This window comes from Vitis vinifera, chromosome 5, assembly GCF_030704535.1.
Source record: "Vitis vinifera cultivar Pinot Noir 40024 chromosome 5, ASM3070453v1".
In the NCBI taxonomy this organism is placed as follows: domain Eukaryota; kingdom Viridiplantae; phylum Streptophyta; class Magnoliopsida; order Vitales; family Vitaceae; genus Vitis; species Vitis vinifera.
Genome location: NC_081809.1, coordinates 26,011,508 through 26,072,455, shown reverse-complemented (window position 1 = coordinate 26,072,455; position 60,948 = coordinate 26,011,508). Strand labels below are relative to the sequence as shown.

Sequence of the window (60,948 nt, the reverse complement as noted above, 5' to 3'; positions counted from 1 at the left end):
TAAATCAATTGAAAAGTGCTTATAAAAACATCTTATCTAACACAATGTATTAGTTTACATCAACTCTTCAAATATGCACAAATTTTCTTTATTTTTTGTTATTGTATCCTCAATAGAAAATAAAATTAGCCTAAAACACACTTTGTTAGTGTGGTAAGGGATAATCTTTCTATAAGACTAATAAATTAAATATTCGATGAAAAAATTGGGCTATTTTGCATGCATCGCGTCTGATAATAGAATAAATTAATAAATTAAATATTATAATTAGTGACCTAAATCAAACAATGGGCTAATAGCCCTACATAAGAAGCAAATCTTTATTACACTTACGATGAAATTGAAATTCAACATTTGCTTGTTAATATTAATAAATTTGAGGGATATTTTACTTATGGCTTTGTATTCCCTATGATTAAGCAATATATATATATAATGTAATTTTAGTAATCATCATGATTTGATATTTTCACAACTATTATTCCTTCGAGTTTTGTTTTTATTAGATGGCTGGTTAATATTTATCTCAATTGATTTTTAATACAATAATTAGTCTCTAGTATTCACTTAAAAAATAAATAAGCTTTTAAAGAACAAATAATGAAAATATGATATATATATATATATATATATATATAAGCTACCTTTTTGTCACCATATCATATAATATTTAAAAAAAAATATAATATCTTGTATAATTGCTTAATGTTTACTAATGGATGCTATTTTCCCATGATTGTCACTTGCTTGCTGCGATTAGTACATGCCTAAGTATTTGTAAGATTTTTCTTTGAAACAAGTACAAATTATATCGCTTTCAATCCAATGGAAAGCTAAAATAAACTTTCAAAAGGGTCCTAATAACCACAAAACCACCGCAAGTGGCTTCCTCCACAGATAAATAACATTTTAAAGAAAAAAATAGTAAATTTAATGACACAAGATAAAGACAATCATAATAAAACAAGCCTAGTCGTTTTTATCAACTTTAATGATAGTTTGTATTATCCATATCGATAAAAAGAATGAAAATTATAATTGGATGAAAACATCATGATGAATGATATGTATATTATTCTCATAATTTATACTCGTATGTGTCATGATTGTTAATAACGCTATCGATCAAAAATTAATTTATATTGGATGATTGATTGATTGTAATTATTATTATGTGGCTTATAATACAAGGATTTGTAAACTTTATAATTATTCATTATAACGCTTCTCATTATTAATACAATTTATAAATCGTTTTTTTGGAAGAAAACATGTAACACAAAAACCTCTAACTTTTGTGAATATTTACATTTTATATGATTTGAGTTGACCTTGGAACCAATTTTTCCCGGATTATTTAAAAAGGAATAAAGAAAATACAAAAAGATGGGGTAAAATCAGAATAAACAAAAAAGCAGGGTCACCATGAGAACGACCCAAAAGAATAAGAAATTCAAAATGGCCCCACACAAAATGAGAGGCAAAGAGAAGCCGCAGTAGGGTAGCCAATGGCTTCAACAAGCCACACGATTCCCCTGACCCATATCTCTATATCTCTCTGACACCTCATTTTCGTGTGATTTCATTGGATAATTCGAAAACCCATCTCCAGATTCCCACTATTTCCAAGCCTTTAAGTACATTTCTTCCTCATTTGTTGCTGTGGTATTCTACCGACTCTATAGAGGTTGAGTTCCAAAAACCCCATTTGGGTTTTAATTCCATTCGTGGTGAATTCAAATGGGTTGGTTTGGTTTTACTGAGTTTTGATTGAATTAGCTCTGTTTGGGTTTGGATTTGGAGGTAGAGATGGTGTTTTCTTGTTGAATGTTGTTTCCAGTCGTGGGCAGAAGATGAGGGTGCTGTGAATACTGTTGGGTTGTTGAGTGTGTATAGTAATGTTGCCTGTTTGTTCAGCCACCACTAGCTGTTCTTCTCATTCTCAGGTGAAGTTTTGTATTTCAAGAAGTTGTGAATTTGTATGCAGTTTTACCATGTAATCACCAGCAGTGTCCGAGCCTTTGAGGAATTCATAGTTTTAGACCATTGTTGACCTAGTTTGATTTGATGATGTTGGGTTTATGTAAGTAGTAATCGAGCATTCATTCAGTTTATTACTCTCTTATTGAATGGCATGGTGAGGATTTTATGAGCCAATTGGATGTGATATGCGTAGTGTACAAATTGTCATGGATTCTACTGTTGAGTCTTGATTCTAATACAAATTTTGTATCAGAATTCCGCTATTTTTAATTATCCAAACAAATACCAAAGAGTGGATTGTTTCATTTTTCTTGATTTGCTTTACATCAGTGAAGAATTTTATGTAACAGTAAGTCTGCATGTATACTACAGTCAATCTGTGGAAGACAGCTTCATGCTGGATGTTTAATTGAAAGCAATTCTTCTTCTTCATTATGGGTGAATGTGTGTTTAAACTTGCAAGCTTGTGCATCTGTATGTTCACATGTCTGCATTTGTGTATCTGTTATATAAAATGCCGACTATGGCAGTTACATACTTTGATATCAACCATGCCGTTACATTGTTGCCCCAAACTCTGATATCAACCATAGCAATTTACATTTTAGCTACTTAGTTTAACTTGGAAATTGGAAAGTCCTTCCATGTGTCTGAGGACCTTATGTATCTGCTTTACTGTTCTATCCTCTTGAAAATATGACACATCCTTTTTTCGACCACATGCAGTTGAGTTAAGCAGTGCAAAACATTTTATCCAACTTCTATTATACATATGGGCATGCACAAAGATGCAACCATTATACTTTGATGGGTTTCAACTTTCAAGTAGGAGATTTTCCTGAAGCTAATTTAACCAGGCAGGTTGAATTATAAGTGGGTTTGCAGTAAACTTTAGAGATATTGGTTTGCTCAATTTGATACTCAAAAGAATCCAATGTACTTGGATGTCATGATTATTTTTTTATTCATATTTTCATATTTAAAGGTAGGCGTTGACCATCTTCATTTGTTCCTTGGGATGACAGTGGCATTTACAGGTTCCCATTTTATCAAAATAGGAGTTTGGTTTGAAAGAAATTTAGCCACAGATCGCTGGTTGGCTATTATATTAAAGGTCAAGATTCTGCAACAAACAACCCTAGCTCTAGGAAGGAGGTTTCCACACCCTTAGCTCCATGAAGACATTCATTGAGTGACTTCCAATCAATCTAGAACTAATACACTTATAAATAAATTCAAGCCCCTTGTCAGTGACCAAGGACATCACTAACAGGAATAACCTACTGCTGGGGAAGTCTTTCCAGTTTGCTAAAAAATTTGATTCCCTACAAAAGCTGTGTTTTGAGAATATAACATGCTGTCTTCTTCATTCTTCTAATTATTTTAGAATTTTGTTATGACAATTTTCTGTTTATATATTTCTGAAACCCTTAAATGCCCTGTTTAGCATACATGATTTAACAATTTATTTATGTTAAAACTATGCACCCTGCAGATTTCCTTCCATGGAGGGTCACGATCCTTTTCTCCATCCCGGAAGACTTTTGAGATTAGATGCCTTGCGGAAGACAGGGTTGTTTTAGGCTTGTCAAGTGGAGTTCATGCTCATGGAGTTTCCTTAAAAGCACAAGTTTCAAAATTGTCTAATTCTAGTTTTGTTGACAGTATTGAAAAATCAAGCTCTACAGAGCCTACCAGCATTTTTTCCTGCCCAAATGTATTTGACGGCCTTGAATGCAGATCCACTGATAAGTTTGTGGACAGTTCTGGTCTGTCTGGCACAGAAGAGAAGCTAGTGGACTACATGGACCAGTTAACTGAAAATGCAAATATTTTATCAGGAGCTCCTAATCTAGAAACCATATCAACCACTGATATCATTCCAAATAATCCCAACTCAGTATCTGACTCCTTTGGCATGGATAACGGTTCATTATCCAGTTTGAAAACCAATGCAGGAGACCTTTTTTCAGGGATCAATGAGTCCATAGGCAGTTCTGTTGATAAGGGACAAAGTGCTGTAAAAACCTCACTGGATACAATTACGTCTTCAATAACATCTGCTATCAATAGTGCTACTGATGCTGTTGATACTGCTGTTAGTAAAGTGTTTTCAAGTGTCGACCAAGCGGGGGAATTGGCTAATGATAGAGTGGTGAGCTTCTCAAATGACTTGAAGGAGGCCACTAGTAAAGTGGGTGCTACTGCTATTGATGTTTTAAGACATGGTATTGTTCTAGTGGAGGATTCTTTAGCAAATGGGGCCAGTTTTGCTGCTTATTCTTATGGATCTGCTAAGGAGTTGCTTCCTACAGAGATCCGGAATGTGGTAAATTTGTCTGAAGAGAAAGTATTAGAAATCTTGAGGCCTGCTGGCGCAGCCTTGCAACAGGTATTCTTAATTTTCCCCTTCTTCACTAAAGCCTACATGAGGTCTCATGGCATATTGATCCAGGTCATCCAATCATCGTCATTGTGATATGTTTTAGGTGAAAACAAAGCCTCCTAGAAAATGTCATCTTAACAGTTCAGTTGTTTTGCATAGTTGAGAAACAATGATTCTAAGAGATCGAACTGTCAAATCTGTACTGACGTTTCTAAACCCTTTCCATTGAGTGTAATTCAACTTAATTGGCTTTCGGTATGTTCACCCTATGGGTTTGGCCTACATGGTGAGGTCTCTAGATGAGCTTCAAGAGATGTTATACTTGTATAGGTTTTTTTTGTTTCCTTTTGTATAGTCCTTGTAAAGTAGAGGTTTCATTGGGTTTTTTGATCAGATGTGTATATCATGGGGAGGATTTCTCATTCTTCTCATGTTTTTGTTTTTTTGATAGGTTTCTCATCCTTCTCATGTTTTTATTCACCTTAATTAAAAAATCTTTTGTTTCTGATAAAAAAAAAAGAAAAAAAAAGAGAGAGAGATCGAACTGTCAAATCGCTATCTGGTTAGATCATGGATTCCCATTTTCACTATAAACCTTCTGCTTACATGAAACATTATACTATTTTAGTTACCATTTTGTTAATCTATAAAACATTATACAATTTTAGTTACCATTTTGTTAATCTATATGTGTATATATATATTCCAATGATATCCCTTGTGCTGAATTTGCATACACTGTAAGCAGTTCTATGTTGCTGTTGAGGGGTTGGAGAGAAACCTTGGTTTGGATCCCAGTGATCCAATTGTGCCTTTCGTTCTTTTCCTTGGAACCTCAGCCACTTTGTGGTATGGATGTCCTTTTGTGCTCTAATTGGTTTTTCTTTCCTTCTTCAATTTAGTAAGAGAGCACATCATCTTTTCGTGGGAAATTTAGACTGTTTATCAGATTTGTGCAGGGTTTTTTACTGGAGACTAACTTATGGTGGTTATTCTGGTGATATATCACCTCAATTGACATTGGAGCTCTTGAAAGGGAAGGAGAATGTTGTACTAGTTGATGTCCGGCCTGAGGCAAGAGACTGTAAATTTTTCTAGCCTTTTTCTTTTGTAGAATGGTTTCTGTATAAAATTCTGATGTCTGCATCAAATTGGCTAAAACAACCAAATCCTCCCACTTCTTTTATTTTTATAAACAATTATATCTTAGAGTTTCTATTACCTTTTCAAACTTCGTTGTTGAGGCTTATAATTAATTGTAGCATCTAGGGAATTTTTTTTTTCCATCCACTCTAAGGAAAAAGATGTTTTGTATTTTCTAAACTTAGTCAATAATTTTTGGTGCTGGGCAATATATTTGTGAAGGATCTGAGGGAAAGGGATGGAATTCCTGATCTTCGGCGAGCAGCTCGATTTCGATATGCAAGTGTAACTCTACCTGAGGTTAGTTCAGGCATTCTAGTGTCATTTTCTACATATTCAACAGGCAAATCATCTTGGAGGGAATAAATTACAATCTTCAGTACCAAAAAAGAAGCCTAGAAAATCATATATGATGAGACTTTGGGTGTATTCCCTTTTCTCAAGTTCAGTTTACCCTGTTTTTGGTGAATTTTTAGTTCAACAGCTCTGTACGAAAGTTATTGAAGAGTGGAAGAGACCTTGATGACTCCTTGATTGCTGCTGTCATTCGGAACTTAAAGATTGTTCAAGTAGGTAGCACTATGTTTATATTTGGCTATGGGTTTTTACTTGTTTGGCTGTGACCAACCTTTTTCTATGTTCATTAGCATGCTTTTTGCCTAGATTCTGAATTGAGGGTAAAATTGGCAAAATAACTTATAAACCAAGATTGGGTCTTTTGGTTGCCAGTTTGTGGAAATGTATATTGTCTAAAATGTTTCATGGCAGTACCTTTTATCTCTAGCTTTCCTATAATACTATATCATGCACTTTTATGCAAATGAAAAACTCAGAATAATGTTTTTCTCCTACCTATAGGACAGGTCCAAGGTCATAGTTCTGGATGCTGATGGTAGTCGTTCCAAAGGCATTGCAAGATCTTTGAGGAAACTTGGGGTTAAGGCAAGTATTATTTAAATCTATCTAGATTCTTGATACTGTAAGTAATTGAGATTATCAAACATTTCTGATAAGAAAAAATAAAAAAAATAAGCAAAAGATGTCAAACGTAAAGGAAAAGAAAAAAAGCACATACACTAAATCATGGTATTGAGAATGCCAAGCTTTGTTGCATTAACCATATTCGACTTTCGGGCATATGTTTAAAATATCTTTATCTCAACCATTTGGAAACTGGAAACATAACATGCTTAGAGACGAAAATAGCTAGAAATTTATGATATTTTTCGTGTTTGGCAAAAGTCTCCTTTTGATTCTTGAAGCTAATATTAATTTCCTCCATGGTCTGTGAAATTACACTGACCTTCCTTCAAGCTTTTCTATCTGAACCTCATCTCCCCTCTGATATTTTCATGCAGTTAGCTCCCTAATCATTGATTTATATGACAACAGTAGTAGCTACCAACTATGTAATGTTCATAATCATTGTTAAATCACTCCAAGTTTCAATTAAAATTTTATTAGTAACTTATTTCTCTCAGATAGAAAATACATGTTATTAATAATATTCTAGATTGTCTTAGATAATCTAGAATACATGTTATTTATTAGTAACTTGCATGTCGTACTTTGGGGCTCCTTTCTGGAGTGCCTTTTTTAATAAATTGCTTTTTACCCATAAAAAAAAAAAAATATTCTAGATTGTCTTAGAAATTTTTTTAACGTTGGTGGATATAGATGTTGTTTGTACTTATACCTATTAACTTAAGTATCAACCCTACACGATAGTGATTTAACTTCTTGTGCAAAATGATTTACGCAAGAACACAACAAAATCAAGTAAATTGTTAATAACAACTTGGATTTTCTAGAAGGAAAATATCTAAAAACATAGTTATATTAGTTAAACAGATAATATGTTGAGAGGTAACTCTGTAATGTGGCATGGTAATTAAAAAAGTCATATATTGATTAAATTATAAGCATGTCAACATGGTATGGACATGGTAGTCAATGTGGGTTGAAGCCAAAATTTCTGTAATCTATGCATTTCTTTTAAATTTTTGCTACTATAAGAATAGAATAGAGGCCCTTGCTTTTAGGATGTCTGCTGTCTGTTCTAACTTTTCACCTTTGTCTCCTTAAAGATATACACTCATAAATTACTACAAAGACATGAGAGTGTTTGGATATCTGGATTTGGATTAAAGGTAGGACTATCTAAAAATCTTTCACTTGAAAAGTCTAGAAGAGGAGGTAAGCATTAAATAGTCAAAAAATCAGAGGAGGCCAGTGTTATAAAGACAACTTGGGGAAGTCTCTTTCATTAATGTGTTTGTAATCTAATGCTACTACTGGAAAAAAAAAAAACCAAAGAAGAAAGAAAAAAAAACCCTTGTTTCTTAAGATTGTTGATACTATCTCTTCACTTTTTCCCCCTTAAAAAGTATTCATGCATAATTATCACAAATTAAAGCCTCAAAACTCATTAGAGAAATCGACCATGAGTCAGATCTGCATCTTAAAACATTTTACCAAGATATTGGGAGAGAAGGCATGAAGAGAAGAGCTGAGACAAGGACAATATTTAATCAGTGTTAAATGCCCACATTCATGATACTGAACCCCCCCTAGACCTCTTGAACCCAGAGAAAACTCAGCTGCTTCAGTGAATGAAGTGGGTTTATTTTGTAGAGCTGTAGGGTTATTCATTTGGCCTGTAAATTCTAAATTCTGAGAAATCAAATACCAGGGAGAGGTTTGATTCATACCTAGACAAATTTTGGAGAATTCTTTTCTTTGCATTGGCATACAACTTGAGGAAATTTCATAACCCAATTAATAAGTTTTGGCCTTTTGGAATTGTAAAGCAGATGACCATATGCTAACTCTTTGGTTTTATTTGCACAACAGAGGCCATACCTGGTCCAAGGTGGCTTTCAGTCTTGGGTGAAACAGGGTTTCCGTGTTAAAGAGCTCAAACCTGAGACAACACTTACCATACTTAATGAGGTATTTATGGATTCTGACACTTGTGCTGCATTTTTTATTGGATTAAATCTTTCTCATTCGTTTGATTGTTAGTAGTCAGGAAGAGGAGATGGTTTGGTCTAAACATAAATCTGGAAATTTATGGAACTTGTTGGCTTTTATTATCAGAGGGTTTTGAGAGTTTACTTATTATTATGGAAAGAGTTACATAAGAAGAATTCCAGATACGTGATGTGTATAAATGGATATTAGAGATAAAAGTAAAAAATTCTTTATGATCTCTGTGATCCTGAACTTGTTCTGAGTTCTAGAATTAGGATGAAATCCAGATAAAAAAAAAGGTTCCTTCTGACATCCAATACCATGTGATCAAATGTTTATTTTACCTGTCTATTTTTATGAGGTTCTGTAGGATTACCATTATATCCTTTATGAACACAGATAAATCTATTATCATGGTTCTGTTTGCAACACTCATGCAGTCATTAGTAATGCTTGTTTTTTCTGATACTAGATCTGAGCTTTTCATTTATGTACTAATGAATACTTTGTTTCTTTTCAGGAAGCAGAGGCAATCATAGAAGATATCAATCCTACTCCAGTAAAACTTCTTGGATATGGTGTGGTAAGAATCTGCTTCTTGTATGGTATCTTTAGTCTTCTTAATACTTCTAACATAATCTTTACCTTAAGATTTAATTTTCTTTCCATTTTTTTTTTCATTTGTTCAATCTATCGTCATTTCCCACTTTCAATCTGTCGATTGCTTAGATATGTAAGAATAAACTGAATTATACTACTATCTCTTCTTTCTCTTGGCATGCACCGGCATGCATGTTGGAGAGCAGCATTAAAGGCTTGATCCGTCTGGTGAAAAGATTCGGACTTGGAGGATACTCTTAAACATCTGATATTTTGAACAATTCTATATGGTCCATACATTTAACCTCATGCAATTGGGTCTCTTTTTCCTGGGGGATCCTTTTTTGTGTGGGATTGACTTAGTAAGCTTAAATGGCTGTGCACATTGACTTATGATCATGGACAATGTACACCATTTTGTTTTGTATCTATCAGAGGTATAGGTTTCATGTTGTTGTCATGAATAATTTAGTGATTCCTGTGGAATTTCAATTTCAAGTACACCCTTTACTAATATATGCAAATGCTTTCTCTATGGACAGGGTCTTATTGCGGCAGTGTATGCATCAATAGGTGTGTGAACTTCCTCCTTCAAATCTATTAGAGTGGAAAAAACATTATTAACCATTTGAATATAAACTAAGTGATCTATGATATGTGATTATGTACAAATGCACCAAGATCCCATATTTCTTTCTTTCTTTCTTTCTTTTTTGATAGGTAAATAAGAATTGTATTAAAAGAAAGAAAGTATACATGTTGTATACGAAGGAAAAAAAGGATAAAAGGCGCAAAGACACAAAAACCCACCATCGCACCCTATCGTGAGCCTACCCAATCGACAAAGTCTAACAATGATAAAGATCCGCCCTCAATGTACAATCTAACCCAATCCCAAAATAGATACAAAAAATAATTTTTAATTGTTTGATTTGTGCTTTCAAAGTTGTCAAAAGCCCTCCTATTTCTCTCCCGCCATAAAGCCCAAAACATACACAACGGAGAAGCTTTCCAAGCCTTCTTCCTCTTTTTACCCACAAAGGACCGGTGCCAACTTAGAAGAACCTCTCTAACTGAACAACTCAACACTCACTGAATGCCAAAAAGTGCAAAGATCAACTGCCACAACAAACGAGCTTTCGAACGATGGATGAGAATATGGTCACTAGTTTCTTCTTCTTCCTTACACAAGTAACATCTATTAGGAATCCTCCAACCCCCCTTTTTGAGTTGATCCAAAGTCAAAATCTTGGCCCAAGGTGCTTCCCAAGCAAAGAAGCTAATTCTTAGGGGCACCCAAGAATTCCAAACAATACCATGGGGGAATGGTTCCACTCTCCTATCGGCCAAGAAGGAGTAGGACTTAACAAAGAAAGCACCATCCTTTGTAGGCAATCATACCATGACATCATCGTAGGCAACCAAGATCCCATATTTCTTGTTTAACCTTTTTTTGGGACAAGAGCTGTCTGATATCTCTGTGTGTGGTAAAATCATTTGAGGATCATGGGTTTGTTATCACATTGCTTGTTCCATGACTTTAAACTAAGCATGTATAATTTTGTTTCAGAGTGGGAAAAGACACTACAATTTATTGGCATTTTTGGCCTTGGTCAGGTATGCATTTTCTTTCTTCAATTAATACATTCTCCCTGCAGTTTTACATTTTGATTTTTAATATTGAAAAAACTCCTAATAATTGAGCTTTTAGAAAATCCTGTAACTTTCCATCGGAAAGTGTTCAAATTTATAAATGTTTGGCATGGAATCAAAAGTATGGGTTGACTTATTTGATTTTATATAATTAAATCTTGGATTTATGTGACAAGAGACAACTAGTTGATTATGCCATTAAGACTGACCTATGGATCCAACCTTTTACCTATGAGGCACTAGTTGCTAAATCCCACTATGGTCAACTATTAGCCATGTCATTACAGTCCATTCGTAGACTCTATAGATTATAGGCATAAAGCTACAGTGGATTCCCCAGAATATAATCACATATAAACACATTGGTAGCGGACTCAAGTTCAGGTGATGGGGACAGTTTTTACGAGAAACCAGATCCCTAATCAACTATTCAAATTTCTTTTGCTGGTGGGAAAAATCCTGAACCCTGGTATTCAGACTTATGAAAGGTCCCTTTTCTTATCTTTTATTATTTACATAGGGATTGAAGTAAAAAATCTGGCTCTAAAATGTAACCAGTTAAAAAAAATGGAATGTTCTAATGATTTTTGATATCTGATTTTACTCTTTGCTTTCATTGACAATGCTTTGTTAGGTCATGTTGGAAGTTTCTAAAATAGACAGCCAAGAATCAATCATAAGCTTGGTACAATATTCTAGATGGGCCTCCTCATCTACCAGTGGGTCCTAAACTCGTATTCATGTTCCAAATGCCCACCAACAATAGTTTAGAATCCGTTTTTCTGTTGAGGCTCAGATGCAAGATTACCTTTTCCCTATTTTTCTTGAACATGATTTTGAAACTTAAATGGTCTCTAAGTTTGGTGTATTTCAATTCTTATTGTTGCTTAATGTTTGGTCCATTAAAATTTTTTACCAGACCATTTATCGGCGAGTTGCTGCTTATGAGGGACCTGAAGATTTTAAGCAAGACGTGAGGTAAAGCCTACTTTGGAAAGCCCCATCTAATCATGAAGCTGCTATATGTTTGCTATTTCATTTCTATTTGGCACAGCTAGTTATATTGGTGTTCTATAGAATCATGTCTTGATTGTAAAATATGATGAGGTTTGCATCATGAGAAAATGAACCTGCCATATGAATGTGAGAATCTATTAAAATTAAAGCAAATGTGAGACTACAATTTTTTTCCTATTCATGTTTCTGGAAATGTGATCTCTGAGTTTACAAATAAAGAAAACAAAACAGAATCATATGATTTACCTAAGTTAATTTTATATGTTGTTTTGGGCTCTTGATGAATCCACCTCTCAGAACCCTGGACATGGTTTTTCCAAATCTGACAAGTGCCAATTATGACATCTGCCAATCGTTCATTTAGACGAGTGGCACATTGTCGAATGTTTAAGGTCTTGTGTCTGTTTGGTGCTTTTGGAGTCATGTTGGCTGGCATTTCTGTTCTCGTTTGTTGTATATCTTCACATCTCTTTAGTTTTTTTTTTTTTTTTTTTAATCACAAAATGATTTAGGAGTTTGCATTCAGTATTCTTGTTAGTCACATGCATTTTTGGGTGGATGCTGATGAATGGCAATCAACCTGTGTGTCTTGAAGGTTGTTGCTCACTCCTGTTAGACTTGGAGCTCAAGCATATTCATGGGCTGCCGGGAAATTAGAATCAAATGGCATTGGACTACCAACATCTCCTTCATCCTTAGATGTTCAAAACCGGGTATTGCAGGCAGCTGCAAAACATGAATCTCAGCCCTCCGACACTGAAGAAACACAAGACCCATTTCCAGATTCAGCGGGTGCTGTTACTGAGAGTGTAGACCTCTCTGAAGCATAGGTCAATATTTTCTTGGAATGTAAGTATTTCAATTCAAGCCTTATATTGTGTATGAGCAATAAATTGAGTAGTGCCGTTGTTGAGTTTAACACAGATGACTGCTATATAGTGAATGAAAAATTCCAGTTGGAGACTTTTTGTATGAGAGCTCAGATGAGTTTTGTTCAATCCCCTAAATTGCTAAATCCATAGTCTCTCAATGAAACATAGATTATCAGAGGCATATGATTTGAGATTTTTACTGTAGATATTAAAACATATCTTTCAATGATGACTTGCTTGAGCTTTATTATGACTGAGTCCATGTCAACTTTGAGATTGCCTACATATTTGAAAGTTAGGGATTTTGCAGGATTCTTGTATTGTCTAGCCAAATGCAGCATAAGAAACAGTACAAAACCACATAAGAGTTTAATAAGGTTCATTTTATACTATTGATAATGAATTAACTGTCTCTGATTAAAATAATAATAACAATAATAATAATGAATTAGCTATCAAGACAGTTAATATGAGCTCAATGTTATCATATCATACATAACATTATTGCATACCCGATTAAAGCAAAGATATGCAGCTTGTGTTCTAGCCTTGTTCCTAGTAAAAAGGGACCTAGGAACTCTCTTGGGGGTGATTTTGTGGTAGTTTGAATGATAAAATGAAACAAAAACCAAATCAGGAAGAACAGAAGAAACAGGTATAACTCATTTGTATTCTAATTAGCAATACAGTAGAGCCAGTTCAATCTATTAAAAAACACATAAGACCTATGGCATGAATCTTTAATCCTACAGACTCTCTTTAGCCCATTGGCAAGCATGATATCGATTCCGGTTTTAAGTTCATCTGTAATACTAGCACAGAAGAATTGATGCTGGACAGCCTAAAGACGTAAAAAACATTTGATATGGTTTATGAAAATGCACTTAAGGTAGACGATAAAGTTGATCACCTTTGTAATTTGGGTGTTTTATTAGAACTTTTTGGGTAGCTTTCTTGAGTAAGGTATCTGGATGATGTTGTATCTTCCCTTCAATTGCATGCCTTGCATGCACTTATGCAGATCTATGTAACCTAAGAATGAAGCTCAATGATCCTCCTGTGATTTCATTTCCCTTTCTGAAGAATCCTGTTTAATGTGATTAACAATTAAGACTCATTCCTTCTCAGCAATTACCACAAAAACATCCTTCAGTGACCACCTCTGTTTCTCGTTTTTGGCTGGGGGATTGATGATGGCTCTCTCAGCAGAGGATTGGCGATAACCAATCACAATTTCCCTCCTCTGTCGAGCACGTAAGATTATCTCATAGAAACTTAGTTCCTCGCCTTCACGCAGATAGAGGTTTGCTTGCCTTATTTGCATCTCATTTCCCTGCCAAAAGAAAGACCAATCTTATCCATGGTATGACAGAACCAAAAATAGACAAAGAGTTCACAGCCTTCTGCATAAAGCACAAGCACGATATGATGTGGGCAAGAAGCCATTTGTTAATCTCATGAGTGTCAAGTTATTCAAAATGGATATCTAGGATCTTTGTTTCTTACCTCATGGAAGCTAATTCCACATAAACATAGAAAACCCTAATAAAATGGAAAAAGAAAAGACAAAAAAGATAATTTTATACTTAATTAGACTAATGAGACATGATGGTTATGCATTCTAAACTACTAAAAGATTAATAGTGTGTAAAAAAGAATGAAGTGTGAGTTTGTTTTAGGGATGTTAGATGTGGTTGGCCAAGAAAAAAGTTGAATGCATTTACTCCCTCCAGGACAGATTAGAGTAGCTATTGTTTTCCATGGTTTCTATGTAGGAACGTTAAGGGCTCATCATTAAGACATATTGCCCTCAGCTCTCAATTGGAAAACCCTACTGAGTTGATGCCCCATGAAAAAGTTTCTCTCCATGTAAAATGGTCTTGTAATAAGCTTATACATACAACCGTTGGGATCATTTTCTGCTTCTGAACTTTTGATTGTTCAAATAACTATCAAATTAGTTGCTTGTTAAAAATATGGCAACAATTTTTCTATTTGGGAAAGGCTTGGGATAACTTCATACATTTCTATCTAGGTATGTTTTACTAGATAGAAACCGTTAATTTTCTATTCGAGAGGACATAGAACATGGGCCACTTCATTCTTATCTAGCAATCTCCTTTGCTCCCCTACATGTATCCATTATATGAAATGTTTTACTAGACAAACACCCAATTCATCTGCAGGGTCCCATGCTATGGACCAGATCTGCAAACCTCACATTAGGTTTACCTAGCATGCGTACTACATGTCTAGACAAACCAGACAGCCTCCTTTGGGTCTTGCCCTCCAGCTAAATGAGGCTTTGATGCCATGTTAGACAATCAATTTTCTTACAAGTTTAAGTTGTTAGGATTTGGACCCACAATTTATATCGTATGATCAACTATTTACACCTTCACATTTACTTGAGTCAACATTTTCAGGCAAGTTGTATATATATTATGGGAAGCTCATGTGAAGTTTGTTTTTGAAATGTGGCCTAACTGAGAAGAATTCTGCTTTGCTGCTGCATATAATCAAAATATATCCCAGTATTTTAGATAAGAAAAAGGTACCTCCTCTGCGAAGAGCTCTTCCAACACATCATTTATCTGGCGGTCCTCTGCAACCATGGCCAATGCCATGCTAACAAGCTCATTTGATAGAACATAATCACTGATCTTTGACATGGATAAGAGGTTTTTTGTCCTTGGGTCCAGAATTTCACTGATTATAACAGATTTATCTGAAGCCTGCTGCATCTCCCCTATCCAAGAGCCTTGTGAGAAGCTTCCTCTGTGACCTTGGGTTACCATGGCTTCTCTGTAAGGGAGACGCTTTGCCTGCAAAAATGTAAAGAGAAGATTCAATTGTATTGCCATGCAGAAATGAATATCAACGCAACACCAACATCATAAGCAAGGGCTTCTTTAATTGTACTGAAATGAATATCAACACAACTTCAGTATCAAGGGGAAGGTCTAGTTTGAGGCTACCCACACTCTAGAATTCATTCTACTAATAGGAAACAAAAATCCAAAACTAAATATAATGTTGAGGACAACAACCAAAACACCTCGATACTAGAATGAAAGCTTATATGGGAAGCAATCAAGACACAGAAGTAATAGTCAATCGTTTATACAAGCTCCAGTAAGAATAACCTGAATATCACGAATCAAAAGTAATGTGGCAAGAGATCTGGAATCTGCTTGAATTGCTGAATCCTCCACCGATTCATCAGCCAAAATTAAAATCTGTACAATTGAGTAGCTACATTAACATATCATTAGCCTAGGAAATGAGAACAAATACTTGTAGGTTTATCATCAACATCAATCACAAGTACCATTCACCCACCCCACCAACAGATGTTAAGATCTCCCAGCAGAAAAAGAAAAATGAAATCATGGTTGTTAATAACCAATCTGATCGTAAATTGTGAAATTATCACATCCATCTAGTGAGTTTGTGCTCCCCAATTTTTCCATATATTATAGGTTCCTCATTTTTCATTCTGCCATGGATACTCTCACTTGATACTATTCTACTGCCACAAATTAGTGTAGTGATACCAAATAAAGTGCTACTCACTGAATCAAAAGATTCCAGAGGAAGACTTTCCAAGTGACGCCGTATTACAGCATTTCCCTCACGATTAACCAATGTAATATTTAACAACCGGTTAATGTCAAGACCACCATCGATAAGCTTCCTTTCCCTCTCCTTTTCAGGAACATCATTGAACATCCAGAGCTCTGAACCATTTGCTAGGAAGGCATCCAATACCTACAACAACATAATGGAATAAAATTGATGTTTCCAAAATAGTATTTCAAGTCTTCTATTGGACCACCAAAAATAGCAGTAGAAAGTGAAGGTCTTGGAATATGGGAAAACTTGATTGCTTGTAAGCTTGCAAATTGAGTAATCATAATGGAGAAGAAACGGGGAATATGTTTTGTCTGACATGTCTACCGCCATGTGGTATGGACTGATAACTGCACCCAAGAAGTTCTGGGAGCATGATGATAGATTCTCTGTAGCATTACCATAATCATATCTTCCATATCTCGTCGCCAACCACAAAAAAGAATCTTTTCTGCAGACTTTGGAACAATAAAGTTTTTGGGTAGCTTTCCGCACCACACCTGCAGCATTCAGGCGAAGAAAAGAAGGAATTAGGGGCTTCAACCCAATGAGCTTACCACAATCATATCATCAATGTCCCTCCTCCATCCACAAAGTAGGATCTTCTGTGGCTTTCTTGCTGGTCGGGCAATGTGGATGAATGATGCTTCTTTGACCTGAATGATCAAATTGATTATACTTTTGTAAGTTTTAATTACGGTATGCCTCCTGACTTAAATTCCATGGTAGGCATCATCCCAATGTGCACAAACTAAAACATCTTTCCTAATTGCAAGTTGTCTTTCTACTTTAGTTTGTTTAAAGCAAATTAAATGCACGAACAAAAATCTTTGTGTTCACATCAACTTACTAGGTGTAGAAAATTGGACTTTTGCCACAAGAGGCAACACTAAAGGACAAGATCCAGACTGTGGTAGTCTCTGCAGTACCTAAGTTGGACATGCAGTATGCCAGACCACCAAGTAAAATGCACACCACCTATGATATCAATCGATGGAGCACCTGTGTCAAACACACAAGACACAGGTACACAATGTGGGATTTGTTCTTGTTCTTTTTCTTCCTTTTTTTTCCAGTGTCTTCTTTACATCAATTCAAAATGAGTTAAGTTACTTGCAACAGTGTTATATTACATGGGAGCTTCAGTTGAACCTATGTATATTTATATAATTCAAATCTTTTGATATATGAATATGTTAAAAATCTTACATGGAACCGATGTGTTGATCCTATAGGTCCACCTCAAAGTATAAAAACCCATTTAACCTCAGAACCATCTAGCCTTAGAATGTTAGAACACAGTATATTTTATATGGTATTTCCATAGCCAAAAAAGCACACTCATGCGGAAACTCTGCCTCTCATCCTCCTCTGCTAAAGCTTTCAAAGAATATAGTAATGAAGTTAGAAATATTCTTTGGGAGCGACCCATAGGGTCACTATTGAATAAAGCAACCATTCCAAAGTTCAAAGGAAGTAGAGTAGCAAAGGAATAGGTGGTCCACTGACTTATCAGTAGTAAGACATAAGGCGTATCCATTAAGAGTTAGGACTCAGAACTAATGGTTGTACATGGCTTTTTTCTTGGAACACATCATTGGTATGTGCCTTCTCATAGGTCACAAACAATGCAAGAGCTAACTTTTGGGAGGGCTTTCGTTTTGCTAATTGATATGGATGGGACTCGGGATTTCTACCACTTCTAAATAAGAACCATAAGAAACATTGAAGTTGTCCAGAATCAACACCTCTTACCAAGGGCTGCATTAACTAAAGATGTTGTCCAAAGCCAAACAAAGGACCAAAAATTCGTAGCTGTTGCTCTCATTTATTTATATTCTTGTGAAAGGCAAAGTTCCAAGAAGGTGCAGATAACAAGAGGATATAAAGGTTGAGAGATGGAAGCTTCCTTCCATCATGAAAGGTGAAAAAGGAGATGAAGTAGCTGTTAGAAGGAATATTCCCTGCCACCATGACTCTTCTTATAATCCGGTTTTTGGTCACAATCAGTCTTGTATGTCTGAAAAAATCCAAGAAACTTGAGCAGTAGCTTTTCTAGGGTAACAATGAGAGTTGCACATGGTAGGATTAGCATCCCACCAACTGGAAACCATACTATTTTTAACTAGAGAGTGCCACAGAGTATTCTGTTCTTTTGAACATGAAAAAAAAAAAAAAAAACACCACAACCATTTACCTATTATGGTTCTTTCCTGCACACGTCCTTGAACTAAACCCTTCTCCCTCTTGGACAGTCTTAAAGCTAATGAGACTCCTTCCTAGATTCCCTGATCTAACACCAATGGAAGTTCGTTTGAAGCTTCCTGATCTGCTTGACCACTAGTAGGCTCTATTCTACTCATCATGAAGTATTAACAGAAACTATCTGGGGAACTTCGATTGAATTAGGAACATTTCCATCTTTTTATTTTACCGGAGACACCTATTAGATAGGTTGATCTTTTTCCACTTAGGATGCCTGAATGTGATGAGTTGGGTGAAGCAAGATTAAGTCCCTAATAGTGGAATTGCCTCGTGTATGCCTAGAGTTAACAAAAAACAAACTGGAGCACAGCCAAGTGATCTATTTGAAATATTTATATTCAAAGGAAAAGTAAGGAAAGGAAAGCACCATAGGCAATGTGGCTGGAGCATATGTATCATCATCCTCTGCAATAACAAGAACTTCATCGCCTTCTTGTAGAATGTAAGAATCATCAGGATTCAGAATGATTTTACCACCGTAGGCTGCAGCCTTGATTCCACAAGGAATAGCATCAGGAAAACTGATCAATACATCCTCAAATTGCATGCCATCCAACTCTGGCCATCTTTTGATGTAGAATTCACAGTTTTCAAACCCAAGGATATCTTCCCAGATCTGCCAGGGTACAATCCATAAGAGGAAAAGAAGGATAACAGATATACCGTACAAATGGTCAAGCACAATCTGACAAGGGCAATCCATTAGCACTAAATGGTAATAGAGTGAAAATATTTGCTTAAAAACTTAACTAGGTAAATCAACATGATATACTAAACAAGATTATGCGTCAAGAGAAATGAAAATTTACCTGTGCAAGACCTGGCTGCCGAGCACATTGAATCATCAAGCGACCAATTACATCATGAGCAACAACAGTTTCAACAAGATCTCCACCGACAAGTTTCACAAGAACCTCATTGTCAAGATCACTTAGTTCCACCACAATGTGTCCTCTCAGCCCTTCTTTCACTCCTGTTAGACTTAATACAGTTCTCAAGGCACGAGCATCACTCTGTATCAAACCAGAAGGGGTATAAGATTAATATTTTCTTATCCAGTATCAAGCATGAAGCACATCAAAGTCTTCATTAAAATGGACCTGATCAGCATTTCCATCTTCAGCAAGGACGATAATTGCCCGGGCCTTGGAGACAGATACCTACGACTTTTATGCAGTTAGCACACATAATACAGAATCTTATTATCAGCCACCAAGACACAGAAAAGTTGACAGTCCCATTGCATATTCTAGGGATGAGATAAAGCAAATGCTAGTTGCCAAAACTTCTTTTAAGCATGGAAACTTCACACCTTGACAACAAGTTTCTTATTTTTCAGAATGGAATTAGACAAACATAAATTAGCAATTCATGTGTAAGTAACATCTTGGGGTACATTCCATCAACAGAGGAATAGAAGTAGGGAATTTAAAGCGGAACTCAACTAGAAACTAAAATAAGTAAAACAGAGAGATGGGTGACTGGGAATTAATTTCAGGATTAGATTATGCAATTACTGGAAAGCCCATTCACTTCTGGCAAAACATGGTTGCAAAATTATGGAAAATCACGTGCACTTTCAGCAAGAACTCCTTATACCTCTCCATTCTACTTCATAAAAATGTGATAACCTCAGTTTTGACTTGGCTCAAGGACTCGGATCCATTTCATGTTTACCAACATTAGCTTACTCTTTAACTTTTGAAACCAGATCAGCTCACTCTGGTTACTTTGTTTTCCAGCAGAGGATAGAGTAGACCAGAAAAACAATTGAAAATATGGACAAACGTTGTACATTATAAGAACAACCAATAGCAGAGGATAGAGTAGACCAGAAAAATAATTAAAAATATGGAAAAACATTATACATTATAAGAACAACCAATAGCAAGTATCCCCACCTTCTTCAGGTCAGCTAGAATCAGAGGGCTTCCACTTCTGCATATAACAGATGTTCCTCTGAAATCAAACTCCATTTTAGCAATGTCAAGTTCCATCTCCTCTTTGTCTCTCTCTGCCAGCACTACAACAATTCCTCCATCCAAACTCTCATTGGCTATTGAAAGCTGATTGAGCAATGATCCCTGAGTTCACAATGATATTATTAGTAAATGGGAAAAACAAGCACTCCAATGAGCTGCCAGAAGTTACCAAGTACATCATTTTTAAAATGAAGCATGTACTATGGATTGACAACCATGCAAATTTCATGAGATTTCTACTGAATTTCCCATGCTTGTATGTCCAGTGCAAAATAAGTTTTCCAATGCTTTTCAAAAGCTATAAAAAAATGAGCTACTTATTGGCTTCAAGAAAACTCAAAACATCAACACTATTCAGAGGTAGATCAAGTATGAAGAGAAAGCAGAAATACAAAAAAAACTTTTCATGTATTCTCTAATTCTTTTGATCAAAAAAAAAATGTATTCTCTAATTCTAGACTAAATTAAGTTAATCTTAAATAATCCAAATCTACTAGAATGCCAATTGATATCAACTGATGTATCTCACATACACTAGAGTCCAGTGCAACATTGCCTCCAAGTCTTACAGTTACATGGGGGCTGGTGGGGATGGGGTAGGGGCCATAGTGAGGAGGAAGAGTCTGATGCAATTAGATGGAGGCATCCACTGGAAGGGGGTTCTTTCTGATTGGGCATTAATGAAATTGAATGCAGATTTATTCACTCAGACGGAGGTGTACCACACCATGGTCTGATCATAGGTTGGATTCTTTGTTTGGTTGGCAGCTTAAGAGGTGATTCTTACCATTGTCCAATTAGGACAAAGGAGAAAATATATTGCTAAGCAGTGTTGTATGTATAAGAGGGCAAGAGAGTAAGTTGATCATCTCTAATTGAGTTGGCATGTTGCTCAGGAGTTGCAGTTCTCACAATTTTGGGTGTTCAGAATGGCAGTCAAAGAGTTCTTCGTATAATGGCATGGGAGGATGATAATAAGGAAGCCGAGAATGCAACAACATACATCCTTTTCCCATGCATATTGTGAGAGAAATAGGCAAACGTTTGATGGAGAAGAAATTTCAATCAGAAGATAGAGATCTATTGGTCTCTGTTTTTTGTTTTTGTAGGCACAACCTATGTAAAAAAGGGGGTAAAATATGAAATTGGCAGACTTTGTAGATGATTAGAATCACGGATAGGTGTCTTCTCTTTTGCTCTTTTGCTGGCTTCTATAGAAGGCTTTGCCGTATAGACGGGGCTTTCCCATATGTACCACATGCACTTGGATTGCAACGTTCGTTTAAATACTAAGATTTTAAAATTTTAATTCATTCTCTTCCTGCGTTGACATAAGAGAAAGCAAAAGAACAAGAAAAGTTTCATATATATTAGTGGTGGAATCAGAATCTTACCAATTTATCACTCCAACCAAGAATTAGAGTGTGGTTTTGTTCAACCACTTCACTTCTTCCTTTCCTCAGTGAGTCCAACTTCTCTGAAATTGCATCAGAAACAAGCCCAAGCATCATTGCAAATATAAGCATCCCACCAAAACTAATGGAAACTGAAACAAGCCTTGGACCAATTCCTTCAGAATTTGCATGGTTGCCTGAATCAGCAATATATGTCCAAGATAACCATAGGCAATCAGCTAAGCTATCAACTGTCACACCAAAGAGAGCCAATCCACCAAGACAAATAAGTAGTAGAGTGGCAACCAGCAATGCCAATGGCTTAGCATATGGATGGACTGATAAAAACGCATCCACCTGATATGCTAATTGCTTGTTTAGGGAAACTTCTTCAGAGATATTGTCTGCAGATCTTCTTGATTTTGAGACGTAGTCAACATACTTAAAAATAAGAAAGGGGATGAATAAAAGGGTGAAAGTAATAATCAGAGCCATATTCTTTAAGTTTCTGTTAGGCAGATGATCACTCTCCTGGGGCACAGGATTTGTAAGATCAACATAATCCAAAATATTGCAAGTTTGTAATCTCATATTGAGCTCATAAATCTGATCCTGTAGAAGCAAAAAATAAATAAATAAATAAAAAGAACCCAAAAAAAACCAACTAAGAAATAAACCCAATGATACTTCATAATTAGTCTCAACCATAACAAGTGATGACAGATTCAGATAAGATAATGAGGTAATGGAGCCACCTGATTCAATTAATTTATCATTTGAAAGATGAATCCACTGCAAATCTACAAATATTTCCGAGGTGCAAAATATAACTCAGCACTCCCACCTTCAAAAGCCACTAGTGATTCACAATTTCAGGCCAATGGAGCTGGTTAATTTTGTCCATGGTCAAGAAAAGGCCATAGGCTTGACCCAAATGTAATATCCTAAATTTCATCAAATTGTGAAGGTTCAAAATTTCCCCTAGAGTTTAATCTATTCAAACAATTTCAATTATTCTCAGCTGAACTAGTTGGAGTCCTGAAATTACAGGGCTTTAGTTGTTTCCATTGAGCTCCAAATGCAGTTAACAAAACAAAGTAGAGTCATATAATGTCACCAACATATTTGAGATAAGAGGATGATCTGGAAACATGGACAGAGTCATGTTCATGCGGTGTCGGACATGGCAACTCCTGAACTCAGACAGGGGAACAAGTGTTTGTATGTGCTTGTGTGTGTGCATGCTTGTGCATGTGTTTGAGTTTGTGCTTGTAGGATAGTGCCATAAAGCATAAAAGAATGAACATGTAAGGTGACTTTATGAATTTTGATAATAGTTTTTGAAAACTGTTCCGTGAAGTTATGTGGAATAAAAGTCTATTTGGGAACTTGAAATGTTTTTATCATGTTTTCTATGTTTTTAAATATGTTTTAAAAATAACTTTTATTTGTAGTTCTTTATTTTTAATCATTCTTTATATTTATATAATTATAGTTTAAAACAAACCTTAGAAAATAAGAGAAAACAACTAAAAGATCTTCTTTAAATACACCTTATTTTCTTGTTATCAAACATATTTTCCTATTTTTCTGTTGTAGGAAACAAAAAATTATTCTCAAACAGGGGCCGTAAGTGCAGAACAAACCATATCACCATGGGGGTGGTTAAAGGAAGCATGGAAGGGGGGGGAGGGACAATGGTATATAGTGTAGTGAAAAGCAGTCTTTGAAAAAATTTGAACTCATACAACAATTTTTTCTTTTTTTCCCTTGAATTTTCCACGGATAACCAAACACGTGAAAAAATTTATATTCCTTTCCTTAGCTTTTTCTTTCCTTCTATTTTTCCTCCCAATTTTCTTTCTCTCGCATTTTCCGGGAACCAAACATAGCCTTTAAGCATAAGGTCGAAGGTTCAAAACCCCTATAGCAATTTTTTTTTAGGGGTATGTGCCCCTCCTGGTCCTTAGCTGGCTAGGTCAATGCCCAGAATCATATGTTCCATAGAAGCCAACATAAGCAAGCCTAAATACAGAGACCTAATGATTTGCAAGTAGGGTGCAAGTATCTTAATTTTGCTCTGAATAAATTGAGATTGAATTTGAACTCAAGCAAGGTGCTCAAGTAGAATCAAGCTTAATGTCATTTAACAAATTTTAAAATTTGTGCTATCCACTTGCAAAGTTCATTTTTGGGGTTTACATTTTAACCATTCTTCTACTATTAGAAACCTTGTTTATGGCTAATAATATTGTCAATCTTGTTTTTTTAAGTTAGAAATTTATCTTCAAGGTAGGCATTGGCCATTTTTTTTTTAATCCTAAAAGAAGGTAAGAAAACCATGCAATTAAGCTCAAAACACTAGAAAGAATGCAACCACATTTTCCAATTGAAATTAGTAATTTACCTGTAAAACATTAATTTGGTTATGTAGGGAGAAGTTTTTGTGCAGCAAAGAGGCCAAAACTGTTGCCAAAATCTGCAAACAAACACCAACCAATGAGCTAAAAATTGGCTACATGGCATGATATGAAGTCAAGATTATGAGAAGTCGTAAGCATTTTTTTTTAGGTTTAATAAGAGCTTCGAAGTTCTTGTATGAATTGGTTATCGACAAATCAAAAGCTTTTTGATAAACTTAATAAGAGCTTAGAAAAACTTAATATGAAGGTTAGGGAAATTTATTTTTTATAAAAATTCTATTTTAATTTATACTAAAAAATATTTTATATTTAAAAAAACTTTTACGATATGCATATTGTTCTTTAAAAATTATGGTTTTGGTTTCGACTTCAACTTTTGATTAAATTCAAAAGCCAGAAATGATCCCAAAGGAACCTAAATCTATTTGACTCATTTTGTTAGAAGGACTTATCTTAATAAAAAGAGCATAATAACAAAGTTCAGAAAATATTTTTTTCATAAAAATTCTGTTTTAAGTTATAAAAAAAAGTCATTTCATATTTAATAAAATTTGTATAATATAAATGTGACTTTTTGAAAAAATTATTGCTTTGCTTCAACTTCTAATTAAAGTAAAAACAAAAGTTGTTCGAAACGAAACCCTAGGCTTTGTTTGGGAAAACCTTGTTTTTTTCTTTTTTTTAACTTATTGAATAAGTGGAAAAATTAACTTTCATATGAAACAACATTTTCTTAACTTTTTCATTTTTTTTTAAGCTAAAAACTCTTTTAATGAAATCATTTTAAACTAATACCGAAACCTTAATTTTGTTTGAGTTGTTCTTATTTATTTATTTTTAACTAAGAAGTGAAAATATAAGTCAAAATCATTATTTTAAAGGAGTAATATCGGAGTAATGAAAATTCTTATGAATAAAGGAAAAAAAAAAGGTTTTTGTTAAAAAAGTAGTTGTATCCAACTCTTTTGAATTCATAATTTGTTATAATGAGAATATATATGAACAAGATTCTTCCACCCAATTCAATTAGGTTTAAGCTTAAAAGTTGATTTTAATTTCATCCAAATATGATGAACATAATGATATCGATAATCAATTCATAAAAACAATTATGTAATCTCTATTTGGTTGCCGAGAAATCTAAAAAAAAAATTAAAATATAAATAATATTAAACCAGTTTCGTTTTTTTCCAAATCAAATAAGATAAATATTTTATTTTATTTTATTTCGCATAAGACTACAACGGATTCAACGAACTCCACAAATACACTCACCGCTGCCAAAATCGCCATCCGCCACCGACCACCGAAACGGCCGGCGCAAGCCCAGGCGAATTTCTTCTCCCCCGAAACATCCACTGAAACGTCCGGTTTCTTCACCGGAACGTCCGGTTTCTGTGCGGAAAGGGGACGAGCCACGTTCGAAGCCGGGAGGCTCTCCGTCCGGCGAGCGAACTCGACCCTGCGGCGAATCCCGGCATATTTGGAACTGGAATGCGAGAAGCTCTGGAATGAAGAGGGCTTGGGAGGTCTGGAAATCCTAGGGTTGGTGACGCACCTCCTAGGGTTTGGGTTTGGGTTTGGGTGGATGAATGAAGGAGAAGGGAAGAACCAGTCTCTGCTTGGAGAAGGAGATGGTGATTCAGAGTCAATGGACATGGATGTAAATAAGCGAAAGATGAGGGGCTCTTTTGAGTTCAAGTTTTAATTCTTAGGTTTGTTACTTATAATCATATGATTACAGGGTATTAATTAAATGTTTGTTATTAGAATAATGTGAGGGTGGTGGGTGGCTTATATCATATGATTTTGGACATATTATAAGGATAAACCAACAAAGCAAACCCTAGATCCAATCTTTTTTAAAAGTTAATTTACTCGAGAAGGAAGATCCACGAGGAAGATCCAAATTACAATACGTGTTTCATTATAGTTAAATATTTTTTGTATTGACTAATAATTGTGTATAACAATAAATCATCTTATATTGATATGATAGACTCTCATTTCAGGCAAAATATACTCGATGTATGTGAATCTAATAATAATAAAATTTAATTTAACTAATTAAGATTATTGAATACGATTCATGGTACTCATTAGAAAAAGAATGAGTCTTATTGACGAAATTAATTGATTTTGTATTCAACATTTATGAGTTCAACTTTTTAATTAAGCTAGTTCTTTAGCACAAATCTCATATTTAACAATGTGACAATGATTATCAAGTACAATGGGCATTCACATGCATGGGAATAGAATAAAATTCTTTAAGCATATGATATGATGGGTGTTTACCTCTCATATTTACCAAACACAAGCTTTTGCATTCAAATATTATCATAATTTAACATATAAATGGATACAAATAGAGGCAAAACATATTCTATGACATGATAACAAAAAACCATGTTGTCCTTTTGATATTAGTCTTGATATACAAGATGTAATTTGGTTTATTGGATCATGAAAATGCCTCCTTACAACAAATTAAACATTTTATGCAATTTTAGACCATGTAGAGTGTTAGTGTTTTTGTTTAATGGCGGTCTTGTTCAAACCTTCAAAGTGATGTAGCGATACTTCTTTGGGTCATACATAAACAATTCATCATTGAGAGAAGTTTTTGTAAGCTTTTGATAGTAAATTTCATCGGTTTGAAAGATAAATTAAAGTATATTAGCATGTGAATGAAATAGTTCGATTGAAATTTGTTATTAACAATGATAAGATAAAAATGATGTTCAGAGAAGTATTTTTTTTTGCCTAGAAGGGGATAATTTGTTAAGCCCATGGTAGGTACTACATGAAATAGAACTTAAAAATAATTGGTAGATTGATACTATTTGCACAATCAATCTCCCATGAAAACTAATTTAGAAATTTCTATATGACCATGCCTAATAGATCAACCAACTTAGTTAGTTGACCGACTTGTGGAGTTTTGACATTTATAATTTATTTTTTATTTATGTTGATTGATTAGTTGTTTAGAAGTTGTGAACACAAGTAATAACGATATTAGGGTTTAGTTTTCATATAAACGACTTTTCTAAGGATTAAAGAACTTTAAGCATGAAGTAAAATATTCTGCTATCCCCATATATTTGAGGATTCAAAATAAGATTAATTGTCGAAGATTTTGCCAATCTTTTCAATTCATTATAAAACCTTTTATAGTTTCTTGGGTGAGAGATGAGATAGCACTTTGAATATTAGGAAGGTCTATTGGAACCCCAAATCTAAATGCATAAAGATATTAAAGAACTTTAGTTGAGGAAACTCTTGAATTAGTAAAAAACCTTCAAGTTGGGAAAAAATTATATTAAGTAGATATAGGTCGTTATCGAATCACTATAAATCACTATCTACATTATTTGTTTATTCGTATATTTTATTTAGTTGTTTAAATTATTGAATTGCATTTATATTAAGTTTTATTTTTATCGCTTAGTGTTATATAAAAATTGATAAATATTAAATTCACCTCTCTTTTTAATATATAGATTGGGTTTGGTAGACTCCACAATTTTTTAGAAAGGTTTTTATAAGGAGAATTCCACTTCAAATCTTGGTGTCAAGTTGTGTGATTAGATTCTATGTTTGATTCTACTCCATTTCTCATTTTGATAATTAAATTTAAGAAAAAGTGATGTAAACATGAGACAGTGAATTTCATATAAAAACTTTACTCTTTACAATTACTTAAGGAAGGTTGATATAGAAAAATGTAATATGATTTACAAAAGTATATGATTCGGCTATAATATGGAAACGGTATCTCTTGAAATGCCCAATCAATTAGGTCACGTCACGTGTGTATTTAAGCAAAATTGTTTTGTACCTTGATTTATTCATTTATTCCTTAATTATTAAGATGATGTTTGTTTTTTTACTTAATTCTAAATAAAACTTTAATGCTTAATAGTGTTAAGTATTAGACTGTTTGTTTTTGTAATATTTTATTTCTATTAAGCATTAAAAGGTAAAGAAAAATTAGCATGTTATTTTTTCTATTTGGAAAAAACCAAATATTTTGTGGTGGTGGTGTTTGTTTTTTTACTTAATTCTAAATAGAACCTTAATACTTAATAGTATTAAATATTAGGTTGTTTGTTTTTGTAGTATTTTATTTCTATTAAGTATTAAAAAGTAAAAAAAACCATTGTGTTATTTTTTCTATTTAGAAAAAACCACATATTTTGGCTTTTTCTATTTAGTAAAAAGTTTATAATAAGTCATGAAAAAGTAAAAAAACAAACAACCTAAATTCTAAAACTAAATGGTTTTCAGCAAAAAGCCAAAAAAACAAACACCACCTATTTTTTTTTTGCTTTTTACTGAAATCAATTTGTTTTTCAGAATTTAGGTTGTTTGTTTTTATATTTTTTCATGACTTATTATAAACCTTTTACTGAATAGAAAAAACCAAAATATGTAACTTTTTCTAAATAAAAAAATAACATATTGGTTTTTCTTTACTTTTTAATACTTAATAGAAATAAAATACTACAAAATAAACAACTTAATATTTAACACTATTAAACATCAAGATTCTATTTAGAATTAAGTAAAAAAACAAACACCACCTTTGACTTTTTCTATTCAGCAAAAAGTTTATAATAGGTCATGAAAAATTAGAAAAACAAATGACTAAAGTCTGAAAGCAAATTACTTTCAACAAAAAGCTAAAAACACAAACACCCTAAGGTTGGTATCTTGTCACTCTTTTTTTACCTTGATTTTATAATTTGTACATTCATTTAATTAAAAAAATATTAAATTAAAAATTATTATTGAAATTAAAAATATATATACTTTAATAATAAAAAATCTATATATTTAAACTTAGTTTAATAAAGTTAAATTGATAAATATAATAATAAATGAATATTTTATATATCAATAAATTAATAATCTTAAAATAAAAAAAGTTATATAACATATAAAATATAAATTTATATAATTTATTAATTTAAGTTATATCACATGTAGTAAAGAAGACAATTTTTTTTTTCCACTATATAAATATTTAGTAGGTATTTTTTTGTGACTTTGATGAAACTATTAAAAATTATATTTTGCAATAGATTTTTTCTAATTAATTTCATTAACTAATTTCAAAATGTACTTCAAGGCATATATGTTGTGTGTATAAAGAATAGTGTTTTTTTTTTAATGTAAAATTATAAACATATGCTTTAAAATAATAAAAAATCCGTATATGGAAACTTAAGAGTATATTATTATTTTAATAAAGATAAATTTGTCATTTCTTAAACCCATGAGATTGATTTAAACAAAAATCTTGGAAGATAATATTCAATAAATGAGAAAGGGCAGCCATAACGATGATATTAGTACTATATCATGAATAATTTGCTTTCTATATATATATATATATTTTATGAATTTCATTAATTATTAATTTATATTTTATTGACTCTTAAGATTTTTTTTTAAAATTATTATTTTATGAATTTAGCGAGGTTATTAATTTAGCCAAAACCTTAAGGGTCAATGAGGGTTAATTGGTTAATTGTATCGAGTCAAAACTTCGAAAAAGATCAATGAAATTAACCTATACATATAAGTTATAACAATAATCCATTTTCGAAACAATGTTGAAAGCGGTACTCCCAAACAGCCCTTTGGGCCCAATAAAGAAACTAGTTTCTAGTTCGTAGAGGGAAGCAAGGGGAAAAACGCAGGGTCGAAGAGCAGAGAACTCTAGGGTTTACCACCAAAACCCTAACTTCGATCTCTTTCTCTCTCTACAAGGTACGCTCTCCTTCTCTCTCTAGAGAAAAGGGTTTCACCTAGAAACATAGCTAAGCATCACCTGGGCACTGTCTGGCACGCATTTTTTAACCACTTATCATGCTTTTACCCCCTAAACTCGAATTCCTTTATTTATTTATTTTAGATTTGTTGTGATTTTGTTCTACAAGTGGTTAAGGTGTTGAGAAGTGGTTTTTGTATGTTCTTTTCTCTGTGTAAAATGAAGCTCTATTTCTGTTTGGTTGCTGAGGAAATGTGGGGAAAGAAAAGGGAGTAGTCTCGAAATCTAAGGGTTTTCATGGTATGGGACTAAAAATAAAAAAATAAAAAAATCCATGGAGTCTATGTAATTATAATTTTAGTTTACCGCGGAATTTCTAAAGCAGCATGGAAGATGATTTCATGTTTATGTCCTTTAACCAAGCAAAATGCTAGGGTTTCTGTTGATATTCTATTTCTGTGTGTCACTTAGTTTTGGGGTTGTAATTCTAACAGGTTTTTTTTCAGTTTAGTTTTTTCTTCTCTTTTATGAAGTTGTATTGGTGAATTGTACTTTTAGTTTCTGAATGGATTGTAATCCTTGTTACATGGGCTCTGGTGGGTGCCCAGTGTTGGTGTATTTCTAAGTGTCAAATCCATAGATCTCAGGACATGGTGACACAACTAAACAATCTAATTACCAGTTTTTTCTCATTGTATTCACAAGGACGAATTAAAGCATGGAACTATGATAGAATGCTCTAGGTAATCCTATGGTTGTTTACCACAGCAGGAATTTATTATTCTGTTTCTTTGTTGAACACTTGTATTGGGTACGAATTTGACTAACAGGCATCCATGCATTCTTTTCTCCAGTATTTGGATTAGCACGTAGTTCTTGAAATTGCTTTACATTAATGTTGGAGATTCTGCAATTTTCACTCTAGATTGGTGGCAAGGCAGTGAGACATTCTAGTTGCGAATAGGTTTTCAGGGATATGTTTTATTTGAGTTCTCAGTTGACCACAAGGTTGTTCTCTTTATACCCTACCTGGTTTAAGTTGAGCATTTGAAGCAATGTTTAGTGGGAAAACAGCTAGAATCTATGCTATTGTCCTTTGGAAGATTGTTGACCTGGAAGGAAAATGTGTTTTGTCTGTTTTCTTGCTCTATGAACAATTTTATAATGCTATTACCAAAGGTGTCTCTGCTCTTAAGACAATTAAAACATTTCCTGCTTCAAAGTTGTTCTAATTTTTGTCATAAACATATGGTTAAACATAATAGAGAGTCTGATAACCTTGGTCCATAGATTAAATATTATTTTGATAATTGTTCTTAATGCTTCTACTGTGTGTTTTCCCCTCTCTCTTTGTTTTTTCCACTATGGGGTAATGCTAGTTCTCCATGGTTAGTCAGATATCATAATTTCACAAGATTGATTTTTTTGATTGATCTTTTTTGCTCATTGCATCACACCAACATTCTTTTTCAAGTTTCTATATTCTATTGTTTTTAAGTTTACCAAATCCAGGTTCAAATAAAGATTCCTAATGTTCCAATCTTCGTTTAATCCAATTCATTTCTTACCCATGATTGCAATTTTGTTTCTCCATCCATGTAATAAAGGATGGTTATTTACTTGCTTCAATTTGGTAGAAGTTGCTTGCTTGGTGTTAGGGGGTAATTGATTTCCTTGACTATACTGAATTTCATATGATTACATAATATCCTTTGAACCATTGAACATTACATTGTTGTGTCTCATTTTGTAAAGAAAACAAAAAACCTAATGAAATTTATTTGATTAATTTAGATCTGTCATGGACATGGTTGTCTGAACTTTTTTCCCATTAGTGCTTTTAAATGGTGGCTTGACCTGATGATCTGTCATTTCAGGTGGGTTAATCTAATGGTGTGCACCCATATAGAACACAATTTTATTTGGATATATTGGATGCATTGGTACATGCAAAGCATGAATGTTCAAAAGAAGGCTTTGATCTGTTGATGAAATTCTAGTTACTTGTTTGGTCCTGCTCTCTTTGATGTATGGTGATTGTTATTTATCTTTTTTTTTTTTTTTTGTTAATTTCAGGATAAGAGCTGATTTATATTAGATTCTTTACTGTATTAAGAAGTCAAGATGCAAGGTTTCCCAAGTGAAAATGCTTTGTCTGTTGTTGGTCCTAGGCCAGGAATGGAATTGTCTGCTGTTCCATGTACTGGGCCTCGAGCACCAGGTGCAAATGGAAAACAGCGGACATCGAGTTTAGAATCACCAATCATGTTGTTGGCAGGCCATCAAAGTGCTATATACACAATGAAATTCAATCCAACGGGTACAGTCATTGCATCTGGGTCTCATGAAAGAGAAATTTTCCTATGGTATGTTCATGGTGATTGCAAAAATTTCATGGTTTTGAAAGGGCACAAGAATGCAATTTTGGATCTTCAGTGGACTACTGATGGAACCCAGATAATATCAGCCAGCCCTGACAAGACTCTCAGGGCATGGGATGTAGAAACAGGGAAACAAATAAAAAAGATGGCTGAACACTCCTCTTTTGTGAATTCATGTTGTCCTTCCCGTAGGGGTCCTCCTCTTGTTGTCAGTGGATCTGATGATGGCACTGCCAAACTTTGGGATATGCGTCAAAGGGGTGCCATCCAGACATTTCCTGACAAATACCAAATCACAGCTGTCAGTTTCTCTGATGCATCTGATAAGATCTTCACAGGTGGGATAGACAATGATGTTAAAGTATGGGATCTGAGAAGAAATGAGGTTACCATGACTCTTCAAGGCCATCAGGATATGATAACAGGTATGCAGTTGAGTCCGGATGGCTCCTATCTTCTTACAAATGGCATGGACTGCAAACTTTGCATATGGGATATGCGCCCATATGCTCCACAAAATCGTTGTGTGAAGATATTGGAAGGGCACCAACACAACTTTGAAAAGAACTTGTTGAAATGTAGTTGGTCTCCAGATGGAAGCAAAGTCACAGCTGGTAGTTCTGATCGGATGGTGTATATTTGGGATACAACCTCTCGACGCATCTTGTATAAGCTTCCTGGTCACACTGGATCTGTCAACGAATGTGTCTTCCATCCCAGTGAACCTATTGTTGGATCTTGCAGTAGCGATAAACAGATTTATCTTGGGGAGATCTAAACTATTTCTGCACTTTGTTAACTTGCCTGTTGAGAAAAATGCTGAGTTTAACAGTAAAGCCAGTAGTTGTGGTCTATTTGTAAGGGCCCAGAAGGCATTGAAAAATTGTATCTTTCCTGTAGTTTTTAAGATGGATTGTGATGTCTTTAGTGTCTGTAACACATTTTGAAACATTCTTCATCTTCAAAATTTGGTTGTGTTTATAGAATTATCCATTTTCAGATATATTTACAATCCCACTCAGACAAGGAACTGACCTCCCATCACCACACATACGCCAACCTCCAACTATACAGGTATACGTGGAAGCCATATTTGTTTGGATGAAATATTTCTAGCTCTTAGCAGGAAAATGGGTTAATGAGTGACTGTATTTCACTATCTTTTTGCCCTTGTTGGAATGGTATTTTCTAAACTGCAGGTTATCCCACCTTGTCAGATGGAGCCTTAACCCATATGTTTAGTCTGACTCAATGATTTAAGCTGTCTATGACCAGTGGACTGAAGATATAGAGCTTCTGAGGAGAGTGGCTAGACATCTTCAGACACAAGGCTCATGGTCATTGTTTATGTTCAGTTCAGTATGATGCTACCACTCTTCTACTTTCCTGTTTCCTTTTACATTGAATTTCACTAGGTTTAAGCATATGGATCCTGAAGAAAATTTGCCTTTTCTCATGCAGGAGCAAATGTATGTAATTATGCCTCCATATTCATTTTCAGGTACCACTCTGCTCATGCTTATCTCCTTACAAAGGCAATTGAATATGCAATCTTCTATTGTATAATGCTAATGATTATCCAGATTCATATGTCAAATAAGAATATTGTTAGTTGATATCTCAAATTATAATATTGTTAGTTGATGTGTCTGATAAAAAAAAATGCTTGTTGATGTGCCGAATAGGAGAAGGTTTAGTGAACAATTATTTGAATTGGCTGATATGATCTATATGACATAGTTATTGGTGTCATCCACATCATTGGACTTATCTGTTTTTAGAGCCTTTAGATTATTAGGAAACTTGCTATAATTGGGGCACAAACCCATCCAAGATGAGCCGTAGACTAGAATGGTGAATGAGAGTAGCTATAGTGGTCCATTCCCAATAGGTTTGTTGTCTACAAGGTCTTAGAACATGGGTTGATACAAGGGATCTAAGTCAGGCGGGTGGGTGACAAATTGAGTCCTACCCAAGTTAAGAGACATTCAAAGCAAGCTAACCCAACCTGATCTCTATTACGAGGTACTTCACCAAGCCAACTCGACCTTCTTTTTCCTAACTCAAGTTAAGCTTGAGTTGATTGGGTTGGAACTAAGTTAATCGGGTTGATGAATTGTATGAGTCAAATTAGTTGGATTGGGTTGAACCTGTATGCAGTGTTATTTTAAAACTATATATTTATACTAAAATTTAAATAATAAATAAGATAACATTTTAAGATAATAAGAAAAAAGTAAAAATAAATTTATGTATCCTTTTAGCAAAGTGGAATTCTAATTTAATACTTTTTTTTTTCTAAATTACTGTTATTATTTAAAATAATATAAGTTATGGAAATATTAAATCATGCTTGGGTTAGGTTTGAATTGTTCATGTCTTGGTCCGAGTCCAAACACGAATTGGATTTTGGTTGAAAAAACTTAAACTCACTCTAACCTGAATATTAAAAATGATTTTTTTAAATTCATCTAAATATCGGGTTGGGGTTTGATTGGATTAGTCCCTGCCAATCCTCCAAAAATGCTCCCTACTTTCCATAAATTATCAAGGATGCTAATAAAAATTAGGACAGAATCTCATGCAATCTCTGGTTTTGCTTAAAGAATTGGGATAGGGACAAATATAGTTCCTTTATTGATTCATAGAGCCACATGGGTGACGATAATCATGGCTTTTTTGATTAAATAAAATGAACCAATGCTTTTGAGGAGATTCCATAGCAAAAGCTGCAAAACTATCCGTTGCACGGTCTTCTTATTACTTTATTTTTGAATGGAAGACTAGCCGTTACACCACCTGGGTCCACCTCCAACAGCCATATTTTCACCACTATATAAGCATCTGACTCCCCATACAATCAAAGAAACGACTACTTCTTCCCGATCTTTCTTAGTAGAATCAATTCATCTATCTCAACAAACACTACTAGATTTTATTTTATAGTAGTCTTTTTGTTTTGGTTCATGGCTCTCCTCTGTTTGTGACCCAATTCAGATTCTCATGTGCGCCAATGGTCAGGTACGAGAAATTGTATGATTTTTGCATTCATCTTATACTTTGGAAGGCTCTTGTTTCATTCGTGATAGTTTTTTGTTTTTGGTTTTAGCTAAAAGTTGAAGTTGAAGTCAAAATCATAATTTTAAGAGAGAAATATTGATATCATAAAAGTTTCATTAAATATGAAATAATTTAAACCAAAAAGACTTTTATGAAAAATAATATTTTTTAAACTTTTATGTTAAATTATAAGTTTTTTTTAATAAAAATAATAAAATAAAGTGTTTTTCAATTTATTTTTATGTGTTTTTCGAATTAATTTATTTGAAATTAAATTAAAAGTGTTTTTCAATAAAAGTTTTTATGTTTGTTTTAGTAATTTTATTAAAAGAGTTTATGATTTAAAAATAATTTATTAGGAAAATTGGAAATGTGTTGTTTATTTGTAAAAGTTTATTTGGCTTTTATAAAAAAGTTATTTTATATTTAATGAAACTTTTATGATATTAATATTATTCTTTAAAAATTATGATTTTGACTTCGACTTTAACTTTTAGCTAAAACTAAAAATAAAAAATTATTTCATATAAGTCTTAATTTTAGAAGTTCTAGGGAAGGAAGAAGTAAAAGCGGTCAATTTTATTATAAAATAATAATTAATTCAGTTATAAGTGAAATTATTATTCTTAATTTTAGAAGTTCTAGGGAAGGAAGAAGAAAAAGCGGTCAATTTTATTATAAAATAATAATTAATTCAGTTATAAGTGAAAATTATTATTCTTAATAAAGTTGGACTAAATATTAGCCAATTTTTTCTTAAGATAATAATAATTAATTCTATTATAATTGAAATTATTATTCTTAATAAAGTTGGACTAAATATTAGCCAATTTTATTATTTTTAATAAAGTTGGATCGATAAATTATAATTAAAATATTTAATTTAAAATAATTAAAATTTTATGTACTTTTTAGGCCAAATTTTATGTATTATCTTTTAATTTGAAAGTGCATGAAATTTTAATTATTTTATATATGTTATTTCATATTTCATGAGAAATGATGAATAACATGAAAAAAAAAAAATTAAATTGTTTTCCTAAATAAATACAAAAAATAATAATAATGTATTTATTTAGAGAAGTAATTTGAAGTATTCTTTTATGTTATTTAAGGGTCTTTTATGTCAATGACATTCATGAATTATATGTAAGGGTCTCCAACGGGACGGGGCGGGCCGGCCGGCCCGGAGGAGTGAGGCCCATGGCCCAGCCTGGGGCGGGCCACTGAGCCGGTCGGGCCGGGCCCTTGGTAAATCTAAGGCTCGTGGCCCAGCTCGTGGGCCCTCAAGTTGGGCGGGCCTTGGCTGGGCGGGCTGGGCGGGCTTTGGGTAAAAATTAAAATACTTTTGAGTTTTGAAGGAATCCCCTTCCCTTATGGATCCATAAGCATTCAAGGAGAGCTAGCCACCAACTGAGCTGACCCTCTTTTATGTAACTATTTTGCATTAGTTATATATATATATTAGAAATGTTGTATGATTTTTGAAAAAAAATAAAAGTGAGTTGGCATGTGACCGTTGAACATGCACTCATAATTCATAAATATAAAATATATGACCGTTGAACGGTCTTGACATTAAAAAAAAAATAAAAAAAAAAATCCTAATATTTAAATCCCTATAAATATTAAAAATACCCTCAATTTTTCTATTTTCTCAACTTTTAAGCTCTCTCCCATTCCACAATATTTCTAATTATTGCATTTTGTCTCAAATTATTCAATATAGGTGGTGAAAAACAAGCATTGGTGGTTCAAAGAGTTCAAATTTGAAGGAATTTCTGCTTTGGTTCTCCAATTTAGTAACATACTTCACATTTTCTTTTATTTATTTGTTACATTTTAATTTTACATTTATTATTTTTAGCATAATATTTTATCAATAATTATAATTATGGCAAGTGGTTCTTGTTCTTCATCTAATATATGAAATTTTTTTGATAGAATAGAAATAAATTTAGAAAATAAAAAAAAAGAAATAAAAGCAAAATGTAAAATTTGTAACAAACTTCTTAATGGTGGCTCAAATGTAGGTACAAGTCATTTAAAAAAGGCATCATGAAAATTGTAAAACTAAAAATAATGTAGATATTAGAAATTATATGCAATTAGGTATTTTTAGAAATTATATGCAATTATATTAGAAATTACCTAATTGCATATAATTTCTAATATCTACATTATTTTTAGTTTTACAATTTTCATGATGCCTTTTTAAATGACTTGTACCTGCATTTGAGCCACCACTAAGAAGTTTGTTACAAATTTTACATTTTGCTTTTATTTCTTTTTTATTATTTTCTAAATTTATTTCTATTCTATCAAAAAAATTTCATAATTATAATTATTGATAAAATATTATGCTAAAAATGATAAATGTAAAATTAAAATGTAACAAATAAATAAAAGAAAAGGTGAAGTATGTTACTAAATTGGAGAACCAAAAGCAGAAATTCCTTCAAATTTGAACTCTTTGAACCACCAATGCTTGTTTTTTCACTACCTAATATTGAATAATTTGAGACAAAATGCAATAATTAGAAATATTGTGGAATGGGAGAGAGCTTAAGAGTTGAGAGAATAGAAAAAAATTGAGGGTATTTAATATTTATAGGTATTTAAATATTAGGATTTAATTTTTTTTTTTTGTAAATGTCAAGACCGTTTAACGGTCATATATTTTATATTTATGAATTATGAGTGGCATGTTCAACGGTCATGTGACCGTGAACAGCCAACTCACTTTTATTTTTTTTCAAAAATCATACAACATTTCTAATATATATATATAACTAATGCAAAATAGTTACACAAAAGAGGGTCAGCTCAGTTGGTGGCTAGCTCTCCTTGAATGCTTATGGATCCATAAGGGAAGGGGTTTAAAACCCCTTCAAAACTCAAAAGTATTTTAATTTTTACCCAAAGCCCGCCCAACTTGAGGGCCCACGAGCTGGGCCACGGGCCTTAGATTTACCAAGGGCCCGGCTCGGCCGGCCCGTTGACTGGTCAACGGGCTCAGTGGCCCGCCCCCGGTTGGGCCATGGGCCTTACTCCTGCCGGGCCGACCGGCTCGGCCCGGCCCGTTGGAGACCCTTAATTATATGTATGAATGAGATTCCCACCTCATACCAAATCAAGTACAAAATATGGATGAAATCTTTGCATCATGTTTTCTTTAGGGCATGTTCGTAGGGTATGTTTGGAACGCCAATAAAAAATGGGAATGGACAAATCCATTCAAATTTTCTTACATTTTCCTTTGGCGCAAAATGTATGTAAAGAGTGATAAATAAATTATGTTTCCGTATATTTTGGGACATTCCCTTGAGTGAAATAATTGTTGCCATAAAATTCAAAATCTATGGCTATGTTTGGTTCCCAGAAAATTTGAAGGAAAATGTAAGGGAAAGAAAATACAAAGGAAAAGTAGAGGGAAAGAAAAAGTGAAAGAAAATAAAAAAATAGATTAAAAGTTGATAAATTATTATTTTTGTTACTTCAAACTCATTTTATTTATTTTAACTCATCAATATAAATATTAAATAATTTAAAAATACATAAGTTTTTAATTAGTTTTAATCATATTTGATTTTCTTTGATATTTTTTATAGGACAACCAAATATAAAAAAATCATTTTCCTTTACATTTTTTTTCTTTCCTTAGTATTTTCCGGGAATCAAACATAACCTTAAATTTTGGGACATTCTCCTTTTTTATTAGTCACATAAAAATATGGGAATGAGCAATAAACGAGATCATTTCTCTTGTTTTGATTCCAATGAGGTAAACAAATCATCCTATCAAATGGAAGTCATTTCCTCTCTTAAAGACCTCAAAATTCCTCCAAAATTTATTTTTATATTGATTTTTGAGCCTTTTACCCCGTTTATCTCTCTCCTCTTTCTCCGCCTTTTTCTCTCCCCTCATTTCCTTTTCTTTTTTGGGGAAAGTTGTGTTTTGGCCCACCAATTTGGACTTAATAGCTTTTTAGGAACCCAACTTTGTATAACCCAAAATATATCCACTGTTGCAAAATAATTATCCTTTTCATGCACTATCCACTGTTTTATAATTTCATTTCCGAAATTACCCCTCCATTTCCATGTCAGCAGCCATTTCCTTCTCCATGTCGGAAGTGTGCTTTTTTCCACCTTACCACTCACGACATCCCACTACCGAAGGTCTCCGGCATCATTCACCCATTCCCTTTTCTTTTTATTTTATGTTTTTCTATATTCATCGCTACTCTTTCACCATCAGAACTGTCCCTCCACCATCATTCCATTCTACAAAATGGGTAAAATGGTACCTAGGCAAGAGGGTAACTGGAGAAGCCCCCATTCGTGAAGATCAGTGTGACATATACCACAGTAGAGCACTTTAAATCTCACGTTCTCCTCAAATGCAATTTAACCACAAAAACCATCAGAGCATCAGAACCAAAGAATAGGAAATTACCTTCTGGAGAAGTTGAAGGGAGAGAAATGGCCAGAGAAAATGCCTTCACTGGATGTGACCGCTTTGCTTAGTGATCCAGACGACACAGAGAATTGAAGCTCAAGTGAGTATTTCTCAATCATATATGTATCAAATGAGACCTCAAAAACTGCTTTTCATTAATTATGTATTTCCTTCTAGGCTTTAGTAGGCGACAATCTCATGCCACCAACACACTTGCGAAAGCACGTTCTAATTAATAATGCCACATTCCCCTTGTGGTCCCACGTTTAAAGGCCTGTCGGGTGCCTTACTGATTCCGGGAACTCCTTCCCGGTTGCATCGGGTGGATGATTTCGGGAAGTTCCAAAGGATGCCAGTTCCGGATGTTCCTATCAATTTGTACCGAACAATCCCAAACAAAAGAACCAAAATGATCCAAATAATTACGACCCGATTCCTCATAGAAACAAAGCAAGACCACTCGGGAGTGATTGTACACAAAATACCATTGCATGTTTGCTATTGAAATTAAATTAAGATTACATCCTCTGATAATTTTGATTTCATTTATTCAAATTAATTAGGACATTTATGAAGAGAATTGAAATAACATAGGATCACATGTTAACATTTAAGCATGCATTTAATAGCAAAAAAAGAACCGGTTACCTTGGTTTATGCCATGAGAAGTCATTTCTTCCTCATCTGATATCCAATAAGCTGCTCCAGGTGCGTGATGGTACGAGAATTAGGGATCAATGAGCTCTTCCCTTGCCTCCCAAAAATTCAGTCCAAACTGCAAGTGTGTGTGCGTGCAGTGCTCACACACACTTGCACTTTGGACTGAATTTTTGAGAGGTAAGGGAAGAGCTCATTGATCCCTAATTCGCGTACCATCACACACCTGGAGCAGCTTATTGGATATCAGAGGAGGAAGAAATGGCTTCACATGGCATAAACCAAGGTAACCGGTTCTTTTTTTGCTATTAAATGCATGCTTAAATGTTAACATGTGATCCTATACTATTTCAATTCTCTTTTTTTGGTATCAGAGCAAAGCATGGTTGACATTTGAGCTGCAATTTTGGGTTAATTTTTTGATTTCTCGTTTTCTGGTTATGGAAGCCATTTTTGGGGGTTTTTTTTTTTCGTTTGGTGTTAATTCTTGGTTTTCAAGCCCGATTGAGGTTGGAGACTTGTAGAGAATATTGTTTGGAGCAAAACCCATCATTTTTTGTGATTTTTGGAGCTCATTTGATGATATTTCGAAAATTAGGGCTTGTTTGGTTCTTGTTATTATGTGTTTTTTGTGCATTTTTTTGGGTTTGGATTGAAGGATTGATGTTTGAGGATGGAAATAAGTATTTTTGTCAAAAAATGTGCAAAATTTTGGGTGGAATTTTTTTTTTGGAATCAGGCCATGTTCAGCTGGAGGAGAAGATGAATAGGGCCCTGCTGACGTCATCATGACGTCATAAAAAAACAATTTTTTTTTGTTTTGTTTTGTTTGCCTTGGTATTCTTAGATTGATTATGCATATGTTAGAATTATTATGCATTTGTTAAAATTGACTTTATTGGGACAATTATTATAATTATTGTTTTTATGGTATAATTTTTATTTTATTCCAATAATGTTGTCCAAGGTCAATTTTGTTAACTATTTAAATTTATTATGGCAATAAATAACACTTGTGTGATTGCCTATCACAATTCCAAGTGTGTCAAGTTGCGCAAATTAAATATTGCAGTTTATCATGACAATAGTGAACATATATGTGGTTGCCTATCGTGACCCTATATGTGTCAAATTGTCTTTGCTGAGATAATTTAACTCCCACATTTAGTTGCTTTATTATTGTGATTACTAAGATCCATACGGGTATTGTAATTGTCTTATCGATGATAATAATACTTGGTAGGATGCTTAGATTGGTGAAGAAAATTAATTGTATATTATGAACTGTACTAATTTTCTTTGCCCTTTCAGTAATAAAATCAGTACATCTTGGTTGTAATATTTAATTAGTTGTCCTTATCGCCGTGTAGTTTTCAAAATTCCAAGCTATTGCTAAATTGAGAAATTATGGAAACTAGCAAATGCATGATATTGTAATAACATGCATATTGTTGAATTTTGCTATTTTCCAGCTACCAGCAATCCTGGTATTTCTCTGCAATTGTCTGCCATCAAACCTCTTATTAGAAATAATTTTGAAGAATGGTTTGAGTCTTTCAACGTGCATATGACTCTGCAAAATCTAGACTTAGCTTTGAGGGTTGATGAACCAAGTAAGCCCACTGATGTGAGCTCTACAGATGAAAGATTATTTTATGAAAGATGGGAGCACTCCAACAGGAGTTGTTTGATGGTGATGAAATGCATTATGAATAAATCTATCAAAGAATGTGTGCCAAAGACGGAAAAGGCCAAAAACTTCTTGGAATATGTGAAAGCCAATTATACCAAGATTGATAATGCAGAAATGGCAACTCATTTGAAGCTTCTCACAACTACTGTATATGATGGAGTCAGTGGGGTTAGAGATCATATCATCAAGCTAAAACACTACTTCAACAAGGCAAATGAGATGAAAGTGGAGTTGGGTGAAAATTTTCTGAAATGGTTGATACTTGAGTCTCTTCCTGTTTCCTTTGATGCAGTGAAGTTGACTTACAATGCCTTGAAGGAAGAGTGGACTCTAGAGGAGTTGATGTCCATTGTAGTGCAACATGAAGTCTCACTGAAGAAAAATGAGACTCACTCCCTTGCTCTTGTAACTGATCAAGTCAGTAATATGAAGAAAAAACCTCCACACAAGAATTTTGGAGGCTTTAAGCAGTTCAAGAGGAAAGGGAATTCAAATCAAGGAACCTCCAATGCATCTGCTTCTTCTAATGCTGCAAAGAGTGAGAAAGTGCAACTTTTGCCACAAGATTGGCCACAAGCAGGCTGATTGCTTCAAATTTAAAAATTGGCTAGAGAAGAAAAAAAAAGGTGAAATTGTAGTTGTGGTTAATTTGAATGCAAACATGATTGAGACAAATGTTGTTGATGTTCATGCCAATTCTTGGTGGTTAGATACTGGTGCCACTATTCATGTCATTAATTCTTTGCAGGAGATGACAAACAAAAGGAGGCCGTCAAAGCATGAAGAATGTGTGTATATGGGTGACGGAAGCAAAGTGAAAGTGGAATTTTTTGGCATGATAAAGCTAAAGTTGATCACATAATTTTTTTTGTTGTTACACAATGTGGCTTTCATACCCTTACTTCGGAGGAATCTCATTTTTGGATAGACATGGTTATTCTTTTCACTTTGGAGGTGGAAAAGTGGATATTTTTAGCAACTCAATCTTAATTGGCAATGGTGTTTTGTTTGGAAATCTTTATAGTCTCAGTTTGCATTATGGTTCATTATGTGATTCATCTTCTATTAATTTTGTTGTTGGTTGCAAGCGTGCTAGAATGGATTTGAGTTCTTCCATGTTATGGCACAAACGCCTAGGTCATATTTCTAGGCAAAGATTAGAGAGATTGGTTAAAGATGGTGTGCTTTCTAATCTTAATTTTTCAGACTTTGAAACTTGTGTTGTTTGCTAAAAGGGGAAGATGATAGCAAAGACCAGAAAGGAGAAGATTGATAGGTGTGGAAGTACTTTAGACTTGATCCACATAGATATATGTGGTCCTTTGACACCAACTGCTTTAAGGGGTTATAAATATTTCATCACTTTTATTGATGATTTCTCTAGATTTGGTTATGTTGAACTAATCCATGAGAAATCTGACTCCTTGAATGTGTTTAAAACCTTTAAGGCTAAGGTGGAGTTGCAGTTGGGAAAGCCCATTAAAGCTGTGAAGTTTGATAGAGGTGGTGAGTATTATGGGAGATAGGATGAGATTGGACGGAATCCTGGACCATTCACTAAGTTTCTGTTAGAATGCGGCATTGATGCGAGATATACAATGTTAGGCACTCCTTAACAGAATGAGGTTGCAGAAAGGAGGAATCGAACATTGTTAGATATGGTGAGGTGCATGTTGTCCAATTCCTCTTTACCAAAATTTCTGTGGGGTGAAGCCTTAAGAACTGCGGCATATATTTTGAATCAAGTGCCCAGTAAGTCTGTGCCTAAGACACCTTATGAGCTATGGTCAGGAAAGAAACCCAGCCTTCACCATTTCCATGTTTGGGGATGTAAGGCTGAGGTTAGGCCCTATAACCCACAATCAAAGAAACTTGATCCTAAAACCATTAGTGGTTTCTTTGTTGGCTATTGCATTGGATCAAGGGGTTCCAGATTTTATTGTCCATCTCATACCACTAGGATCATTGAGTCAGGCAAGGCTGTATATTTTGAGGATGAAGTCAATGCTGATCCAAATTTTCTGCCTCGTGAGATACTTTTTGGACAAGAGCATGTTGTGATTCATTTTCCTACATCTCATGTTCCAAATGTGGATGTTCCTATTGTCCAACAGTCTGCCACTAATCAAGGGGAGCATAGTGATCAAGTGGAATCTGGCCTTCCTGTAGATGATACTGTTGTTAATGAGGTTCCTTTGAGAAGATCACAGAGGGTTTCGTAGGCCGACTATTTCAGATGATTATATGATTTATTTGCAGGAGCATGGGTATGATGGTTATGATGCTTTTGATCCAATCACTTATCAAGAAGCAATTCATTGTCCTCAATTCACTTCTTGGAAAGAAGCCATGGATGATGAAATGAATTCTATGTATATGAATAGTGTTTGGGACTTGGTTGAATTGTCACATGGTTGTAAACCAGTTGGGTGTAAGTGGGTCTTTAAGACCAAACGTGATTCTAGCGGGAAAATAGGAAGAAATGTGTGTGCATTTGGAAGAGCATCCTCTTTTCTTCTCTTGGAGAGCACTGCATGCACACACACTTTATTTGGACCACTTGACTTAATGGGTCAGTCAAGTGAATTAGAGTGAGCCTATAAAAAATCAAACAACAATATGTGTCCAGTCCCATTATGGACCACAATGCAAAAATTAAATTAACACTGATTTATGATATTATCAAATTGATTATGTAAGTCCACACATAAAAATTCCAACAATTTATCCCATGAATCTTGAAGAATTCAAAAACTCAAAAAACAACACACGAAGACAAGCAATATATACATGCAATTAAACAAATTGGAAAGAAAGATCAAAAGAGAAGACAACAGATGCGTTTGTGGAGACCATTAATTTCTTTTATGACCTACTTTCTGGGATAGAAACAGAGTTAATATAGATGATGAAGATCTATAGAGAGATGTAAGGTGATGGGTTTAAATTTGAAGTAGTCCATTTATAGGGGTTGGGGTTGCCGCGAGTCCATGGGATGGCACATCAGGTGGGGTAAGATGTCTATAAATTAATTTGGCCTCAAAATTCTTCTCATTCCTTGAACTCTCCTCTTCTTTGGTCGTCATGCCTTTTTTGGTTCTCCCGGAAGGACAATGACTGCATATGGTAAATAGGTAAGATTATGGTTTTTCCTTGTGAGAAAAACGAGTAACGAGAATTTAGAAAGAGATAAAAGAATAAGATGCAAAACTTGGAAATGATAAATTTTTTTAGTGTAAGGAAAAAACCACCAAGGAAAAATATTTCAAAAAATGGTAAAAAATAAAATTAAACTAATGGATAAAGTAGATTCATTTTTCAGGTCTAGATAGAATTTAGATCACCAAACTCTAATAATAATCAAATAATCCATAATTTTATACATTATAGATGCTCACGTGCCATGTAAGTAAGTTGAACACAAAAAATGAAAATAAGATTACCAAAGCATTGTAAATGTAACGACCCGCTCCCAACTGTGTAGATATTGTTTGCTTTGGACCCAAATGAGCCCTCACAACTTTAAAACGCGTCCACAAGGTTAAGAGAAATCCATACTTATATAGCGTTATGAACTTTCTTCCCTATCCAATGTGGGATGTCACAAACACCCCCTTATGCAGACACAATGTCCTCGTTGTGTCCCATAGGATTGCGAAGTCAAACAAACGAACACCTCTAAGGGGCCAAACAAACATCCACGCTGAGGTCGAAGATAAGCTCTGATACTATTTGTAATGACCCACTCCCAACTATGTAGATATTGTCCGCTTTAAACCCAAATAGACCCTTATGACTTTAAAACGTGTTTACAGAGTTACGAGGAGTCCATACTTATATAGCGCTATGAACTTTCCCTCTATCCGATGTGAGATGTCACAAACACCTCCCATGCAGACACAACGTCCTTGTTGTGTCCCACGGGATTGTGGGGCCAAACAGACAAACACCCTTATGAGGCTAAACAAACCTCACACTAAGATCAGGGATAGACTCTAATACTATTATTACAAACCTCTCAGGTTTAAAGCCCCAATAACAATAATAATTATTACAAAGAAAATAATATATAAGTATTTTCTTTCCTTTTTGTCTTAAATAAGGAATTTCCCATTTTATGAGAATGAAAAAAAAATTATATATAAAAGAATTGTTCAAATTATTATTAAAAATTTATATATTTTACAATAATTATATGATCTATATTAAAATATAAAATTGACATACTTATAATTTACAAAATGACATATTAATATTATTATAAATCAAAATTTGATCTCAATATGTTAAATCCCATATTCTCGAGTAAGTGTAAAATGAGACCATTTAATTTATTATAATATGAAGCTTTTATTAAGTTTAATAAAATTATTTTCACAAAATCTTGGTTTGGACTTTAAATTGAAATTAACTCAACATTACTTTAGTTTGATTTGAAGAATTTTTGGACTGAATATACATTTATTTAAGTTAAATTATAGGGAAAAAAAATTCCAAACCTTCGAGCTAATTAAATTTCTTTTCAGTTTTATAGTGGATGAAAGTTCGAACCAAAAACGCTCCAATGGTCAAACCTATCACTCAAATTAGGTATATAAAAATAACTTCAAAATATTAATAAACCATTTAGAGAAAAATACAACAATAATAAATTAACATAAGGTTGTATGGTATAATATTAAAAAACAACGTCCTTAATAAAGTAAGTTATCTCCAAACTTGAAGATGGTAAGACAAAAAGTTTCATACACATTTCTATTTTGCTTAAATTTGAATAAGAAGCACATAATAATTTTGTTCTATTCTATGAAGATAACTTCGTTCAATTTGTTAGTATTCATAGTCTCTCTTTTTTACTATTTGTTTCCAAAGACTTTGAATGTTTTTTTTAGATACTCATTTTTCAATTTCAATGAATAAATTGAGTATTAGAGCTTTTGAAACTTCATTCAACAACTTTTGTTTAATATTTAAAAACTTATAACTCTTGTTTGAGACTCATAATCTTAAATTGAGAACAAAATGAGCAATTTTTTATTATTTAATTTTCTCATAAAATTACCAAAAACAAAACAAATGTCAATTCTATTAGAGCTTCGAAAACTTCATTCAATAACTTTAGTTTAATATTTAAAAACTATAACTCTTGTTTGAGACTCAATCCTAAATTGAGAACAAAATGAGCAAAATCTTTATTTATTTGATTTTATCATAAAATTACCAAAAACAAAATAAATGTCAATTCTTCTAAACAAAGAGTTTTTATATTAGAACCCTAAAATCTATGAAGTATATATATATATATAATAAAATAGATTGATATTGATGTAATGTAATCCATTATCAATGATCAATCCTGAACTTGACAGATTATTCATTTTTTGGTATATGAAATAGAAGATTTCACTAAGCTAATTGTTAAAAAAATAAAAGTCTTGACTATAAAATAATGACAAGGGAAAGGAGAAAGTAATGAAAGTAAAATAAAGTAAAAAAGATTGGAATACAATACCCGATTTGTTATATAAATAGGCAAATACTCCTTTCGATTATGGACAACAATAGTATGGTCCACCATTATGGGTATAATGGAAAGATGCATGTGACCAAGTTACTATTATTTATTTTTCTCACTTTGTGTTAAGCATAATAATTTTTCTTAATAAATTCTTTGTTGTAAAAGAATTTTTTTTGTGAATGTATTACAGTTAAATACTCTTTTTTTTTTGTAAATACAAAGAAACAAATAAAAAAAATGAAACAATATAAAATAACTAAAAGATGTTTTTTAAAAATATATTATTTAAGATATTCTCTAAAAACACTTTGTTTCTGTTCTTAAGAGCAGAAAATAAAAAACAATTTTTGATTGTATTTTCTTAATTTTTTGTTATAGAAAACATAAAGCTATTCTAAAAAATATTGGTTTTTTTTTCCTATTTGATTTATTTCCATTAAGATTTGGTAAACATGCTATAAAGAAATCCTCATTTGGATTTAAAACCCATTGAGATGGACATGACTAAAAGAAATTAAAATTCCAATTATATTAAAGTAAATATAATCTATTAATTAATTAATTTTTATATTTTATTATAAAATAAACTTTTATATATATATATATATTTAAAGAAGGAAAAATGGGGAAAAAGATTAAATTAAATTATTTTTATTTAATTTGATTTATAAATGGGTTGAGATCACCCCATATTTGAAATGACCTAGGTTTAATATGAATTTAATTTGATTTACATGATTAGAAAAATATAAGGTAATTCAGCCTTAAAAGTAATTAAAAAGTTGAAAATTAAAACCCACTTGAGTTTTAAAATTTTAAACTTAAAATATAATAAATACATTTAAAAATGAATTTAAACTCCTCTAATATTAATAAATTAATTTAATAGAATATACAATAAAATATATAATAATAAATAAAAAATCATTAAATATTAATAATAATTATCAATCACAAGAAATGAAAAATAAAAATATTATAGAATATCGGATCCAAAGAAAACTGAAAATTGAATGGATAAAATCAATTTTTTTTAAAAGTTTGAAAAATCAAAATTTATAATTATTGAAAATTAAATTAATTTGTTCGATTTATTTTTATTGATTTCGTTGTTTTTAATGCTACATGGACCAATAATGAGTCCAGATACAGAGGGCCTGTAATTAATCATTTTTTCTTCTAGAAGTAGCCCCGGAAATATCCAAAAAACGAAAAGAAAAAAAGTTCTGATTTGTGGCTGCTGTGTACGGTGCTGTGTTTCTCCCTCAGCACCCCACAAGTCAATGGCTTCTCTGATCAATCCGTCGACCAATTTCTGCAACTCCAAGGTTCGTACAGGAAGTCGGGTCAGCCAACAGTTGCGGGTCAACCCGTTATCTCTGAATTTGAAGAACAATCAGCGTGGGAAGGTCTCTTTCTCAGTTGTGTGTAAGGCAGTGTCTGTCAAACCCCAAACCGACGTTGAAGGCCTCAACATTGCTGAAGATGTCACTCAGGTGAGTGGTTTCGGGGTTCTACGAATTGGGTCGTTTTTGTTTTCTTGGGAATTTGAGTGGGGATTTGCCAATTTTGAACTGGGATTTTTTTTTTTTTGGGGTAATTTTTGGTTTTATCAAGATGGTTTTTGCTGCTGTTATTGTTTATGTTGATCAGGTGAAGTAATTGAGTGCTCTGAGAGTAGTTTCTGGGAATTCCTAATTGGGTCGTTTTTCCTAGAATTCTGTGGGTTATAACAAACAGATATTGAATTGAGTGCTCTTAGAATGGTTTCTGGGAATTCTTAATTTGGTCGATTTTACTAGAATTCTCTGGGTTATAACCTCATTGATATTGAAGGTCCCAACATTATAGAAGATGTCACTCAGGTGAAAGTTTTAAAAAATTTACGAAGTTGGGCGTTTTTGTTTTCTTGAGAATTTGAGTGTGGATTTGTTAATTTTGAGATTTATAGTCAATTTTGCCATAGGTGAAATTGAGGTGTTTTTTTTAATAGTTTGTGGAGTTGTCAAGTTTGACTTCTTGGTTTGGTTTTCTTTCTTGGATGAAGATGTATTAATCAGGTGATAAACAACCAGTTTTATTGGAATGGTTTATGGGAATTACTAATTGTATCCTTTTTCTTACAAACTGATATTGAAGTTCTCAACATTGGTGAATACGTTACTACTCAGGTGAATGCTTCCCAGTGTTTTTAGAAACTGAGTCAATTTTTTTACCTTGGGAATTTGAGTGTGCATTGGTGGATTTTGAAATTTTTGTTGTCTGTGGATGATGGTGAAATCGAACTGATTTTCAGGATCAGTTGTAGAAAATATCAAGTTGTCTTTATTGTTGTTTTTCTTGATTTTTTTTTTTGTCCTTTTTGGATGAAGATTTTTATGAGGGGAAAAGTTGAGTGTTTTTCTTAGAATAGTTTATGGGAATTACTGATTGGATTCTTCTTATGTACTTGAAATTTGACCATGTCTGATTGAGTGTGATGTTGCCAGAATTTGTATGACATAGGAATTTGACAATCTTCATCCTTTTGCAAATTATACAAGTTGTTGATAAGGTTGGTTCTTATGTCAACTTTTGGGTTTCAATTAATGGATGGATAATATTAAGATCTTCTTATACACAGAGGTATTTGATTTTGTACTACTTCATTCGAATTCTTGATGCAGGCTCAAGTGAGGGGTTGAACCTCTTATTTTTTGAATAATTCATCAGAATTGAGAAACAAGTTATTTTTCTTACTAGGGAATTTGATAGTGATTACTTGAATTTCAAAAGTTTTACATTTAGAAGCTGAAAATATGAAATTATAATAGTTTTATTTTACGCATTTCAACAGTCCTGTTGCTATTCCTATATTTGTTGCTGAGGTCAACTCATGCACTGACTATAGCAATGTATGGGGTTCAATTATAATGACAAGCTGGACCTTGAACTTTTAAACAGTTGGGTAAAACTCTCTCTAGTGGTACCACTCAGTTAATGCAAAATATTTTTCAGAAATTTGATGTTAAAGGGGCAAATTTCAAAATCAGAGGATGTTTTGTAGCAATTATGATATCCTATAATTTATATAATTAGTCTTGCATATTGTAGAATGTTATATATTCATGTTCTTGGCATGGGAATATGTTGAAACTTGGTCTCTGAGTTTTTGTGATTCACATCATCTAAGGTAATAAAGAGTTGCTGTCAACTAAATTAAGATATTAGGTTACATTCTGAAAGCATGGTCAGCCAACCCACCCAGATTTCCGAGCTTGATTGAAAAGGAGGGGCAGTGGGTTTATTTTTTGGTCATGAGCCAGGATTCGATCCACATTCTCTTAATTTGCCATGTCACCAAGAACCATGGCCTGTTAGGGATCAAAGCTGCATTTGTTGCTTTTCTTTTTATCTCCATGCCTTTTGTTTGCTGTTGATATTCTGTTACTCGACAAAACATATTTAAATTTCTGGTTTACTTATTTTATTGGTTGCTCTGTGACACAGCTTATAGGGAAAACACCGATGGTGTACCTGAATAATATTGTAAAGGGGTCCGTTGCAAACATTGCTGCCAAGCTGGAGATCATGGAGCCATGTTGCAGTGTCAAGGACAGGTGAGGAAGTTCTCGTATCAGTTTGTCCATAATCAGCTCATCATGCTGGGTTCTGGCAGATGCAATCTCTGAAGTAGGTTCCATGTAGGAGCTGGTTCTATGCATTCTATGGGCCAAATTTTCAGTTCATACTGATTAAGGAACCCAGTACCCCAGATTTCAAATCTGTAGCTCAGAAACAAGATGTTGAAGTGAGGCATAGATAATTTCAGATCCATATGAAATGTGCATATTTTAAACTAATGTTTTTATTTTTGTGCCAAAAATGGCTGGATGCAGCTTGAATGAGATGTTTAATGTCCTCATCAACTTTTCTGATATTTGGTTCCAGGATCGGTTACAGTATGATAGCTGATGCTGAACAGAGAGGAGCTATAACACCCGGAAAGGTAAACAAATGGTAGAAATAACCATGTACCTTTATTGTGTACTGTGAAGTTGAAATATTCAATGCCTTCACATTGTGCCGCTTTTAGAAGTTTTGTCTCAAATTTTGGAATATTCTTTTGGAAAAAGGTAGCTGTTCCATTGGACAGCCATGTTAATTTAAACCTTACTGGTGCATGGTGATCTCCATTGGAATAAGGCAAGACTTTTATGGCAGCTGGTGTTCTCCATTTTTGGTATTCGGTGGGTTATATCTGAGTTGGTTAGGGAGACTCTCCCAAGGTGACATGGTTCTTTTGCAGATAGAAGACGTATTAAGGCTTGGAGAGCTGCTCCTTGTATTTTTTGGATGATTTGGAAGGAAAGAAATAAGAGATACTTTGATTGTGAGGAATTGTTAGATCAACGGCTAAAAAATATTTTTCTTAACAATTTCTTTGTCTGGCTTTGGGTGTATATAGATGGAGGATATTCACACTTGGTTGATTTCATAGATTGGTTGGGTTGTGGGTGAGGGAGGAGTACTTTTTTGTACCCTCTTTTTTGTTTTTGTTTGATTCTCCTTGTATACGGCCTGTGTACTCATATGCGCTTTTTGCGTTTCTTAATTATCAAAAAAAAAAAATTTTAAACTTTACTGGTGCATTAAAACTATTGGATAGGACTTTTTTTCTACTTAAGAAGGCCTAGTGCAGATCAAAATGTTGCTACTGTAATGTTTTTCTGCCAGGTTACATCCTAATCAGCATCTTTGATGTGTGATGTATCTTCTGGCCTTGATTTTGGGTGCTGGCATCAATCAAGGGTAGGATACGAGCTTTATCCTGTTGCAGAGTGGTAGTCCCAAATACATGCTCTTTATCATAAATTGCATGCTCCTTGGCCTCAATAATTGTTTTCTCATACTAATTATCTTCGTATATTTCTTCATTCCTGGTTTGCAGCTAGCTTTTTAACTATTCTCTAAACAATTTCTACTTACAAATTATATAATATGTGAAGTGATGGCCCAGACATTGCTAGTGGTTTCACATGAGTTAAATGGGTTTGGCTGATGATATGGTTCCTTGTGCACAATTTGAAGTTGAAGACACAGAAGTGACCTGTTGTAGAAACTAAAGCTTGGCCTAGTTTCTAATATTGATGGTGTACTAAACCATCTAGTTGTTAATTAGACACTTCAAATCTATCTGGTAATATAATACTTGAGCAGGTTTCTGTATTTTTTTCATTGTTTTCATTAAAATTTATGGTTCTTTTTTTAGATTGGTATTATAATACTTGACCTTTATACATCTCTGTTTTGATTGGTTTTGTTGATTTAATTCTTGTGGACTGGCCCTTGAAAATGCAAGTTCATGTAGTTATTTTTGTATAGTCTGTTGGTCATGCTGACAGAGCTTCTTCCTCTTCTGTATTTTCTAGAGTACTCTGGTGGAACCTACAAGTGGAAACACGGGCATTGGTCTCGCATTTATAGCTGCTTCAAAAGGATATAAACTCATATTGACAATGCCAGCATCAATGAGTATGGAAAGAAGGGTTCTCTTAAAAGCATTTGGAGCTGAACTTGTTTTAACTGATCCGGCTAAGGGCATGAAAGGAGCTGTTCAAAAAGCTGAAGAGATTTTGAAGAGCACACCAAATGCTTACATGCTTCAGCAATTTGACAATCCAGCAAATCCTAAGGTTTGTGGTGACGATTCTGTACTCCTATATTGTCCCTCCTAGGTTTATTGTAGGTTTGAGTTCTATTCAGTCAAAGTTGTTTTCTGTTGCAACCTTGTGGATGTGGTTTGGTATATACCAACTGAAAAAGACAACAATACTCTTGTCAACGATGCAGGGAACCATGTCTGACCTCAAGTATGTGAAATGGTGAATATTTTTCCTGCAATGCTGTAGTTTACGCATTTTGAGATTGTATCTTATGAAAGGAAATTGTTTTCTATTTGAAATTGAATATTCAGTAGAGGAAGTACAATGGTACAACATTTTCTTCGAGGGAAGAGAAAAGTAAACATGATACCTCAGGAATGCAGGAAAATCACATTGCAGATGATGGCTCCATAGAAATGCATGAGTTTAACCCTTTGTCTGGAGGGTGTTGCTTAGAGATGCCTTAATTTAGATCTGATTTTTCAACATTTTTCCTAAAATTTTTCTTTGTTTTAAATGACGACCAACCTGTTAGGAAAAAGTTTTGGCCTAGGAATCTCCTATGTGGTCATGTGATTATGACCCGAGACAAGGTTGCACGGTGGACAATGTTTTTTCTTTTCCCAATTTTTTAATTCTGTAGTGGGTATAGTTAGGAGAAGAGAGCGTTTTTAGGTTAATGGATTTGGATTTAAATTAAAAGTATTCATGCAGGTACACTATCAAACAACTGGTCCAGAGATCTGGGAAGATACAAGAGGCAAGGTGGATATTTTTATTGCCGGGATTGGAACCGGTGGAACCATTTCTGGGGTTGGGAAGTTCCTTAAAAAACAAAACCCTAACATCAAGGTAACTGTTTTCCTATTAACAATGGCTAAACTATGCATGATATTTGTCCCCATGTTCATGCCAGCTACTTACAGACCAAAGTCTGAAATAACATTCCCATATAAGCAAATCCAAGTATTGAGGGTTTTGTCTTGCAGGGAAAATGTTTTATAAAGAATGGTTTGCATCTTTTGGCATTTCTTTTCATTTGAATTTGGGTTTTCTGACTTTGTGATATATTAGGTTATTGGTGTGGAACCTTTAGAGAGCAACATTCTTTCCGGTGGAAAGCCTGGTATGATAAAAGACAAACTTTCTTGCCCCATTTCAGTTTTAAGATAATGTTTCTTTAAGTCTTTATTCATTTGAAGTTTCAGTAATTTTTATCAACCCTTTAAAATGCAGGTCCTCACAAGATTCAGGGAATTGGAGCTGGTTTTGTACCCTCAAATTTGGATCAGGATGTGGTCGATGAAGTCATAGAGGTCTAAGTCTTGTTTCCTCCTTATAATTTATTGTTTTGTTCCCTTTTGTCTTACTGTGTCATTGAAGTTTGAGCCTCCGCGTATCTTTGGAAACTATCCTAGTTTGAATTCCTAGTCACTCGGCCTTTATAAAACCTATTTTTTTTTTTCCATTTGAATTTATTATCATAGGGTTTTTCTAATCCTGCATCTATGTGTAATAATCATAATGGTTGTAGCTTGTTGAGTTTTGAAGCCTAATCGAGATCTTGATCTTAGCATTGTCTGATACATTGGTGCTACTCCCATGAACTAATTTGAAAGTTATGTATCATAATATATCCCATTTGATCAGATTAGATATGCTCATATCCCTAGCACATGCATAAATTTGACTATTCTTCCATACTTTTGCTAGATGCGTTATTGCCCATGTCAATAGTTGAGACCATCAATGGATCTTTCCAATCACTCTAATTTTTGTCTCATCATTTACACTCTGTTGTTTTCACATGGAGCGAGTTGTCAAAATGCTTAAGCTAGACTGAGTGGTAGCCTCATAGATTTTCCTGTACACCTCGGAAGATGTTTAATGTATGTTGTATGTGACATTCTACACAATATATTTGCATTATGATTGCTGAATGAAACTCATATGAATCCAACAAGGATTGGTACAAGTTATTTTCTTATGAAACTTTGCTTGTTAACAAGTACAGACAAACTAAAAAGTGCTTATTTAAAAATAAATTATAAAGTTGTGGGGAACCTAACTTTGCTTTCCTCATTAATTTGTAAATCAATGCATAAGTGACCCAAAAGAATCAAGTATCAAGAAAAATTAATTACACCACACAAAAGAAACCAGTTTTTTTTTTGTAGATTGCCTTTGGTTTGATTGATGAACAGACTCGAGTATTGTTTGCTGCTATGGTGATCTTTGAGCAACATTACTTAGCTCAATTGCTTTGATGCCTCTTTGGCCTGATATTTAATCTGGAAATCCAGTGGAACAAGGCCTGCCTTTGCATTTAGTGGGGGATACTTGGACATTGCATGTACATAGCGTAAAATATATCATGCAATTAACCCTGTTATATGTATGTGTGCGTGTGTTTTTCTCAGTTCTAACAAGTTGTTGATTTCACAGATATCCAGTGATGAAGCTGTTGAAACTGCAAAACAATTAGCACTCCAGGAAGGCTTGTTGGTTAGTGCTGATTAAATGTTATAAAATTTGAGTTGAGGGAAAGAATGAGTCAAGTGTTTATGTATAATCCCATTCTGCATACATGTGCACACACTAAAATAGCTGGAAATAGAAGCGTATTTTGAAGCTAGAGAAATAGAGCCGAAAGAAAAAAAAAAAAGAGATTAGCAACTGATTTGGCACTTTCAGTGGCAATATTCAGCAGCAAATGTAGTAGTTATGAATTCCCTGGTAGCCACATGTGTCTGTTCTGTGATCAGCATAACAAAGCAAAACAATAAAACTAGAGATATATATAGAACTGAATAATTGAACTAGAGATTTAGATGACTTGTTATTTGAATTTAGCAAAAACGCTTATCCCATCTGATGGATCTTTGATTGGATTGTCCAGATGATGAGTAGTTTGCACAATCAAAATGATGGGAACTAGGGGCATGGTGTTGCCGTAATATATTAGTTATCAAATTTCACTAAATTTTTTCTCCTTTTCCCTTTGGATTTCCTCCAATAAAATTCTATTATTCTTTATTTTTTGTATGAACAAATACTCTCCCTCTTACATGGATTCTTTGGATTCTAATTTCTTTAAAGGTGGGAATTTCTTCTGGAGCAGCAGCTGCAGCTGCAATGAAGGTTGGAAAAAGACCTGAGAATGCAGGAAAGCTTATTGCGGTAGGTGCTTTCATTTGTCTTTACAATGAATTGTAATGCTCACTTAGCCAATTCCTGAGTGGAATCATTATTCCTGTTGGCATATAAATTATGCGTAAAAAAATGAAGAAAAAGCCATGCAGTCGCATTGCTGAACTCCAAATATCAGTTTATTCCTGTATGGAACCATTATTTTATTGTTATTATTTATTTATTCATTTGTGGGCAGTCCAACACTTATTGGTTATTTGGGAAGGTTTAATTGCTGGCCAGATTTCCTTGTTTAAAACCATTCACGAGTTGAACATGTCTAGATTCCAAAAGCTGAATCTTCCATTTCAGAATTTGATCCTTTTGAGTTTGCTGGGTTAACACTTGTGATCTTAGAATGTCACCAATATCTAGTGCATAGGTACCGCTGAAGTCTGAACATGTGTTTGTAGTTTTATTTATGCATGAAACAGACAGTAGGTTTAACTGAATCTGCTTTGGTTGAAATTTACCTAACAAGAACTCTATAATGCTGATGGGCCAAACCAAACTGTTTATTTTTTGGATGGTATGACATTTTGGGCCATACCCCACACTTCTAGTGGCTGTTATGAAGTTATGATGAGCAGTTCTAAACAAACCTATTGGAAGAGCTGGTTCAACCTTGTCTTTTTTATAAATTAGTCAAAGTGATGAATGGCTTGTGGATGGTTTTTCACCCTCTGTTTTCGTTTGATTGACTGGCATTCCTCAAAGCAGCCATAGTTTTGTGATGGGGTTCCTACTGACTTGCTCTGCAAAGGGGGAAAAAGAAAAAATATATGATCATGTGCAACTTTGTTAAAGCATTCTAGTGGGTTCCAACAACCATCTTCTCACAAACATCAGGCTTCTTGAACTGTCTTGACGTGAGGAATAGAAAAAGCCAATTGCTCGAATCAGCACTAACAAACTATAGGAATTTTCTTTGACGTCTTTGTTTCTCTTTTGCAAGTTAGCACCAATGGCAACTGATATGGCTGATGCCATCTTTTGCTTAAAATAATAATCTTTAGTGACTTCTGTTCTCATTTTCTTACATTTAACTTGTTTAAAAATTTTGAATGCTTCCAGGTTGTCTTCCCAAGCTTTGGTGAACGGTACCTCTCCACTGCTCTTTTCCAAACAATTCGAGATGAATGTGAGAAAATGCAACCTGAGCCTTGAGGTCCTTTTTTCTCTGAGTTACTTATTGTGAAACATCGTCATTTTTTTTTTCTCATCCTCTGGGTGTATTTCATTTCATTGATGGATGGATGGATCGACATTTTTGTGCTTATTTTTCTTCTGTTTATGGATAAACTGGATCAGTTCTCTGACTGGATGAATTTATGTTGTACTGTATCCCACAACCAGAAGATGTACCTTCCTTTTTAAAGTTGGTTGATGTAAATCAAGAAACTGAGTCCATGGCCATAAATGAGAGAACTTGCTATTTATGTTTGAATATCTCAACAGAATTCGGGTTTTTTTCTTTCTTCAAACAAACTCTATTCTTCTTTAGGACAATATGCCCATTGAAACTGCATACTAAGCATTTGTTAGAAGCATCAACCTGCCCATTTTCTTGATTTCATTTTTCTAGCTTACCAAACAGAATTGGCCATGCCAGGAGGGAATCCAACCTCCAACCCTTGAAGCAAAGGTAAGAAAGGGCATTGGTTTAGATTACAGGGACCAGCTAATCACTTAGTTTTGCGGCTTATATGTTCACATTGTGTATTTCTCTATGACTATCGTCACATGTCGTTAATCACATTGTTTAATCCTAGCTTTTGGACAAACACACAAGTACTGAAAAAGCAAAAAGAAAGTTAAGAGGTCCCCCTACTCTAGACTTCTAGGCTCACAAAGAAAGTTGTGGGTTGAGCTTTTAGAATAACTGGTTGGTTGGTTTATGTCTAGCTCTGCAAAGAGGGAAAAAGAAATAATATATTCAAGTAGTTTTCTTATAGTTTATGTCTAGCTTTTTAGGCATGACCAAAACCACTCACTGTGTGGATTCCAAACATGAAAAGCATCATCAGTTCCATGTCTATAGGGGAAAAAAAATGTACATGGAATTAATCATATTCTTATTGGACCCTAAAAAGTTGATACTACTGACTGACATGTAGTCTTGGTCTACCAGAGCCTTGTTTTTGAGTTTGAACTTCATCATTAGTCTGTTTTCTCATTTACTGGATCCATGTGCAAGTCCAAAAAAGTGAGGTGGGGTGGTATGCTTATAGCTCATGTCAACAATTGATACATATTGTTGGTCCACTATGATTAATATGGAACCAAAAGCCTTGCTTTTTAGTTTGAATATCATGGTTTGTCTATTTTCCCTTTCATTGAATCCATGTGAATCTGTGTATAAGTCAAAAGAAAAGTCGTCGGTGGTGAAGTGTTGGGCATATATGGTATTGAAACTTTGTTTTTTGGGTTTCAATTTCATCGTTGTCTATCTTTTTATTTATTGGACTCATGTGCAAGTCCAAAAAAGACCGCCGTTTGGTGGGCTTAAATCATTAATTGCTAGATAGGGAAATGATGGGCAAAGAATGAGATTAGTTTGATTTCAATTTCTTGGTTATAACCAAAGTTATATTGGAGCTTGGGTTTCTCACTTTTTGAGGCTTAAGCCTTGTTTGGGAGAACTTTTTAAACATCGAAAGGGGTGACTAAATGTCAAACACAATAAAAACATTTTAAAAAATAGAATATCTTAAATTTGAAATCCTAAATTTCAATAAAAAGATAAAAAAAAATAGATAAAACTTCTATTACTTATAAAATAAAATAAAATTTTTTTATATAAAACTTCTAAACTCAAAACCCTAAACCTCTTAAGAAACCAAACAAACACACCATGGTTTCATCAATTCCATAAAGACGACATTCATTGTGTTGACACTATGCATGCTATATGATTTCAATTCCACAACTTCAACAATGTCCAATATGCTCTTTCACAATGCCTTTGGTGAGTGGTTGACTAAAGGGCCTAAAGACCATACACAGGGAGCCATGAATCTGCCTTTCAAGTTCCACAAAACTAGAAGAAATTAATTAACCCATTTAACAGATAGCCCCTTCTCCATACCAACACACAAAGCTACCAAATATGTACACCTTCTTGACTTCCAAACGCCCACTTTTCTAAGGTACTGATCAAGATTCAAGCTTCATGAATTCCTCAATAAAATACTTCTGTCATATCTAGAAGAATGCGATTCGTCGAAGAAAAATCCTTACTTGTAGCCTTCAAAGAAAAAATTTTCCAGTTAGGTGGGTTTGAATGGAAGAATTATATATGTTGATGTCAACCAGAGTTGACGAGGCGGTGATGCCTAATGTGTACGTAGGATGGGGATGATTCTAAATCTATATATATCACATGGATTGGTGATGAATAAGCATGTGTATGAGTATGCATATATTAATTACCTACCAGGTAATTTCTCTTAGTTTATTTTTTTTGTTGTTTGTGAAGTTCAAAGCGTGGGTTTTTTATGAGAACGGAGGAGCACGCCATTGATATTTAATGTGAGGACCTCCGCATTTGGGGTTTTGTTTATTTGGTGTATTTGTATATATATTGGTTGGGAGGTGATCTCTCTTGTTAGCCAAAGTTGTGATATTGTGGCTTAACTTCGATGGAATCAAAAGATGTGGAGCCTCCTTTCTTTCCTCCCCCGCTTCTTTCTACAAGGTAAGCTCGCTTTTCTCTCTCTCTCTCTCTCTCTTCCTCTCTCCCTCCCTACTACCATTTCCTTCGTTGCAATAGAATCAGAAAATAAAGACCTCTCTCTCTTTCTCTTCTATCATTTTCTTTATTGCAATGGAACCAGAAGATATAGAATAGAGGCTTCATTCTCTCCTCCTTCCCTGTCTTCAACAAGTTTTAGCCTCTCTTTCCATCTATCTATGTACCTTTCTATCTATCTCTCTTATCCCCTTTCTATCACTCCTTAATCAAAAGATATGAAGCCCTCATTTTCTTCTCCTTGCCTTTCTTCAACAAGGTAACCTAGCATCTCTCTCTCCATTTAATCATTTCCTTAGCTGCAATGGAATCAGAAGATGTGGAGCTCTCTCTCTATTTCTCTGTGTCTCTCTCCCCCTTCATCATCTCCTTAACTGCAATGGAATGTGAAGATACATAACTCTCTCTCCCCTTTCCCTCCTTTCCCCCCCTCTCTTCCTCTCCCTCCTCCCCCCTCTCTTTCACCCCCCACCCCCCAAACAAAAA

At 33.9% G+C, this 60,948-nt stretch overlaps 6 protein-coding genes across 9 annotated transcripts in view; 5 read left to right on the top strand and 1 right to left on the bottom strand.

Annotated features, from left to right (window-relative positions):
• The first annotated feature begins 1,461 nt into the window (after positions 1-1,461).
• LOC100249037 (uncharacterized) lies at positions 1,462-12,727 on the top strand. Its single transcript, XM_002274784.5, has 13 exons — positions 1,462-1,946; positions 3,479-4,375; positions 5,118-5,218; positions 5,329-5,443; positions 5,735-5,812; positions 5,989-6,081; positions 6,371-6,454; positions 8,366-8,464; positions 9,006-9,068; positions 9,628-9,658; positions 10,656-10,702; positions 11,658-11,716; positions 12,351-12,727. Exons 1-13 carry the CDS (start codon positions 1,899-1,901, stop codon positions 12,583-12,585), a joined length of 1,950 nt encoding a protein of 649 aa, XP_002274820.2. The 5' UTR covers positions 1,462-1,898; the 3' UTR covers positions 12,586-12,727.
• A 370-nt stretch (positions 12,728-13,097) lies between these two features.
• LOC100254139 (ion channel CASTOR) lies at positions 13,098-26,040 on the bottom strand. 2 transcript variants are annotated; one of them, XM_010652418.3, is made up of 12 exons: positions 25,600-26,040; positions 24,309-24,380; positions 21,902-22,513; positions 20,427-20,609; positions 19,626-19,685; positions 19,335-19,538; positions 18,893-19,141; positions 16,818-16,916; positions 16,204-16,398; positions 15,774-15,866; positions 15,186-15,452; positions 13,098-13,960 (listed from the first exon to the last, which is right to left on the bottom strand). In XM_010652418.3, exons 1-12 carry the CDS (start codon positions 25,981-25,983, stop codon positions 13,742-13,744), a joined length of 2,637 nt encoding a protein of 878 aa, XP_010650720.1. In that variant the 5' UTR covers positions 25,984-26,040; the 3' UTR covers positions 13,098-13,741. The 2 variants fall into 2 exon arrangements, with proteins under 2 accessions (XP_010650720.1, XP_002274786.1); XM_002274750.4 differs by lacking the exon at positions 16,818-16,916 and adding an exon at positions 16,662-16,760.
• A 3,880-nt stretch (positions 26,041-29,920) lies between these two features.
• Positions 29,921-33,490, top strand: LOC100267975 (uncharacterized). Its single transcript, XM_002277595.5, has 2 exons — positions 29,921-30,105; positions 32,183-33,490. The coding sequence occupies exon 2, from the start codon at positions 32,231-32,233 to the stop codon at positions 33,263-33,265; it is 1,035 nt and encodes a 344-aa protein (XP_002277631.1). The 5' UTR covers positions 29,921-30,105; positions 32,183-32,230; the 3' UTR covers positions 33,266-33,490.
• Positions 33,491-40,980: 7,490 nt separating this feature from the next.
• Positions 40,981-43,349, top strand: LOC104879493 (uncharacterized). The gene is made up of 2 exons (XM_010652417.3): positions 40,981-42,985; positions 43,108-43,349. The coding sequence occupies exon 1, from the start codon at positions 42,108-42,110 to the stop codon at positions 42,942-42,944; it is 837 nt and encodes a 278-aa protein (XP_010650719.3). The 5' UTR covers positions 40,981-42,107; the 3' UTR covers positions 42,945-42,985; positions 43,108-43,349.
• Positions 43,350-49,007: 5,658 nt separating this feature from the next.
• On the top strand, positions 49,008-58,160 carry LOC100233046 (cysteine synthase, chloroplastic/chromoplastic). 2 transcript variants are annotated; one of them, XM_002277449.4, is made up of 10 exons: positions 49,008-49,373; positions 51,367-51,476; positions 51,808-51,865; positions 53,289-53,552; positions 54,237-54,374; positions 54,597-54,648; positions 54,759-54,838; positions 55,968-56,027; positions 56,622-56,702; positions 57,786-58,160. In XM_002277449.4, the coding sequence occupies exons 1-10, from the start codon at positions 49,161-49,163 to the stop codon at positions 57,876-57,878; spliced, it is 1,149 nt and encodes a 382-aa protein (XP_002277485.1). In that variant the 5' UTR covers positions 49,008-49,160; the 3' UTR covers positions 57,879-58,160. The 2 variants fall into 2 exon arrangements, with proteins under 2 accessions (XP_002277485.1, XP_059593192.1); XM_059737209.1 differs by lacking the exon at positions 49,008-49,373 and adding an exon at positions 49,734-49,742.
• Positions 58,161-59,571: 1,411 nt separating this feature from the next.
• LOC100264726 ((+)-neomenthol dehydrogenase) overlaps positions 59,572-60,948 on the top strand; it is a 4,293-nt gene continuing 2,916 nt past the window's right edge. The window contains exon 1 of one of the 2 annotated variants that reach the window (XM_010652415.3): positions 59,572-60,408. In XM_010652415.3, coding sequence (XP_010650717.1) covers positions 60,353-60,408 — 56 coding nt within the window. In that variant the 5' untranslated portion in view covers positions 59,572-60,352. Of the gene's footprint in view, positions 60,409-60,429; positions 60,722-60,948 lie in introns of those variants that run through there. The other variant, XM_010652416.3, reaches the window with a different exon arrangement.

Coding starts and splice junctions, on each gene's coding strand:
- LOC100249037 (XM_002274784.5), top strand. CDS start 1,899: ATGTTGCCTGTTTGTTCAGCCACCACTAGCTGTTCTTCTCATTCTCAG. Junction 6,082..6,370: donor GGAACTTAAAGATTGTTCAA/GTAGGTAGCACT, acceptor TCCTACCTATAG/GACAGGTCCAAGGTCATAGT. Junction 9,659..10,655: donor GGCAGTGTATGCATCAATAG/GTGTGTGAACTT, acceptor ATTTTGTTTCAG/AGTGGGAAAAGACACTACAA.
- LOC100254139 (XM_010652418.3), bottom strand. CDS start 25,983: ATGTCCATTGACTCTGAATCACCATCTCCTTCTCCAAGCAGAGACTGG. Junction 20,610..21,901: donor TTGGTTGGAGTGATAAATTG/GTAAGATTCTGA, acceptor TTGTGAACTCAG/GGATCATTGCTCAATCAGCT. Junction 15,867..16,203: donor CTCTGGAATCTTTTGATTCA/GTGAGTAGCACT, acceptor TCAATTGTACAG/ATTTTAATTTTGGCTGATGA.
- LOC100267975 (XM_002277595.5), top strand. CDS start 32,231: ATGCAAGGTTTCCCAAGTGAAAATGCTTTGTCTGTTGTTGGTCCTAGG.
- LOC104879493 (XM_010652417.3), top strand. CDS start 42,108: ATGCATATTGTTGAATTTTGCTATTTTCCAGCTACCAGCAATCCTGGT.
- LOC100233046 (XM_002277449.4), top strand. CDS start 49,161: ATGGCTTCTCTGATCAATCCGTCGACCAATTTCTGCAACTCCAAGGTT. Junction 49,374..51,366: donor TTGCTGAAGATGTCACTCAG/GTGAGTGGTTTC, acceptor TCTGTGACACAG/CTTATAGGGAAAACACCGAT. Junction 54,839..55,967: donor TGGTCGATGAAGTCATAGAG/GTCTAAGTCTTG, acceptor TTGATTTCACAG/ATATCCAGTGATGAAGCTGT.